At 43.0% G+C, this 72,089-nt stretch overlaps 1 protein-coding gene across 1 annotated transcript; it reads left to right on the top strand.

The window, feature by feature from the left end:
* The first annotated feature begins 42,472 nt into the window (after positions 1-42,472).
* Elovl2 (ELOVL fatty acid elongase 2) lies at positions 42,473-56,334 on the top strand. Its single transcript, XM_035441528.1, has 7 exons — positions 42,473-42,530; positions 47,069-47,256; positions 49,377-49,454; positions 51,328-51,499; positions 53,870-53,994; positions 54,425-54,559; positions 56,209-56,334. Exons 1-7 carry the CDS (start codon positions 42,515-42,517, stop codon positions 56,332-56,334), a joined length of 840 nt encoding a protein of 279 aa, XP_035297419.1. The 5' UTR covers positions 42,473-42,514.
* Positions 56,335-72,089: the final 15,755 nt, after the last annotated feature.

Below are 72,089 nucleotides of genomic sequence, written 5' to 3'. Positions count from 1 at the left end.
TTTTCCTCCTTTCCCTCTTATCCACTTCTCCCCTCCCCTTCCCTTCTTGCTTGTTGAGTCAGAATCTTACTGTGTAACCCGGCAATTCACTAAACATCCTAAGAGGACCTCGGACTTGGTGTCTTCATCCTTCCTCAGTGTCCCAAGTTCTGGGTTACCAGCCACAGAGCCTGCCAGTCCTGTTGTCCAACAACCTTCCCAATTAGGTCACAATGTCACAGAGCATCGTTTCTTCTCAGAGCTCAGAGTCAAATGCTTCCAATCTCTTCCCGGGGCAGCAGCAGTCTTCGTCCCTGGAAGTGTATAGACTCCCTGAAGATGGAGATCATACCTCTGCTGACATTACTCACACTGTGTCTGCAGCGTGCAGCCTGGCTTCTTTCTGCATGAATGAACAGGGCTGGCAGAATCTAGACTGAGATTTGGCAGATAAATTGGAAGACATTGCAGAGAGAAATATATATATATATATATATATATATATATATATATATATAGTGATCATGGGTATCAGGGTGTTTGTGAAGGGAAAAGGCATAGTATTATGGTCTTCTCATTTCCAACGTGTTTTAGATTTTTTTTTAATGTGTGAACTGTGTGTCTGTTAATGACTACACACCTAAATTTCATTTTCTTTGAGATCTGCAAAAGACAAATACCGTTGGTACATGGATAGCAAGTCAGAGGGCATTTGTTTAAAGGATACACTTCTTTTGGTGTAGATTTTAGATAAAAATCTTCTCCAGAGCTTGTATTTAAAAGGTACAAGTCGTTCCCCTCAACTTCCCAATCATATTGTATTTACCTGAAACATACCTAATTCGGCCAGCAGAGGGTGCTCAAACATAACTTCGGCACCATGCAGCGCGGCATACCTTTGCTGAAAATTAGATACACCAGTTCAGCCTTGTCAAGTTCCTACAGTAAAAATATGTGTCCAGTCTTGTAGAATATAAGGCATAGGAGGTCGTAGAACTAAAGTTTTCTTTTTAATGTGTCTGTCTCTTTTATATGGGTGCCAGGAATCAACTCAGATCCTCACTTTATCCACCGAGCAATCATCTCCCAAGTCGATAATCCCCCGCCCCTCCTCTTTGAGGCAGGGTCTCATTTACCCAAGGCTAGCCTGGGACTTGCTATGTAGCCGAGGATGATCTTGAACTTTGAATTCACCTCCCATGTGCTGGGATTACAGCCTTGGCCCACCATGCCTGGTTTATGCGGAATTGGAGGTCAAGCCCATGGCCTCAAGAATGCTAGTCAAGTACTTACCAATAGAGCTCTACCCCGGTCCTCTGGTGTCTTACAGCAAATTACCCTTAGTTCCAGAGCTCTGGAATTGCAACTCTACTGTGCTTCTGGGAGGAGACACAGAGGCTTCTGAAGGATCACAGTCACAACTACCGTTATACCACATACAATTCACTGATCATAAGAAACAGTGCTGAAAATTTTAAAATGTCATCAGAGGCAGAAGAGCAAAACTGGCTTTGAAATTATCCTAGCATCTTCAAAATTAGCACCTGTGGGATATACTTATTAGCTCCACATTGCTGCCTGGTGATGAGACCTGCTAACAGGGATAGTGAATAATGTATCTTGTTTATTTATTTATTTGGTTTTTTGAGACAGGGTTTCTCTGTGTAGCTTTGGAGGCTGTCCTGGAACTCGCTCTGTAAACCAGGCTAGACTCGAACTCACAGAGATCCACCTGCCTCTGCCTCCCGAGTGCTGGGACTAAAGGCATGCGTCACAACCGCCCAACTATGAATATATCTTGTTTTTGGCTTTTTAATCTGTTGCTGTATACAGTTTATGGGCTGGAATAAGTGATAGATTATTTCTCAGTTTAGGCATTTCTCTAATTCAGTGGTTCTCAACCTGTAGGTCACAACCCCTTTGGGGGCCAAATGACTGTTTCACGGGGTGGGGGTCACCTAAGACCGTCGAAAACCACAGATATTTATATCATGATTCACAACAGTAGCAAAATTACAGTTATGAAGTAGCAATGAAATAATCTTATGGTTGGGGGTCACCACAACATGAGAAGCTGTATTAAAGGGTCGTGGCCCTGGGAAGGTTGAGAACCACTGCCCTAATTCATGTTCAAAGCTATTTGACTTTTGTAAGAACACTCATTTCTGGGTACATGAGGAAGCAAAAAGAAGACTAGGCGTAGAGCAAAGGACCAACACCCCTAGGACTGAGCTTCTTCTGCAGACAGGGGACTAAGCAGGAACAAAATCATCACTGCTCAGCAGACACTTCTTGCTCAGCGTCATAAAACCAGAGTAGAAAGTGTGAAAGTCAGTAGTTCTTTCTCCCACGGTCTGGAAAAAGTATATGATCACTTACCTTAGCAGACTTGAGAGGGCTCTAAGATGGGTTTGATGCTAAGCACAGGCTGTGGTTTCCCTGCAATGATGGCACTCCCTGCAACCCAAAGGAACCCAGGACTATAATCCCTGTAACCAAAGACGCTCCGGACTGGTCATCTTGGGAACCCAGGCCCTCCTGCCAAGACATAACTGGCAAGTGTCTGTCCAGAACACAGCTGAAGGCTGCATTATATCAGTGTGTTAGTGACACACACAGCAACAGGAATCAAAGGGACCATAGCTACTATGGATTCAAAGAAAATCCTGGGCTTTTTTTTTTTTTTTTTTGGTTTTTCGAGACAGGGTTTCTCTGTGTAGCTTTGGAGCCTGTCCTGGCACTCACTCTGGAGACCAGGCTGGCCTCGAACTCAGATCTGCCTGCCTCTGCCTCCTGAGTGCTGGGATTAAAGGCATGCGCCACCAACTCCTGGCCCTGGGCTTTTAATAAAGACATTGGTGAAGAGATAAGGGCAGTTTCCATGCATAGACAATGTGCTTCCTGCTGGGGTCCAGCCAGGAAAGACAGCCAGGCATGGTAAGGGCTGGGCTCTCATCTGCCTACACAGCATGTCATCGGGTTGTTGTGGGCATGTGGTACCTTTCCACACAAACACTGGAAGGACAGAAGCCGAGATGAGCCTCACCAGCAGGCAGTCCTTGTCACCCAAGCTTCATTTGTTAACACCCCACTCCAAGGATCCGTACTCCTCACACTAAGTGGAAGAGCCCATGCTTGCTCTAACCCTCTCATCAGAGTTGCCTTCTTTCTACTCCAGTCGCATCCACAGGATCCCCAAAGTGCTCCCTACCAGCCAGTCTTTACTGAATGAGTTTGTCTGTCTACATTCTCTGGGTGGTGAGCGGGAGACCTGGCTTACCTGCTGATTTTACCCAACTCCCAACGGTTGATCAATAAGTCTCTGTTGGTTTAGCTCGCTGCCTGGCTGTTTTATCATAACATCTGGTTTCCTTTGTTAACTTAAGAAATATTTAAAAAACACCCAAGAGATACCGAGAATAATGAAGCACCATAAAAACTTCTCGGGATGCGTTTACTCTGGATGTGGAGGCCGCAGGTTAAGGACATGGACTTTGGAGTAGGAATGACGTGGTCTCCAGTCTCTGCTTGATTTCTTATTAACTATGTGTTCCCAGGAAAAAGACTACACCTCATTAACTCTTGGCTTTCTGTCTACAAGATGAAAGTGCCAAGCAGCTCAGTGGGTTGTGGTCAAGATTAAGTGAGATAGGAGAGACTTGAGTGTGAAGCTCAATGGTCAGGGGCATGCTTAGTAAACAGGAAGCCCCGGGTTCAATCCTCAGCCCTGGGTTCAATCCTCAGCCCTGGGAAAAATAGAGTCATGATGAGATAATATATGCAAAGTACTTCCAGAAAAGCCTGACTCATGCAAGTACCACAAAACAGCCATTATTATAGCATATTTACATTCATAATCCTGAGACCTAAAGTGCAATGATAAAGTTGAAGAACATGTTGCATAAAAACTGTCTAAAGCCAGGTGTTGGTGGGGTACGCCTTTAATCCCAGCACTCCAGAGGCAGAGGCAGGCCGATCTCTGTGAGTTTGAGACTAGCCGAGTCTACAAGAGCTAGTTCCAGGACAGACTCCAAAGCCACAGAGAAACCATGTCTCGAACCGCTCTCCCCCCAAGAACACAACCCCCCCCCAAAAAAAAACTGTCTTAAGTAGGGAGAAAGAGTTGGAAAGTATAGATCAGAAGGAAATAAAAAGACATACCAGTCCTTTGCAGTGTATTGGACTTTATTAGATCCCAATTGAAACGTACTAAGTCTTGGCTAATGACATACAGAATTGTGGCTAACAAAACATAGGGATTATATAGAGATCATAGTTTTGTGGTATTTTTTTAAAGATTTTATTTATTTATTATGTATACAACATGCTGCTTCCATGTATATCTGCACACCAGAAGAGGGCACCAGATCTCATAACGGATAGTTGGGAGCCACCATGTGGTTGCTGGGAATTGAACTCAGGACCTCTGGAAGAGCAGTCGGTGCTCTTAACCGCTGAGCCATCCCTCTAGCCCCAAGATCATAGTTTTATAAAGAGAAAACTTTAGGGTCTGGGGATGAGCATTTCCCTAAACTGTATAAGGCCACACTTCTATCCCCAGCACCACTAAATGATGAATTGATTGATCAATTAAGTAACTAAAAACACCCTGGGGGGCTAGAGAGATGGTATTACACACACACCACTACCATGCCGTGCTGGTATTACAGGCCCCCACCACCATGCAGTGCAACTTCTTTCCACAGGTTCATGGGCTCAAACTCAGGTCTTCATATGAGCTTATACAGCTTGTACTTTGCTGACTGAGTCATCCCAGAGGCCCAGCAGGCATTTTAGTTTTTTACATATTTAAGGAGGTCATCTTTTTCTTTACTACTCAATCTACCAATTGGTACTCGTATCACAAGGAAGCATTTCTGTGATTCTGTGCCCAGAGAGGGCAAATGTGTGATCCTATATTTCCTTAGGCTGCACTGTGGTTTGGACCTGGAGTGTCCCCCCAAAGCTCCTGTATTAGGGGCTTTATCTTCAGCCTAGCATTCTGGGGGAGGTGGTGGAATCTTGAAAAGGTGGAGCCTATTGGGAGGTTTTGTGTCACTGGATGCATGCCCTTGAGGGGAAGATTGTGGGACCTTGAATTCTTCCTCTCTCTTTCTGGCCAAAGGTAAACAGCTGTGCTGCACCTTGCTAGCACTGATACAATGAAGTCCCTTGCCACAAATCCAAAAGCAATAGAGCCAACCCACCTTGGCCTGAACCCCGGATGTTTTTCCACTGCAACAGAAAGATTATTAGCAAAGCTTGTTAATGAGTAATTTGCTCTTTAAGCCACCTTTGAGAGGAAGCTAGAGGAAGTAAATAAACACTGAAATTTCCTCGATAGCCATGTTAATTAATACATTATTCCATCCAGTTTTGTTTCTTCCTATGTCTGAATGGCAGGCTTCCAATTCCATCTCACAAGAAAGTCTTGGCTTGTGAAGTCTGAGCCATCTGTGTGCATCTCTAGAAAAAGGCTTACAGCCAAAAGGTAGTGATTCTCTTTCAGCCGATGCTGCAATATTCATTCCTTTTGCCATGGCATGCAATTTTTAAAATTTTGAATGTGGAAAACAAGTACATTTTTGTTGAGTAAAAAATGTCTGTAGATTCCTAGTATCTGAAGTCTTGGCAAGAGTGCCTGAAATGAAATTATTTCATGAAACTCTGTTATTCAAATGCACAATGAAAAATTATTAGTTAGTCTACACATTGGACTTCTAGGTACTGAATAACCCTGAATTACTGTTAAACAGTAAGACCTATCCCATATGGCTTTAAGCTTTTCCATCTGCACTAGTTACTTTTTTTCTCATAGTTATGGTGAAAATGCCTGATAGAATTTTATTTGAGCTCTTGCTTTTAGAGTGTTCCATCAAGTTATCCAAAGAGCTACCATGGAGGCCAGGAAGCAGAGAGTGTGAGAATACCAGCATCTGCCATTTGTCTCCTTTTTTCCTTTACTGTCTAGAACTCCAGTCCATGGGATGGTACCACTCAGGTTGAGTGTTCCTCTTTTTCTTAACCCTCTTAGGGTTAAGACACACCCAGAGATGTGCACCACAGGTCTCCTAAGTAATCCTAAATCCAGTCAAGTTGACGACGAGAATTAATTATCACATACACTTATCCATTGGAATATCACTGGATGGGAACACAGTTCAGTTGGCTCTAGACCAAGGGGTAGTTTTCTGGAAGGTATTTTATAATAGATTAAATGTTGTAGCTGATTTTTCTTGTCCAGTGTGATGAGATTAGGAATTTGGGCCAGGATCTGCTGGGCTATACTTCAGTTCTTCAAGGAATCAGCAAAAGCCACTGCCCCAACTGAATTTAGTAGGTACATGGGCTGTAATGGAAGGTCTTGCTCACATGTCTTCCTTCACACTGGCTCCTCTCTTTCCACACTAGGTCTCATAATTCAAGTTTACTTGAGCTCAAGGTGTCTGACTTCCTCAGGCAAAGGCAGAAGCTGCTTGCACACTCTGAAGCCTAGACACATCATTGATGAGAGCACGTGGTACCGCTGTATTCACTGGTCATGTCAATCTACAATGTCAGACCAGGCTAAGAAGAGGGAAAGTAGATTCTACTCTTGATGCACTTAAAGGAAGAAAAGAAATTGATACCCTGCATCTCTAGAGACGTATCTGCATCAAGTGAGACATTCAAAATCTCACACGCACATGAGACAAACAAGTTACAGAATTCACTGCTGGAAGACTTGTGTGAAAAGAAATGGGCAGGGAAATTTTCTGTGCAGGAAAATATGGTGGTAGACCAAAAGTTGGATCTTCACAAAGAAATCAAGCTAACTGGTTAACCTAGAAGTATAAAATCAGAGATGTTTTCATTTTAGCCTTCTAAATGTTCTAAAAGTTTGCTGATTATCTAAGGCAAAGATAAGAGCAATGGCTTATAGGATGGCTGAATGTGTAAAAGGAAAATATCCATGAGCAATAACACTGAAGAAAAAATAAAATGCAGAAGTAAGAATATGAAGTTTTTATTTGGTTCTTGAGTTGGTTGGTTGGTTATTTTGTTTTGTTTTGAAACATGGTCTCATGTGACCCAGGCTGACTTCGAACTGTTTTTCTTCTGGCTTCTACCTCCAAAGTGCTGGGATGTTCGGGCATGTATCACCATGACCAGCTAGTTGGTTGAGTTTTGGTGCCATGGTCTCCATAGAGTCCAAATTGTTCTCTCACTCACAATCATCCTGCCACAGCCCCCAAAGTGCCAGGATATTAGGTTCACTCCCCACACCTGGCTTTTAGAGTTATTTTACTAATTGAGAAGTAGTTTGGTTTTATTTGAAGATAAATTGATTAATTACAGGTTAAGGTTACACAAGTAGATAGAAGACCTAATATTGTAAACAAAGTGACTCAGTTTCAAGTGGATAAAATGAATATCTAATTGAATGGCAAAAATACCCATTCTCCTTACGTAGACATGGATTATTCACCATGATAGACCATAAGTGTACACATGCCAAGGCGTGAATGGGGAGGTCAGAGGGCAAACTTGGGTGTTGGTCCTTGCTTTCTCCCTTGTTTGGGACAGGGTCTCATGTTTCATTGCTCACTCTCCAGACTAACTGGTCTGAGTGCTTACAGGGGTTGTCCTGTCTTCTCTCATCGCACCATGAGAGTGCTGGGATTACAGGTGCCCCGTACTACGTCTGGTTCAACATGAGCTCTGGGTATCTGAACCTGGATCCCCACACTTGCACAGCAAGCATTTACCTGCTGAGCTATCTTGCCAGGCTTCTCTTCCACTTTTTTAGATACATGGGGTCGTATATATCCCAGGATGGTCTTGAACTTGTTATGTAGCTGAGATTAGCCTTGAATTCCTTGTCTTGCCTCCACTGCCTCCAAAGTGCTGAGATTATTAGCATGCCCCACACCTGGCTATTGTTTAATGTTTAAAATTGTAACTTGGAACTTACTTTCTGGAAAAATAAAGATTTGAACTAATCTCAATAAAACACAGGTAGATGCCAGACTGATGACTCATACCTATAATCCCAGTACTTGGGAGGCTGAGGCAGGAGGACTGCTACAAGCTTGAGGAGAAGCTGGGCTATACAACCAGTCCCGGGTCACCCATAGCAAGGCTGTCACAAAAGGAAGCAAAACACAAGCACAAAAATTAAACATGGGTGGCTTGATTTTTTTTTTTTCTAACCTTTGCCTTTTTACTTGAGCAAGGGCTGCTTACCTGTTCCTAAGTGTCTAGTTTTTTTGTATAAGGAATTCAAAATAACTAAACATTTGCATTTATGAGTATGTTGTGTATTTTGAGAAATGTTATAGGAAAGCATGTCCAAGAGACTGCCTGCCTGGTCGCCACCGAGGACAGCTTAAGGCAGGAGATAAAACTGTGTACCTTGTCAGATGTTCACCTAGCAAAGTCCAAAGCTATGCAATGTTTGCTAGGGAGACAGGAGGTGGGATGAGCATAGGGGAAATAAGTGCATTCAGAGTTGCATAATAAAAGCACAGCTGTCTGAGTCCTGGGCCCCTAAGGACTTTGTGTATCAAAGGTCGGGATTTAGAGGCTTTGGGTCCTTAGGAATGTCCTGTTGCCTGTGAAGGCATCAACCTAAGAGTAATTGAACACAAGTTAACTGGCAACATCACCAGGCTTCACCCAGTTTCACATCAGGACAAATGAATGAGACAGATACCTAAAGTATCTGTCCATCAAAAGGCAAGGCACAGAATAGATGACTTGGCCCCACAGTTGCTAGCTAACCTTAATGTATGTGAGCTTCCTAGAAGGGAGTTTCCTGTACAGTGAATTACAGCTATTGTCAGACCTGGACAGGCCCTCTAGGTACCGGGTAGCACTGGTTTCCTCACTGCTGGTACTACCTTTGAGAAAGTGTTAAAGTCTAGAAAAGACAAACTTCAAATGTGCTTAATGACTAGGACAGTCATTTTTGGTTTTGTGTGACTTAATTGTTTGGGGTTTTTTTTCATGTCTGTGTCTTATCTTTTTGATAACTAGGGCTGTGTGTCCAGTTGTTTTCTGCAAATGTGTTCATTCTGCATCATGCAGACATTAAAGGAGTAATGGCCACATTTATTCCATAACATCTGTGTGAATGGCATCATTAAGTTATTGTTTATTTAGGAACAATATTTCTATTAACATAAAATTAGTACACTTTTGGAAGATCTCTGAGCCCAACTTTTAGACTGTCATAGAGACCTTAGGTGGCATGGGGTGAAAAGAAATGAAAAAGACCATATCTGTCTCCAATATGAACTGAGTGTTTAAAACAGTTGGGAGTTCACATTTTTAGCTAAATGCTGAACCAACCTGAAGCAGTTGTAGAATCCATCACAAACTTTCCTTTAGCAGAACTAGTTTTACACTGATGTTAGACTGAAGCCCAAGATGATTTTTACTAAAAACCAAAACAAATCAAGCCTTCTTCATGACACATTCTCCTGCATTCTGTCCCATCATCCTCTTTTGAAGCATTACAATAAACCTTCTGGAGTTTTCCTCATGCTTTCTTTGAAAGAGTCACTCTGTTTTCAGAATGGGCAGAAAAGAAGTAAAAACAAGTTGAGCAACAGAAGCTGACGTGGCGGTGTTGATTTGGGCAAGCATTTCCAAATACTATTTATTCTTTTTTCTTTTGAGGCAGAGTCTTGCTATGCAATCACCAATTGATCCCACACTGGTGATCTTCTTGCCTTAGCCTCTCAAATGCTGGGATTACAGGCATGTCACCACTCCCAGCTAGGATAAATACTCTTTATCCTTGATCTGTCTTCATAGTTCAGTTTTGCATTTTTTTTCACATTGTTAATAAATCCATTTTTTAGCCAGGCAGTGATGGTGCAACCTTTAGTCCCAGCACTTGGGAGGCAGAGGCAGGCGGATCTCTGTGAGTTTGAGACCAGCCTGGTCTATAAGAGCTAGTTCCAGGACAGCCTCCAAAGCCACAGAGAAACTCTGTCTTGAAAAACAAACAAACAAACAAACAAAAGTCCATTTTTTATTTTATACCTGGCACTTATCTTCTCTTCCTACATAAATTGTATCCCTTAGGTAGCTGAAGAGTATATAAGAGGGTGTTTGTTTCTTTTCCAAGCATCCTAGCTAGCACATGAAAAGGGAGTGTAGGGCTAACAGAATACTTCAATGAACCAGTGGGTGTAGCCATTTACTGTTACCTAAACATCATGAGAAGAGTGACAATCAGGTTTTTGGTTTGTTTGTTTGGTTGGTTTTGGTTTTTAAATTCCTGACTGGGAGAGAAACAAAAAACAAAAACAAAACACCTCATCATGTATTCTTGTCAAAAATCTAACCTAAGTCTGATCAAACTTTAGTTATAGACAGCTGTGCAGAAAGCACAGAGCTCAGAAGTTCACATGACTGGGATGCTGGCAATGGAACCCAGACGGCTGGAAATTCTCCAGTCCAGATGAGTAAAGCAATAATTTATCCATTTAGAAGAAAATGAAAAGATGGGTGAGGAGAAACGAGGTTTAAAGAGGCTCGGGGACAAAGAACTGAATACAGTGTTAGGAGAGGGGACATAAAGGAACTGGAATGTTGTGTGTGCCTTTTCTATGTTTAGTGATGTTAAGAAGTTATGACCAGGGCTGCAGAGATGGCTCAGCAGTTAAGAGCACTGGAGGCCCTTCCGGAGGACCCAGGTTCAATTCCCAGCACCTACATAGCAGCTCACAACTATCTATAACTCAGTTCCAGGGACTCCGACACCCTCACACCAATGCACATAAAATAAAATAAGTTTTTTAAAAAAGAAGTTATAACCAATCTTCAAGATGCCACATAGTATTATAAATGTGGCCTTGTGAAAAATAATTTTGTCTTTTGGGACATACAAAAACACTTATAGATAAGATACATCTGGTTTTTGCTTCAAAATAATGGAAGGAAAGTAGGTGGAAATCGCAATAATTCAAGGTTAGTCGCAAGTTGCCAATCTTTGAGGTGTCTAAGTTAGGGTTTCTATTGCTGTGAAGAGACACCATGACCACGGCAACTCTTATAAAGGAAAACTATAGCCGGGCGTTGGTGGCGCACACCTTTAATCCCAGCACTCAGGAGGCAGAGGCAGGTGGACCTCTGGGAGTTCGAGACCAGCCTGGTCTACAAGAGCTAGTTCCAGGACAGCCTCCAAAGCCACAGAGAAACCCTGTCTCAAAAAACCAAAAAGAAAAAAGAAAAACTTTAATTGAGGGGGCTCATTTACAATTCAGGGGTCCAGTCAGTCCACCATGGCAGGGGGCGTGGCTGCGGCCAGGTAGGCGCGGTGCTGGAGAAATAAATAGCCCAATGTCCTACCTACTTCTTGGAAGCAACAGGAAGTTGACTATCACACCCAGGGAAGCTTGAGATAAAGACCTCAAAGGCTGCCCCTTAGTGACACACTTCCAACAGAAGGTGTGGCCCAGATTAAAGGTGAGCCCTCTAGTCTCAGGTCTGGATTAAAGGCGTGTGTCATCCAGCCTTCTCCAAGACCACATTTCCGCCAACAAGGCCACGCCTCTTAATAGTGCGACTCCCTAAGAGTTTATGGGAGCCAAATACATTCACACTCCCACAGATGGTAAAAGATGAAGCTCCAGGATCCATATAATTCTTTCTGAATATTTCCCGTTGGGGTTTTTATTTACCTTCATTGAGTTTAGAAACAGGGTTGCCCTATACAGCTCAGGCTTGCCTAGAACTTGCTCTCATCCTCCCTCCCCACTCTTCCCTTGAGTGCTGAGATGAGAAGTATGTGCCATCAGGCTTAGATAGTCTGCCTATTTTTAAAGAGTTTCATAATTGGAGGAAATGAAATTTAGCCTGCAATACTCATAGCTGGAGTAGGAAGATGGCATGAGCTGAAGTTTTATAGTTCTCCTCTACCAACCAAGATATTAAAGGACATATGAGCTATGTGTCCTTTATACTATACTATAACTACAAAGTTAATCTGGAGCTCTGCCACTGTCATCTTTAAACCATATAGGTAGAGTTGTCCATTTTGCTTCAACCCAATCCTTTGACCAATGAGGTGAGACTATTGTCGCTGGAGATCAACAGCATGAGAGCAATTGATACCCGGTAAATGAGCAGATGACCTTTGGAAAAATAATTCAATCTGCCAAATTGGTAAGACCCACCCCTATTTCTCTGTGTGTAAGTTGAGTACTCACGCAGGTCTGTGTGGAGGCCAGTGATGGATGCTCACTGAACCCAAAGCATGCCCTTTGCGCTAGACTGACAGACCAGTGAGCCCCCAGCATCATCCTATTTCTACTCCCACCTTTAAATGCTGGGATTACAGATGCACATGGCCACACTTGGCTTTTACTTGGGTCCTGGGGATAGTAATCATTAATCACTAAGCCATCTTCACAGCCCCTAGAATTCTTTCTCTTTTTTTTACATTTATTTGTTTACTTTACTTCCCAGTTGTAGTTTTCCCTCCCTCTTCTATTCCTAGTGCACCCCCCCCCCGCCCCTTATCACTATTTCCATAGCCCAATCCACTTCTCCTACCTTTCTGTGTAGGAAATGGCAGGTGTCCCATAAACATCAACAAAACATGGCATATCAGTCTGTAGTAAGACTAAGCATCTCCCCTTATATTAAGGCTGAGGAAGGTGACCCTGTATGAGGAGTAGAGTCCCAAAAGTCAGTAAAATAGACAGCCCTGTTCCCACTGCTAGGAGTCCCACAAGAGGGCCAAGCTACACAACTGTCACGTACACGCAGAGGGCCTAGGTCAGTTCCATGCAGGCTCCCTGGTCATTGTTTCAGTCTCTGTGAGCCCCTATGAGCCCAGGCTAGATGATTCTGTGAGTTTTCTTGTGATGCCCTCAATGCCTCTGGCTCCTACAGTCCTTTCTCCTCCTCTGCAGGATTCCCTGAACTCTGCCTAATGTTTGGTTGTGGGTCTGCATCTGTTTCCATCGGTTGCTGGATGAAGCCTCTCTGATGATAATTGGGCTAGGCACTAATCCCAGCACATCCTTAGGCAGGACAGACTGTAGGTGGAAGGTTATTTGGCTGGGTTGGTTTCCTACTTGCTTCACTTGAAGTCTTTCCTGGTCACAGGAGATAGCCAGTTTAAGCTATGTATCCACCATTGCTAGGAGTCTTAGCTGGTGTTATCCTTGTACATTCCTGGGAGAGTCACTTGTGCCATGTTTTACCTTGCCCCAAAATCCACTCCCCCCTTTCCAGTGGTCTCTTTGAGTACTCTCCTCCTTTGTCCCACCCCAACCTGGTCATGCTCGCATCCCCACTGGCCCTCAGTCCACTCACTCTCTTCTATTTCCCCTTACCAGGGAGATCTGGCATCCCTGCCCCCCATGAATGCTTCTTGTTATCTTGTCTCTCTTGGTTTGTGAATTGTAGCATATTCTCCTTTATTTTACAACTAATATCCACTTCTGAGTGAGTACATACTATGCTTGTCTTTCTCAGTCCGGGTTACCTCACTCAGGATGATATTTCTTTCTAGTTCCATCAATTTGCTTTCAAATTTCTTGGTGTCGTTATTTTTAACAGCTGGATCATATTCCATTGTGTAAATGTACCACATTTTTCTTTATCCATTCCTCAGTTTCCAAGTCCTGATTATTACAAATAATGCTGCTATGAACATAGTTGAACAAGTATTCTTGTGGTATGATTGAGGATCCTTTGGGTATATACCCCAGTGGTATAGCTGGGTTGTTGGGAGGCCCTGCTGGTCAGAGGTTGCAGTCTATCATGGTCTGGCAGCATTCTCCAAGCTTGGCAACATGAAGAATTCCCTCCCCTGCAAGGCTTCCTGCTCTCTACCTGCCCTTATTTGGAGGATGTCACTAGGCCCAGATGCCTGACTTAACTCCAGGATGACACTTGACATAGTTTCCTGCAAACACCCTTCCCCTGTGGACCACATGGTTGTTAAGTAATATGCTCTAACTATCAATAACTGTGCTGTGATAGGAGTATGCCACTTAATGCAAATTAGGGTTTGTCCCCAGGTTTCCCAATCTTATATATTTCCTATACTCTGGAATAAAGTTGAGTTGTCTCACTGAAGTCAGCTCCCAGAGGGCTATCTCTATTGTCTTCACAACCATCCGAATCCTGTTCCTCATGTCTGCTCCCTCCACCCTCATGGACCAGTGGCCAATGATCCCAAGGAGGAAGGAGAACAACACTGGGGCTTGCGGTAAATTGGTACTCAGTTTTCAGTTGTAAATCCACTTCTGACACCATTTTGCAATGATAAGTCTTTCTGCCAGACACCCGCTTCTGCTGAAACGTTAGGACCCCCAAAATAACACACAGAGACTTATATTAGGTACAATGCTGCTGGCCAATAACTAGGATTTCTTATCTGTTATCTCTGTCTTAAGTATCAACCATTATTTTTAATCTAGATATTTTATAAAGACTTATCTGATCGAGGACACCGGAGGCATGTGTCCTCTCTTGTCAGGCTCACATGGCAGTTCCCAGAAAAGAGAGGAGGAGGAAGAGGAAGACAGCAGATTTCCTGCTTGTCCCTGCTTATATTCTGAGTCTGTCTGCTATGTCACTTCCTGCCTGGATCACAAGACTTCTCTTTACTACATTTCCCAGAATCCTCCTCAATTCCTAGTCCCACCTATCTTGCTCCCCTATTGGCCAACAGTGCTTTATTCAACAACCAATAAGATAAACATACACAGAAGAACCTCCCCCATTAGGCCCTTCCCACTCTTTTTTTTTTTTAAATAAGTTTTAACAGTTTCACACACATGTACATGATGTATTTTTTTTATCATAGTCCCTGAGGTGGTTTGAATAGGAATGGCCCCCACAGACTCATGTGTTTGAATGCTTGGCCCATAGGGAGTGCACTATTAGGAGGTGTGGCCTTGTTGGAGTAGGTGTGACCTTGTTTGAGGAAGTATGTCACTGTGGAGGTGAGCTTTGAGGTCTCATATATGCTTGACCTATACCTAGTGTGGGACCCAGTCTCTCCTTCTGCTGCCTGCAGATCAAGATGCAGAACTCTCAGCTCCTTCTCCAGCACCATGTCTGCCTGCACGTTTCCAGGCTTCTCCCCATGATGATAATGGACTAAACCTCTGGAACTGTAAGCCAGCCCCAATTAAATGTTTTCCTTTATAAGAGTTGCCATGGTCATAGGGTCTCCTCACAGCAATAGAAACCCTAAGACAATCTCCTTATGCATTAACCTCTGTTATCCCTCTACCACTGTCTTGACTTCTTTCCAACTCGGCCCCTTCATACTTTCATGTCTTTGTTTTAGTGACTCACTGAGTTTTAGTGATCCAATGACCATGAGTGTGGGTTTATTTACTGAAACAGAGTCTCCTTGCCTGTGGGTATACCACTGAAGACAAATAAATGCCTTCCCTTGCTCCAGCAACTATTCACTACCAACAGCTACACAGCAGGGGATGGGGCCTCAGAAGCCCCTCCCCCATGTGTGTGGAGGGGAACAATATTGTGATCCTGTACAGGGAACTAGAGTTGCTACACGTTCAGGAGTCTAACAGCCTTTGCACATCCAGAAGGTACCATTTCCTCTCCATCCCTCTAGCACTTACATTCTTTTAACACCTCTTCTGTGTTGTTCCTGGACCTTGGGTGGAGTTGTGGTTTGGCGCAATACTGATGTCACATTTAGGGCTGAGTACTCAACAGTTTTCTATTCTCAGCATTTTGAGCAGTTGTGCATCTCTGCATCAACCGTTGCCACTGCCCTGAGAAGCTGCTCTAACGCACTGGTGGGTCTCATTGACTTGACACAATGTAAAGACACTTGGGAAGACAGACTGCAGTTGAAGAACTGCTTCAGTTAGCTTGGCTTGTGGCCACATCTGTGAAAGGTTGTCTTGACTGGTGGTTGATGTTTAGAGAGAGCAGTTTATTTTGAGTAGCTTCAGTCTTGGGTAGGTGGGCCTGGGATATATAAGAAAACTGGTTGAGAAAGCCAGTAAGCAGCATCTCTCAATATTTTCTGTTTCAGTTCCTTGTCTAATAATTGCCCTCACTGATCGACTATGGATGGCCTTGTAGTTTCGCCAGTGTACTTGTGGTGATAGCCGCATCCTAGGTACGTGGCTTCACATGTGTGGACATTACCCCTTATAAGGAAGAGGAGGGGCTGGCTCCCTCTCTTAGGTTGTGGTCAGAACATCCTGAAGGGCAGAGACTCCATCTTCAGGAGCAGGAAGACCATAGTGTTTTTTTTGTTTTGTTTTTTTCCCCCATCTTTATGTGAGTGCTCCCTTAATAAATACCTGTTAATCATTTGTCTGGGTTTTGTGGACTCCTTTAAACCTGCCTTCAGTGGCCTGGGAATGTAGGCCAAATAAACTTTTCCCCATATCGGTTTTGATCATCATATTACACTACAACAACAGAAAGCAAACTAAAACACTGACCAAGGATGATATACGGGAGTAAACATAAATATTTAGAAGGTAGTTAGACAGCATTATGTTCAACAAAAGAATAGTATCAGGTTCTGCCCTAGTGCCTATCAATTCCCCAGAGAGGGGCTTTTTGACAAGATTTACAATATCTGGTATTAATTCACTCATGCCTCAGATCAAATCAGAAAGTGGTTAGTTACCCCACAGCAGTCATGCATCTGTTGCGCCAGCCTGGAAATCCAGTATGGTAGTAACCAGGTCCGCTTCTGGGTAAGATCACAGAGAGGTGTTCTCCCCCGCAGCCTGTACAGTACATTCTGCCGTTATGAAAGCTAGCCAGCAGGGAGGAAGATTCCAGATCAGTTTTAGCTTGATTTCTGTGTATCTTGTAACCCAAGAGTGTGATGTCTTCAGCAACGGGGTCTCATCATCTAGTTCTAGTAGGCAACCAACAATGGTTCAAACCATTGAACACCTTTGGGTTTTTTTTATCATCTCTATCTTCACTAATTTATTGGACAATAAAATGTTAATTACATACTCTAAGACTAATCTTTTTTTTTTTTTTTTACCTCTGTGCTAGCTGGTTTTATGTCAGCTGGACATAAATTTGAGTCTTTTGGGAAGAAGAAACCTCAACTGAGAAAAATGTCCTCACCAGATTAGCCTGCAGGTAAGTCTGCGGGCATTTTCTTGATTGATGGTTGTTGTAAGGATACCCCACTCACTTTGGTTAGTGGTACTCCTGGGATGGTGGTTCTAAGTGCTGTAAGGAACAGGCTAAGCAAACGTGAGAAGCAAGCCAGTAAGCAGCACACCTATGTGTTTTCTGCTACAGTTCTTGACTTCCTTTGATGATGGACTGTGATGTGTAAGTGAAATAAAACCCTTTCCTCCCCAAGTTGATAATGTTTGTGTTGTTTTATTGCAGCAATAGAAACCCTAACTAAGACAGGAGTCAAAGCTTTACTTTGGCTCAGGGTTCCAAGGTATGGTCCATCGTGAATGAAAAATCATAGTAAGGTTGTGAGGCAGTTGATCTCATTGTGTCCACAGTCAGGAAGCAGGAGAAAACAAATACCAGTCTTCAGATCACTTTCTCTTCATCTGTGTGGCCATTCCCGCCACATTCAGAGTTTGTTCACAGACATGCCCAGAGGTGCGTCTCCTAGTTGGTTCTAAATCCTGTCAAGTTGACAGTAAAGATGACTCATCACAGGGGGTGCCAAAAGAAGAGATGCTTCAGGTGAAAACCACACACACACAAAGGACATTAGCCAGTGCCTGCACTTCCCAGTTTTGATCATGGTGGGTACTGGGTGGCCATGGAGATCAAATAGATGCTGGTTCAAGGTTTCAGCGATTTATGGTTTAGATACACTTCCTATATGTGAAATATAAGATATACAAAGAAAGAGAGAAGGAATGTATTTTCAAGTTTAAGAGTCTTAGCATTGCCGGGCGTTGGTCATGCCTTTAATCCCAGCACTTGGGAGGCAGAGGCAGGCTGATCTTTGTGAGTTCGAGACCAGCCTGGTCTACAAAAGCTAGTTCCAGGACAGCTTCTAAAGCCACAGAGAAACCCTGTCTCCAAAAAACCAAAAAAAAAAAAAAAAAAAAAAGAAGTCTTAGCAATTTTATGGTCACTATCTCTTTGTCCATCGGGGTACCCAATATTAGTGCATGTGTTTAAGTTCATCACATGAGCCGCCAAAGAAAAATATGAACTCATTATGAAGACAAAATGAAAAGCCCTCATGTGACACACAAAAGTTTTTCACCATTAACAAAGCATTGGACAAGTCACCTGAGGCCCCGACACTGTCACTGTCCGGAAGTAAGATCTTCTGACAAAGTCACCCGAGACTGAATATTGGTACTAATCTGCTCCCGATGGCACACCAAAGGAATACAACTTACTATTTATTTTTATTTACTTATTTGGAGCAGGGTCTCATGAAGCTCAGGTCGGTGCTGACCTCACAAAGAAGCCAAGGCTGACCTTGAACTCTTTCCTATTCCTCCTGTCTCTGCTCCCCAAGTGCGGGTATTGCAGGCCAGCACCACCCCTGCACATCCCGTGTCTCTACATCTACTACACCACCTTCATCCGGCAAACCTGCGTGCCCAATTTAAGTCACCCGCCTCTCGCCCCCAGCCTCGCTCCATCGGTCCCCCGGCAGGACTGCGGGGCTGCAGGTGATTCCTCCAGGCACCAGGGGCTTAGCTGTGCCTAGGCGGGTGCCAACGACGCCGGCTGGGCTTGCAGATCCCCGCCCGGCCGGCAGGGGGCGCCGCGTCGGCGCGGGCGGGGGCGCGCGCGGAGCGGGGCCGCGCAGGCCTCCGGGGCCACGGTCTCGCTGCCCGCGCCGGGGGCTCCTCCCCCGCGTGGTCCGTCGGCGGGCGAGCGGCGCGGGGCGGGGGAAACGGCCCGGAGCGGGCAGGGCGCGGCGCGCGCCCGGTGGGCGGGGAGGCGGGCGGCGCGCGGCGGGGGCGGGGGCGGGGGCGAGTGACTAGCGCGGGCGGCGCGCGGCGCGGCGCAGAGGAAGGCGGCTACCCTGGACAGCGCATCGCGGCCGGCCGCGCGGCCATGGTGAGTGAGAGGGCCGCGCGCCTCGTCCGGGCGGGCGGCGGACGTTGGGGCCCGGGGGTGTGCGAGCGCCGGGCCGGGGCGCCGGCGGGTAACGGGGCGCGGGGGCGTGTCGCCGCTGCAGCCGGGGCCCAACGCTCTTCCCCGAGCGGCTCGCCGAGGGACCCCCCGCGAAGCCAGACGCGTCTGGGCACAAAGGCGGAGACTGTGTGCTGCTGGGCTCGGAGGGAGCCGGTCCCGGGCGGGCAGCGATCCCAGCCCTAGGGGAGCTGAGGCAGGAGGATTGCCGCGAGTTCGAGGCCAGCCTGGGCCACGGTGAGACACCCTGTCTCAAAAAAAAAAAAAAAGAAAACAAAACAAAACAACAACAACAAAAAACAAAAACCCACCTCCCCGCTAAAAGAAAAAGAAAAGAAAGCCGCACATCCTGCGTTTGTCTTCAAACCCGCATTTGTCTTCATTGGTCTTTTGTCTTTTCGCCTGCACTTGAGGGCTTGCTAAGTATGTGAAGCGCCTTGCCGCTTTCCCTGCCTCACCTGACACCAGTCAGCCCTAGATTGTCCCCCTCCTCCCACGGCCTCTCTGCTTGATTGAATGGGGAAGTCTTAGCACTAAAATTCCAGCCCACCGGTCCCTCTCTTATTCTCCCTACCTCCTTCATTTTGTTTTCTCTATTAAGCATGCTACAATCTGTTTCGTTATTTGTTGTATTGGATAGCTCCCTCACCAAAATGCAAGTTTTGCTGAACAGTTTTTGTCAACAGTGCGTGGTACACGCCATTTATTAAAAAGAAAAAAAAAAAGAAAAAAAGCAAAGTACTTTGTGCTCTGCTAATAGGGAGATAGCAGCGTCCTTGAAGTGGATCACTACAAGAACTGTCCACTTGCCAGGGGTGATGAGAATCTAAAGTGCACTGTGGGAGGGGGAACACGCTCTACTCTTGGACAGGAGGGACCCACTGATATTGGTGGCCGCCTCATGCTTGGTTGCCACCTTATGCTTCCTCTGCCACTTAAGTCTCCTGACATCTTCTGAGTGGATAGAGCATTTTTTTAGTGCTAACTGGCTCCCCCCCCCACTCCCTCCCTTCCTCCCTCTGTTCTGAACTTTTGTTTCAAAGTAGACAGAATTTAGTTAGGGAAAGCTTCCAAGAATATTTAACTCAATGAAGCAGTCAATGGGTATTAACTTGGAAGAGCCAATGCCAAGAAAAATCTTACAATATTTGTTCTATAGCATTTGAGCTCCTTTTCAATAAGCATTTTCAAGTCTGTGTCCAATCCAAATCAGGCAGTGTCACTTTTGAGAAATGGTGCAGAGGGGGAAAAGGTGGGGGTTGGGTCCATAAGTAAGTGGGTCAGTTGATAGACTCTTCTATATCCAAGCCAAAGATATCTCTGCTAAACAGTCTTATTGCAAAAAAAAAAAAAAATACTATTCTGGTTTCCTTTTTGTCCCATTTGCACAGTGTAAATTTATGCTGGTGATCTGTTATTGGTCTTGGAAAGTGTATTTATTATAATCAGACAAACTGCCAATGGCATTTACATGAGAAGACTTGAAAATAATGGAGTTAACATTGTAGTCCTTGACTAGTCTTGTCCAGATAGTAGAAATTAAAGCTTTGTTTTTTTTTAAATTAAAACCAATGAACTAAACATAAATTGATGGTGCTTCATTTTTTTTGATGCTTCATTTTTAATTTCAATTTATATTTACAGGAAATTTTACTGTTAGGATTCTATCAAAAAGTAAGAAAATAAGATTTTGCTTCTTGCACTTTTTTTTTTTTTGAGACAGAATCTCTTAGTTCAGGCTACCTTCAAGCTCTCAATCCTCCTGCCTCCATCTCCCAAGTGCTAGGATTACATGATGGAACCACCATACCAGGCACAATGTATTTTTAAGTAATCCAGTTGGGTAAGCTCAACATTTTGATTCTTTGGTAAAGGGTTGAATGAAATGCATTTGAGTTTGGGAGGTTCAAAGGCTGTGGTCTGAAAGATTACTGGAAATGTGTTAAGTGTATCTGTGTCGGGCATTTTAGTTGTGTTCAGAAATCAGGGTCCTTCTGTCCAGGGTTGTGTCGATGATGGCTTTCCTCTGCTGGACAATTAGATATGGGCCATTTGACTGGAGGGGGTTGGGTGTGGATTGGCTACAAGTAGGTGCTCACCAAGGAAAGTTTCAGTGGAGACTTTGTCCACCCAAGAGAGAGTGAGACTGTGTGAACATCATCGGGAGCTCATCAGACTTGAGAAGTCACACATTCACCTACTTTTGTTTTCAATTGTCAGTAATAAGGTTAGGCCATCACTAAGTCTGACAAGAACCCATTCTAATGAATTGGTACTTCCACCCTTTAAAATGTAAAATCTAGCCATTTAGTGACTTGAGAGCATGACTTGTTTTGAAGTTGATGTGATCTGGTGTCAATCATGAGTTTGAATCTCAGCTTCACATTTAATTATGTGGCCTCAGGATTTTCTTCCGTTAAAAGTGATGCTATGGCAGGACATTGAAGTACACACATATAATTCTAGTATGTGGGGAGCCAAAGTAGGAGCGCCTGGAGATTGAAACCAGCCTGGGCTGGCCATAGGACCAGCCAGAGCAATAGTGGTTGTCTCTAGATATAATATTACAAGGTTTTGGGGAGGAATAACTAAGGTCATGTACTTTGAGTCCATTATATCTAATAGAAATATCATGTAAAGCATATTGGTAGGCACATTTGCAAAAGGAGAGACGCTGGCAAGCAATTTTAACATTTAACCCCCTCTAAGCAAGTGTTGCATGCACATGCAATCCATGTGAAAAGTTAAGGGATTTTACACATCCTTTTCATACAAATGGTGGTGCATCCCTGCAATCACAACACTTAGGAGACTCGGGTAGAAGGATTGTGAGTTCAAGGTCTCCCTAGGCTGTAAAAGGAGATCCTATCTAAAACAAACATCATGTTTTTCCCAAAATTCTAATGTGTTTATACCCATAGCACAGCATGTGCCAGTTCAGGGTTGCTGTATTTTAGTTGCTCATGCTTTGGAGGTCATCATATTGGACAAACAGCTCTCAGTAGCACGCATGCCCAAATTCATCTCTTATCTCTGAGCTCCTTTCCACTCACGAGAGCCTGGTTGACACCTTAGACCCAGCACTAGGCGAAGGAGGCGGCTCACCTTTCAGTCCCTGCTCTAGCTGCTGGTAATGCCACCAGCCCTCTAGGTTACTGTGTCAGAAATCCGATTCTTGGTCCTTTTTTTTTTTCATGTTTTTTCCCCCCAATATTCTCAGGTTTTTGTTTGAAAAATGTTTTATTTATTTATTTATTTATTTATTAAAACATTTTTTTTTCACCTCTACCCCAGCTTTCTTTCTGCTATGTTTGCCCTTCTGCAAGGCTTCTCCCTTTTTGGACTCTTTCGTTTTTTATGATATTCTCTGAATCACTGGGCTCCACATCTCCCTGTCCTTCGCTCAGTCCTTTCTCATGTTAAATCACAGTGGTTTTTATTTTATAGTTCACCTCTGATATCCAAAGAGTAATAATCACTGTTAAGTGATAGCCTGGTATTAAAATGATCCACCCAAGAAAAGAATAGGAAAATAAGCTACAGGCGGGGGGATAAAACTGATCTTAGTACCTTAGAAACATTTTTATAATTTTATTGAACATTAGCTTCATTTAATCTTTCAAGAGACACCGGTAGCTCTGATTAATAATAATAGCAATGACCATGATGATGGTGTCCTCTCACTATCCTGACTCTTTGTGAGAAGCAGACTGCTCCCCTCTGTGCCCCCGGAACAAAGGCATAACAGAGAAGCAAGACACTGGATAGGTGGTCAGAAGAGCCAGCTCTCAATGCTGTCCCCCAGGCAGGTCACTTTGACGAATTGTTTACCACTTACTAAGTGGGTTAATCTTTGGCATACGATTACTAGCATCGGATGGGACTCAGCCAGGGCTCTTCCCGCAGAGTCACGTCTGTCTTCTTACCACCACAGTGACTAGACCTCCTCTAACCACACCACTGAAAGCTAGAGCCTACATACCTTCTCCATACACACCAGACTCTCTCGCACCTCAGCAGACTCCCTAACAGCCCACTCAAGTACTCTTGGCCCTTCTAATCTGTACTTACTAACGGTGTCTTTTGGCTTTGTGTCTCTTACTGAATTCTAACTTCCTGAGGACAGGCCTTGTATGTGTTCAGTGATGGGTCTCAATATTGGGTGATCATCCTAGGGATGACACTAGCATATCATAAGTACTAGACATTATTTGTGGCAGTTGTCCATCTGATTATAACTTAAACTGTATTATGGGGAGATGGTGGTCAGTAAAGAGATGCTGTGTCAGCTTGAGGACCTGAATCAGATTCCTGGCGCCACATAACCCAAAAGCTAGTCATGGTGTTGAGCACTGTAACGAAGTACTGAGGGGGCAGAGACAAGACAGTTCCAGCTTGCTGGCCAGCCATCTAGCAGCACTGGGAAGCTCCAGATTCAGTGAGAGACCCTGTCTCCAAATGTGTGTGGGGGGAGCCTGTATTCTCAGCATGCATCCCTGGGGTTGTTTGAGCCCCTTTCCCTTCTGAAAGTATAGCAATACTATTTTGTATTAATGAATATTTTATATTTGTACTAATTTAAGCATAATTAGGCTTTAATGTAACTGAAACATCAGATGTTTTTAAGTGTTTTTTTTTTGGGGGGGGTTTCGAGACAGGATTTCCCTGTGGCTTTGGAGGCTGTCCTGGAACTAGCTCTTATAGACCAGGCTGGTCTCGAACTCACAGAGATCCACCTGCCTCTGCCTCCCAAGTTCTGGGATTAAAGGCATGTGCCACCACCGCCTGGCTCAGTGTATTTTTTTACGTAATATTTTGAAGTTTCCCTCAGAAAGTAAATCCTACAGTGCTGAGCTTATATCATAGGTAAGAAAATTGAGTTTCAAAGAAGATAAATGATTCGTTCAAGGTATAGAAGTTTAAACTTTCCCATCCCCTTGAACCCTTTTTACCACTCCATAGTGCCTTAGCCACTAGCCAGTATGAATGTACTTTCTTACACATTTATTAAAAGCCAACATTTAATTTCACTACGGTCCCATTTTTATACACAGAATTGCAAAGCAAGCAACTTTCCTATGTACCCCCCCCCCACCAACGAGTTACACGGATGAAGAGAGACAGGTGCACAAATGGATGGCTGTGCAGGTTGAACATCCATTCTCAGAAATGCTTCATATCTGAAGGAGCTTGGATTTAGGATTTCTTTTCAAATCCTAGTACAGTGCTATATCCCGAGCATGGTAATTCTAAACACAGAATTTATTTTTCATCACACATCTTATATTCAGCTTAAAGGTCATTTTCACATTTTTAATGTACTTAGTTTTGACTATAACATGAGGCCAGGTGTGGAATATTCTACTCTGGCATTATGCTATTACTCAAAATGTTTTAAATAGTTAGACTGAACATATATGTATACACACTCATTTAAATATTAAATATGTACGCATTAAAGCTTATTTCACATATTCAAGAACTGAAACACCCAAGGTTACTTATATAATAGGAGCACCCATATAGTAAGTAGATGAGTAACTCTGAAGCCAAGTCACGTAGTTACTGGTTTGATTAGAATGACCGTAATATTAAAACTGGCAGACTTTCACATTTTATGTTTTAAGAGTTTATCATTTTGTTTTAATTGTAGTGCTTTAAAGATGTAAATATGTTGAATTTTCATGCAATTAAGCAGAACTTGATTAGTGAGATCTTTGAATTCCATAGATATTAGAACTACTTGGAGACCCTTATTTAGTTGACAGGGTCAGAACACAATATTATTGGCCATCATGCTAAGGAGTTAGATTTAAATTAATTCATGCCTTTAAAGGTAAATGTGTCTTTATTGTAGAAACAATGTTTGGTTTGGTTTTGTTCTGTTTTGAGGCAGGGTCTCACTTTATAAGCTGGGCTGGCTTGGAACTTGCCACTCTACCTCAGCATCCTGAGTGCTGGCAAGCTGTTTGCAGTGTTCACTCCAACTGACTTTCTTTTCTGTGTCTGGAGAAAGAAGCATCCTGTGCCCGAACCCCTCTGCTCCTGTTCTTAGGGCCTTCCTTAAGCTGCCCCAGGGAAGACACTCAGACCCACAGCTTTCTTGCCTTAGAAATCAGATTCATAGCCCTTGGGAAGTCAGTGGTGAACTTGGCTTGAGAGGGAGGGTGCTCTTGATGCTGGAGAAATGCCGCTAGGGCATCCCATCCAAATGGTTCCTGGGGTCTCCCACATCCTACTCCAGAGGCTGAGCAGTTACTATTCCTTTGTATCATCTGGCCTTTTTTGGTGTGTGTTCTGACTCCTAAAAAGAAATGGCGTTTATCGAAAGTCACTTTGCAGTTCATAACCTGAAATCTGTTCCAAATGCCAAACACAGAGCCAACCACATTAGTGACTTTGTGAGCCACATTTCTTGTTAAGCAGTAGTATGCTCAGACACAAGAACTTTCCACTGCTGCTAGATGTTGTCAAGTTCAGTTTGCAGATTAGGTTAACTGGCTCCTAAATTTCTTTCCTCTTCCAACCTGAAGTATAAGTGGAAATGTCCCTGGGCTAGGACTTTCTGCAGAGAACAATAGTCTTATCAGCACTTGCCTCCTATATGCAGAACAAGCTTTTGGGACCATCCTCAGTGCAGACTTTGGAATGAATAGTTTGCTTTTGCTCTTCCTTTGAAAAACTGAAATCCACTCTGTATTGAATAACTTACTCTTTAAAACTGCATTCAAAAAAAACATACAAATACCTTGCCTCCTGAGGGAAGAGCCTGGGATCTGCAGGCCAGGAATCCAGTTCACACAACTTTGCAATCTAGTTCTCTAGAGCTCAAACCAAGGCGGGCACTTGGTGTAAAAATGTTCAATGTGCACTTCAAGAAGTTGGGATCCATCCTGGATTGTGACTGGCTCGGTTTTGGTGTGTGTGAAGACAGTGATGTAGAACCAACTAGAACCTCAGGGCCACAGAAAGTAAAGAATTTGAGAAACCTCATCCTGGGAGCACTTTGTGGTCAAGGCTGTGTCTTCACAGAGCCAATCTCGTCCACGCTAGGACAGCTGGTGAGTGCTTTAATGAGGACACTGTGGACTTTGTGAGAGGATCAGGAGAGTAAGGTGTTCCTGTTAAGATTTTGAAAGGAGTAGAGAAGGAGGGTCGTGCCAGGAGGAGGCATTCTGTAGGAATGTTAATCTAGTTACCACTCTATCTCAGGCTCCAAGCTTCTGGACATGGGGCTGATGTAGGGGTTTAGCTAATAGGTTGCCTCTTTTCACTTGTTTTCATGATTCAGTTTTTAAAAACTCTCTTCAATTACACACTCTTGGGTTCAACTCCTTGGTCTCTGTCTGCCAAATTGATTAGCCATGTGAAGCTCAGCATTCTCACCCGGAGTGTGATGCTTAGTGTAGACTGGATCAGATAAGACAGGGCATGTGAGGCCCCTCTGGAAAGGTGGATAGCAATTGCTTACGGAAGCTCAGGCATGTCCATCTTTATAGGGCTGCCTTCCTGTATGCATGAGCACACATTCTAGAAACCCTATATCCCTATGAAGATGGATGTTAAATCTAACATTCAGGATTCCCCTCCCCACACCCCTACCCCCAAGAATGAAAATGAGGGAAGGTTTCATTGTCTCAGCCTCAGAGTCCCGAGGCTATAAGAATTCTATTAAAGTAATTGATGAAAAGGAAAACCCGAAGCACAGCTCACATGTGCTTTTTTAAAAATACCATTCTCTTACTGAGTGATTCTCTGTAGATGCACTCATGTCATAGCAAAGTACCTGTTTTTAGAAAACTGCCATGGATTTGAGTAACAGCTTTGGGCAATCCAGAGAGCCTCCTGTAATCAGATTAAGCCACAGCTATTTGCTCAACCACCCACATCAAATTGCCTGATTTGAGCTTCTTAATGGTGCTTAGCCTAAGGCCTTAACCCCCTAAAAACACTACTAGAAAATATTTTTTCCATTCTCTGCTTTTCCCACTGTATCCTCTTTCTTTCAGTTACTAAATCTAAGCAGAGCAAATAATTGGATTTGTATGTGTTATAGAGAAAGAGTGAGTGACTTCTCTTGCCTGTCAGTTTAGAGGGAATGACAGTTGGCAAAGCATTTAAGAATTTCAGTGAGAACAAAACAAGTGGAGAATGAAAGAATGTGTTATCGTTGGAAGCAATGTTTGCAACTATGGGGACCCAGCCTGGTGGAGTGAAGCTACTGTGAGGAACTGGTGGAAGGACGGGGTGGGGGGGGGGGGTGGGGAGGGGGGGGAGGGGGGGCTTTGGACCATGCAGCCACAAGTTTGAGTCTCTGGACAAAGTCTGCACTGCCTTCCAGCATAGCACCGTAGAGCGACTCAGTCTTCAAATGAAATGCATCATGTGCACACACCCTGTTTGTGATCGGCTCAACCCTAAACATGTGAAATTATAACACCTCATGTTTGTTTAGTATGATAGTGTACAGAAACACCTCCAGCATCATCTGGTTAGTTGATAGCTTGCTTGTTATGCTTGTCTAAAAAACAAACAAAACTCTCTCCACCACCCAGTCTGTAAGTGTGAGTGAACATTTCCCCTGCATCTCTACTGCTGATTCCAGACCACAGTGGAGCCTGCACACAGGTGACACACAGAGAATAATGTTTAATAAACAGATTTGTAGCTTTCCTGTGTTTGAGGCTACCAAGGCTCAAGAGTCTAGTTACAAATTCAGAATCTAAAAAACAAAGTGCTAAAGTAGCCCTGCTTGCTATGGGCAGGGGCATCTTGAAAATTGTATTCTGTAATTTGTAACTAGCAAGTGGTGGACTGGAGACTCAAACCCACTTTATGTCTGTGTTTGTCATCTTCTACAGATCATTGCTTGTGGCATTGTGTATATCTGCTTTTCTCGTAACCCTGATGAGGAGTAATTTTCAGTTTGTTTGACAAGCATTGTAAAAGTTCTCAAACTGAGTTTCCCCTAAAACAGGTAGTGTTTTTAAGGAGTCAGGGAAGGGAGGATTTATCATATTTGATTGCTTTGAGATAGACTAGTCCACGTTGGCCTTAAACTCACTAGGTAGTTGAGAGAGTGACTTTGAACACCCAGCCCTCCTGCCAGCACCTTCCAAATGCAGGATTACAAGCATGTACCACACACCTGGCTTGATTGAACATATTTGTAAAGAAATCCTGAGTTTCCTTCAAGTACTTTAATACTATTTTCCATTTGATACTATTTCCTTGGAATTGATTTATGTGACAAATAATTATATAATAATTATTTGCTTCATGTTTATTCACTTTGTAAGTGTGTCAATTTAGGCTTGTGATATATAGAAGGGGACCAGACAATATGAACCCTAGATGAAGACTCTAATTAACAGCATGTTAGAAGGTAGATGTCCATGAACAAAACTGTTGAGCTTGTTGGGACAGCAGGCATGCTGTGGACACAGGGAAGAGTCAGTGTGATAGTAATTGGGTATTTTTGAACCATATATCACTAGAGAAGAGGTAGTTAAAGATTTTTTTTAATCGTGAGTCATTTTTAACTTCTTATTTGGTAGAGTTCTTCACAAAATTTATTTGTAGAAATTTGATTTTTAGTAACAGAAAATGATATACCCACTGCTTTGGGGAATGCAGATCCAAGTGTGCACATACATATGCACACATTATAGTACATTTATTTGGGGCGTGCAACTTGGTTCTAGATTTCCTACACCCTGGCAATAGTGACTCATTAGTTTAAGGCATTTCAAAAGAATATATAACTCCAGGAAAGTGTAGTAATAAGAAAAATAAAAGTCATGGCACCAAAACTTAACTGTCACCTTAGCCATTTGGAACATTCAATTTGATTTTATTCCTTTTTTAAATGAATGTTTGTGTGGAGATGGGAAGGGGGTGCGCATGTGTGTACCAGAAGAGGGCGTTAGATGTTCTGGAGCTGGAGTTACAGGTGGATGAGCTGCCTAATGTGGATGCTAGGAACTGAACTTGAGTCTTTGCAACAGTAGTACACATTCTTTTTAAATATTGAGCCATCTCTTCAGCCCCCTTTTAGGTTTTTAAATCTTAATTATGTATATGTGTCTGATAGATGTCCAATATTTTAATTGACTTACAGAAATAAAATGAAAAAAGTTTTTGTAGACGAATTTTGTTGGTACTTATTCTCCCTTCCAGAAGTTAATCTGAGTGCTTTACCTGTGTGTTAGCAAACTCCTTTCCCAAACAAAGTGCTAAAGTGGGCCAGTTCACCAGCAGCAGGCCAATCTTGAAAACAGAATACTTTGCAATCATTTGTGGGATGTTTCCGTATTGTGAAAACATACGATATTTGAAATTCCTGAGACTTGATGTACACCATAGAGACATAGTTTAACACTGGATTTTTGTGTGCTGTACTGGCCCAACTCAGTCTTTTCTACTTTCCACTACTTTGGAAGTAAATTGTATGTGAATTAGTTTATGCAGCCACTTGGGAGACAAAGTTCTGTGGCTTTAATGGGTTGGTGGGAAACTTTTCTTAGGACCTTCAAATGCCTTCATGGCTCAGACATCCACCGCCATAGCCAAGCCAAAGCACAGGAATGGGACATCTCTAGCATGTTGACAAATAGGCCTGACTTCTGGTCATGAGTATAACAGGATGGAGGAGGCAGAAGGAAAAGATGGTGCAGATGTTGGTCTTGAGAAGGGTGATGTCAGAGGGGATCGTGGAACTGTGCTGAGACAATCAGCTCTCTCCCTGACACTGTGTGAATTCTAGACCAATAAAAAGGCTAAAAAAAAATGAAACTTTTAAACTTGGAAAATAGAGGCTATGGTATGGGTAATTTCTTGGCACAAACCATAATACATGATGTTTAGGCTAGGACTATAGCTTGATGGTAGCATGTGCTTGGCATGGATGAGAAGATACCATAGGCCAAGCTTTAAAAAAAAAGCTGAGGATAACTGGAAGGAATTATAGTGACTGTCACAAAAGGTAGCATGCAGGATACATGATGACTTGAAAGCAAGAGGACAAGCAACCCAGCAGAAGCATGGGGTGATGGCCATGGAAATAACAGTTCACTGAAGAGGAGGCTTTCACAGTATGCTAATATGTAAATACATGCACAACTCCAGAAGAATGTGGAAATGCAAACTGATACCATGTCATACCCATGAACTTGACAAAGAGTAAAAACTGACAGTAGCAAGTTTTGTGTTTTAGAGCAATGTGGTAGTTTTCACAGAAAAATTTTAAAAATGCATTTCCTAAATAGCTTAGCAATTTCACAACTAGGTTTTCCCCAGAGAAACTTCTACTTATGGTATTAGAGATTTTTATAAAGCAGCATTTTTGTAATAACAGAAAAAAAATTAAAAACCCTAAAATATCATCAGGAAATAAGTAATGTATTAGATTCCTGTGGTAAAATGCAGCCTGTGGATGAATGAACTAGGTTGTAGGTTCACCATGAACAGATCCCATCAAATACTGAATGACAGAACAAGCTGCAGAAATGAGTGTGGTGACCTATTGCAGTGTGTGCAAAGCCTCCAAAAAGCACACAGGTCTGTCACAGGCACCCAGGTTGTGGAGTTGAGCAAAAGAAACAGCTGCTTCGTTACTTGTGTTCTTACCGTCATGCTTAGCCTATTGGAGAGACTCAAACAATTGCTGAGTTAATGATAAGAGATTTGAAACAAATATGACAGAATTTAAGCATGTGCATGAGGTATATTCTGTGTGTGTGCGCGCATGTGCACATGTGTGCATGCATGTGTGGGGGTTGGAGATCAACTTCAAGTGTTGCTCCTCAGGAGCTGTTTAACTTGGTTTTTGAGATGCGATCTCTCACTGGCCTGGAACACACCATGTAGGCTAGCTAGTCTGACTGACCAGCAAATTCCAGGCATCTGCCTGTTTCTCCTCCCTAAGTGCTGGGATTACAAGTGGGCCCTGCTACTCCTGGTCACTTTACTGACTGAACTATCGCCCCAGCTTGATATATTCTATTGTCTACATTTTTAACACATTTACATCTTCCTGCCAAGTTAAAATTTAGACGCTGCTGAGTTTAAATTTGGGATCCATGTTAGTGTTGAAGGTCCAAGGTCTTCCCCATATGAGCATATCCAAGAAGGGTAAGTCACAGCCAGGAGCCTTCCCTTTGTTTCCTTGGACCCTAGGCTGGTCTCCTGGCAGAATCAACATCTGAAGGAAAGTTCTAGAAACTGAAGACATGGTCAATGATGGGGAGGTGAATAAGCAGGTTGTCCCCTATATGGAATGAGAATGACCAGATACACCAGCAACTAGCCCCATCTTCCCAACAATAAGAGGCATCCTTGTCGACACTCACTCACTCCAACGGCACACTGGGAGTTGGTTACCAACAGGGAAACTATAGAGAGGAGTGTCATGGAACAAGGAGAACTTTTGTGCTCAACTTGCATGGCATAAAATATTTGTACTTTACAACTTTGAATTCATGTCAGTAACGTCATGTCCTCTCTCCTTTTTCCTCCACAATTAACTTCTCCATTCAGTTAAGCTTGAGAGCTGGGAATGTGTCTTAGTGATAGAATACTTATCCTACCAGGCACAAGGCTCTGGATTTGATGCTCACACACACACACACACACAAAAAAAAAAACCACTTCAACTGGAATTCCTGCCTCTCCTTGTTGTTAAACCACAGATGTGGAGTTCCACTGAGTGTGCAATTATTTAATCTCCAACCATGCTGTTGCGAGCTGTTTATCTTCATCTCATAGAGAATGAAGGGACCACTCAGATTGTTTCCCCAAGTGTGTGCTCTTCTTGTGAGAGCCACAGCCATTCCTTGCAGTGACACATGGTGTATCAGACTGTGTCCTCAGTAGCTCAGGTGACCTCTCACCACACATACCCAAATCAAAACTGTCCCCCAAACCCACACATGATTGGTGCCGAGAAGAATGGGCATTCTTGCAGACAATAGCTGCTTGTTACTGTGAATGGAGCAGAGCAGTTTCCTTGTTTAGGTTTCACTTACCTCACTTGTCTAGGAGGAACAACAATGCCTGTCTTACAGAGTAAGAACTTGAATGCTCTGGTGGCCAGTTCTTTGTGTGAGCACGCCATGACCACTTTGATTCAGTGTTATTGTTTTCAGTCATGTGTGTCCTATATAAAATGAGGACCTAAGTGACAGTAACTCTGAAATTAGGAGTTTTTGATACCTTCTCTTAAAATGAACTAAATATAGGAAGTAGGGTCATGACAGCTGCAAGTAGCTAACATTGGAGAATCTTTATTGGCCAGTGAAAATGTAGCAAAGGAAAGGAAAGCAAATCCTACAGCCATTAGTGCATTGCAGGGGCGCCCCGCTCATCTGATGAGATGGTTGCTCCGGGCCGGATCCATGCTTGCTTCTAGCCAACAGCAATTCCTCTTTAGAGATCAGAAGGGTCAGAGAAATGAAGCCAGGCCATGACTTATCATGGAAGATATGGATATGCTTTTCTAGAGTAGCGTATTTTAACCTACTGTGGAGTTACAATGCTGCATCCAGATCCAGAGATAGGAACCAAATCCCCAAAGAAGAAACATCTGCTAAGAGAAGCAATGGAGTTACAGGGGAATGCTATAGTCGTCATTTGCTTGATGGATGTGAGCAAAATGTGTGTCTTGCCCCTGCCCCACACCTAATTCTAATTCGGTCCATTTGAAGGTAGAATATTAGGGGAAGAGCTCTAGGCTCAGGAAATGGAATTGGTTCTATCAATAGAAATATGGTGTTTAGAATAAGAGTTTATAGTTCTACCTCATTCTGACAGTGTTCACTTATGTTGTTGACAACTAGAGTAAATCCAGAGCAAAATGCTGGGCAGGCATGGTGACAATTGCCCAAAATCCCAGAATTGGAGGTGGAGGCAGGAGGATCTCCTTGAGTTTGAGGTCAGCCTGGATTACATAGTGAGGCCCTGTCTTGAAAGAACAAAACAGAAAAACAGAAGAGAATGCTCTAGAGCAGTGGTTCTCACCCTTCCTGATGCCGTGACACTTTAATACAGTTCCTCATGTTGTGGTGACTCCCAACCATAAAATGATTTTGCCTCTACTTCATAACTGTAATTACACGACTGCTGTGAATCATTAGCATCTGACATGTGACCCCATTGGGGTTGAGACCTACAGGTAGGTTGAGAACCACTGCTGCAGAAGATGAGGTAGTCTTGGCCACTGCAAAAATGTATGAATATTTCAAAACATGTCTTACACTATTATCAATTTTTATTTATTGATTCTAAATTAAAGTATAAATCTGAATATAAGGATGTAAATCTTTAGCTATAGTGATAATACTACCTGTAAAGTTTACTTGGAATCAGACTACCGTCTGCAGACTGGTGGTAATCCTGTCATTTGAGTTTCCATTTCTGGACAGGTAGAGATAGAGGTCTTTTCCTGAGGCCAGGGAATGAGTTCAATAGCCTTGTACATGTGGTGTCATCACACAGTGTCATTTCTTTGATGACTTTACGGTGGAGTTGGATGTTAGTGTTCCATGAACGCTTCATAAAAATCCTTGTTCCAGTGAGAAATGTTTTAGCAGCAGCTACTTCCACTCTCACAGTAAGGCAGTATAGGTGAGACAGCTGAAGTCCAAGACCACACAGCTTTCACTTGTCAGAGTCCAGAGAAGAACCTGGGTCTCCTGATTCCTACCTTGGTGCTACCTGCCTTGTTAGTGATCATCAGTGACATAGGGAAACATCGATGCATTTGTAAGGTTTTTGTGGAATTGGGAAAAACCACGTGACCAGGTAGGATTTTATTTAATATCTGAGACATTGTAGCCCTCTGCATCCTGACTTCCCATTAGGAGCCTGTGAGCTGAGTGTCTCCTGGGTTTAACCAAAATAGGCTTAACTCTGAATGATGTTACCGGGGGGAGGAGTAGCCATTGCCGGCATGGCCGGGTGGCTTTCTTTGAAGTTGAGTGGTTCCCCTGTTAGAGGAGTCTTTAGTCTGGAGAACAGCAGAATAAGATGAACAATTTGGTGAAAAGTGACTGTGTAGCAGCACCGCAAGGCCCCATTCTGGGGCTGTTACCAGTGGCTTACTTCCTAAGTCTTTAAAAAACAGAGGACCCCGTACCAGTGAGACAGTCGCCATGCCAACAGTGCAGTAGACAGCTGCATCTTCCCCGAGTGCCTGCTTGTCAGCGCAGCAAAGGGGACTCTCTACTTCAAACCAGATTCCAGATACACATGGTGGAGCATTGCAACCCAACCAAGCTTCTCCTGCAAATGGAGTCACCGATGCTCTTCCCAAGAGTCACACAGGACACCTGCCCTGGCAGTCACCTGAGAGAGTCACACAGGACACCTGCCTGGGCAGCCCACCCCCTGACCTTCCTGGGGGACTGGCTGCTGGCTGCCACAGCCATCTACATTTCCAACCCTTGGTCTGCTTTAAATGAGTTAGACTTTCTCTTTCTACACCAGCAATAATTTGAGAAAATATTCAGTGTAGCATCTCTTTCTTTGACTTTTCTAACAAGCCTAAACCCAACACACATTTTCTATACCCAACCAGAGGGAAACTTCCAGTCCTTGCTTCTCCAAAGACTAATTTGGCTCTTATTGGAAAACAACTTGGACACAGATCTGGGCTGACATGTCACCAACAAACACTCAATCCTGAAAGTACTTCTGCTGAAGGAAGAGTCAAGCAGGGTTCCCCCGTCCCTCCCCGGTCTGTCACCACCGCCTGCTGATGTTGCTGGATCTATGTCTTCTCTTTTACGACATGGAAGAAAAAACAGACAAGGCTTTCACAGCTGCATTAAGCACAGTAGCTCACATTCTCTAAATGATGGTTTCGTTGAAAAGTAAGTTTGAGAGTTGAAAAATTAGATGAAGAATTCTGTCTAGAAAATATTTTCAAAACCAAAAGATCAAGACTTATCAATTAGTGTAATTTAATGTTATTTTGTAGAATTCAGATAGGTTCCAGTGCCTCCTCTAGGGAACAGATTGATGCACATACTTTTAAAAAGGAATTTGGTTGTCCTCTCTCTCTCTCTCTCTCTCTCTCTCTCTCTCTCTCTCTCTCTCTCTCTCTTCTTTTTTCAAGACAGGCTTTCTCTGTGGCTTTGAAGGCTGTCCTGGAACTAGCTCTTGTAGACCAGGCTGGTCTTGAACTCACAGAGATCCATCTGCCTCTGCCTCCCGAGTGCTGGAATTAAAGGTGTGTGCCACCAACACCCGGCATGGTTGTTGTCTCTTATACACATGGCTTTGAACAGCTGGCTTTTCTTTATTATGAAGCCGTTTTCCCTTAGTACTTTAAAGAAAATTAGAACGTACAAACTTTCCCTTCTGATCGGTGGAGGAGGGAGTGTGGTAGGCTATGCAGGCCACAGAAGCCCTGCAAAGCCATGTGTTGTTGCTACCGTGGTCACACCACTGCTAATGAGGCTGCAGAAGTCCTCTCCTCTCACTGCAGGAAGCCCTCTCTTCTCTGAATTTCTAAGACGTGGGCACAGAGGAAGGCTGTCTATTGATTTCTCTGGAATATCTAGGTGGGGAATTGAAACATTTGCCTGTGGGATTTGGGAACAAACTTACCAGGCATTTCGGGTTAACCAACCTCTCACCAGATAGCCCAGTAATTAGGCCAAGGTTCCTTTTATGAGTTTTATATTTTTGTTTCAAAATCCATGATAATGTTGTTTGCAGCTTGCCCATACTTGGTCAGCAATATCTCAGGGTCAGTTCCATTTGTCTGAAGCTGGCACTCTTCCTACAGTGTGGAGCCTGGAAAAGAAGAAAGAACAAGAGAATAGGAGAACAAACACTCATTAGATTGTCTCTTGAAAACTTCAAGCTGGAGAGGGCCTCAGAGAGCACGTACTCCAAACACTGAATACCTTTTGTGCCATAATTTTAAAAAGTAGCCTCCAGAGACTGATTAAGAAGCGTTAAATGATTGCATTTAATAAGGATTGTTTTATACTACAACATGCTTTTTAGTGCCTAATGAGTAGAAATATTTGTAGTAAGAAAGGGGGTAGTAATATTTTATTAATGTGCTCATTTTAAAGGCATTGGAACAGTAGACAAGAGGAAACCAAAACAGGATTTCTGATGTTGCTGAATTCTGAAAATGAGGACCAAAGACATTTATATTTATATTTACATTTATATTATTTTGGCAATATGTTGACAAAGGCATTGGCTTTGTCATATATGTGTAGCTCATAATAACTTTGTCTTCTGCTCCCATCATCTGTAGACAGACACTTGTCACTGCCTTCTTCCCTCCCCTGGAGGTCATATCTATTTGGCCACATTGCGTTAGGATTTACTAGTGGTGAACAAATGAACATAAACTGTTAGCATCCTTATGATGCTTAAGTATGTGAAAGTTGAATACCTAAAGCTAGCTTGCAGTACTCTACCTGTCACAGAGGCCAAGGATAGTGAAATTCCATCTCATTCTGCTTTTTGATGATTTGCTGTCCTCATAATAACCACTAATGTCTCTCACTTGACATTGCTGAAAACTAAGGGAGAGGTGTAACTAATGTTCCTTCACCTTCTAGGAGAGACTGCAGTGAGGGGTCAGCTGCCACTTCAGTGAGAACACACTGTCAACAGAAGAATTTGTCCTAAGGGTTTCTTACATTCAGCAGGGCTTGCTGCTGAGCACAGTCCTCAACACAGTCCTTTATAAGTTGGTTTCACAGCTTAAGGGAAAATACAAACCAGATCAACCACCTGGCTTTTGGGTTCTCGTATCAGAAGTAGCAGTTAAAATAATCTGACTTTATCAAAAATGTATTGAAATGTTAGAGATACCATTAATATAAATGTATGACCTTTCCTTGGAAAATTAGGAGTAAAATCTGGCCCATATTTTCCCATGAAGTCATTAGAAGCTTTGCTTTGTTTTGCATTCAAAGGGATAGCACTTGTCCATGAGAAGCAGCGACCTGCTTCCCCTCTGCTCAGCACTTGACAACCAGAGCACATGCGAACACAATTTCCTTTCATTACCACTGCGACTCGTGAAAGAGCCTCATTCTTCCCGTGTCCTCAAGACACGGAGACTGCAGTCGTCCTGACTATTCTGAGTACAGAAATCTGGCTTGGGCTTAATCTCCAAGGAGGTTTATTTTAGTTTACCACTTCCTGTGGAAGCAGGGGTTGTAGTGGCTATGACAAAGATTTTGACCTAGTAGAATTGCTCATTGTGAAACTGGGCTCCATGTTTAATGTGGAATGGATTTCATTTTACTCAGTTAACATTAAGGCAAGTTATTTAATATCTTTTAATAAGATCAAACTGTTACAAAAAATGTTTGGTTTTCTTTTCCATTCCCTTGGAAGACCCTAAACTTTTTTTTCAAAACTTGCATTTTTCAAATTATTTAACTTGATTTCATTGTTTATATTCACTATGCATAGCCAGCCCTATGTTACATAAGGACATTTTCATATAAGCATACAACATACATTGCCCATGTCCCCCCACCCTTCCTTCCCTCCCTTCTCACCCCACCTCCTCCTCCTCCTTTGATTGCCGCCTTCTTCCAGAGTTTCATTTCTATTTCCTTATCATGTATGTATAAACATTTTTCATATCTACATAAAATCTACCAACCATAATGAGAAAACATCAATTTCTGTTTTTTTCAAGTTTGGGTTTGTTTACTTAACATGATTATCTCCAGTTACATCCATTTTCTTGCAAACAATTTTGTTCTTTATTATTGCTGGAAAAATGTGATTTTTTTTTTGTTTTTTGTTTTTTGAGACAGGGTTTCTCTATGTAGCTTTGGAGCCTATCCTGGAACTTGCTCTGTAGACCAGGCTGGCCTCAAAGTCACAGAGATCCGCCTGCCTCTGCCTCCCGAGTGCTGGGATTAAAGGCGTGCGCCACCAATGCCTGTCGGAAAAATGTGATTCTATACACATATTATGTGTTTTTAAGTTCACTCTTCTGTTGTTGGACACCAAGATAGGTTCTGTAACTTAGCCATGTGAGTAGTGCTGCAATGAGCATTGTGTGCCTGGATTTCTGTGATATGCTGGCTTGGCGTCCTTCAGGAAGTCCCTGAAGTCTTGAAGCTGGGTCAAAAGGTGGATCTAGTTTTGCCTTGCTGAGAAATCTCCATACTGATTCCCATAGTGGTTGAATTAGCTATGGAACCCCTAATGTGTACCAGACAAAGAGGCTTTTGAGTAGTTTGGGAGAAGGGAAATGCAGACAAGACAAAATGCACTTATGTGGCATCTAGGCATTAGGAAACAACCCAGACTGTGGCAGAGAGGAAGAATATAGTTCGGTAGGATCACCCCAATAACCAGACATGCCTGGGGCAGAGTGCACATGAGGACATGGACACAGGGAGGCTGAGAAAACAGTGGAAGTCACTGGATCTGGCTCAGCCAGCCAAAGAGTTAATAACAATTATTTGATTTTCTGAAACTTTCCACATTTTATGCCAAGTAAGAATGCTAGTTCCTGAGCCAAGTGTGGCAGTGCACATCAGTAATTCCTATTCTCAGGACACTGAGGTAAGGGGACTGTGAGTTCCTGAGCCAAGTGTGGCAGTACACATCAGTAATTCCTATCCTCAGGACACTGAGGTAAGGGGACTGCGAGTTCCTGAGCCAAGTGTGGCGGTACACATCAGTAATTCCTATTCTCAGGACACTGAGGTGAGGGAGCTGTGAGTTCCTGAGCCAAGTGTTGTGGTACACATCAGTAATTCCTATTCTCAGGACACTGAGGTGAGGGAACTGTGAGTTCCAGGTCAGCTTGGGCTACAGGTATAGCAGGGCACCACCAAAAGTTCCTCTTGTGATGGCCAATTAGATGTCAAGGAGTTGGGGGTCATTCGCATACGATATCCCTTGGCTTGCCTTTCTGCAGTCCACTGAGTGGGAGCTAGGATGAGAATAATCCCCAGGAGTCAGTCACCAGGCTCGGTGTTTGATAGTCATCCTGAGCCCTGGACACAAAGTAAAGATATGTCCCTGAGGGGACACATCTCCTCCCAAGTTCCCTATAACTTATCTCTGGCTTGAGGCTCTTGGGAAGTTTCTGGCCTTGGAATCACACCCCATTTCCTGACTTGCTGTCACTGATTTTTTCAGCATTACTGTATTTGGAAACATAAAAAGAGAAGTAAAGATTTTTACACTGTTATACTCAAATGTAACCATCTGTTTTGTGTCTTAATATACTTGTTTTGAAAAGCAGTGAACTTTTGCTGAAAATGCCTATTCTGTCTTCAACCCATTCTCAAAAACTCTGCTAATAAAAGAAACACTAAGATTCCAAGTCACTTTTTAAAGTACAAAATAACACCACCATAGGCAAAAACTAAAATCTACAAAACAGAGCCAGTGAGATGGCTTGGCAGGCAAAGGTGCTTGCTGCCACGCCTGACAACCTGAGTGTGATAGCTGGGTCCTGTATGGTGGAAGGACAGACCACTGATTCCCACGCACTGTCCTCTGCCCTCCACACGCATGCTGTAGCCTCTCTCTCTCTCTTTCTCTCTCTCTCTCTCTCTCTCTCTCTCTCTCTCTCTCTCTCTCTCTGTGTGTGTGTGTGTGCGTGCATGTGTGTGTGTGTGTGTGTACATGTATACACCTGTAAAATACCTAAAACAAAAGGCAGAAGTGAAGAGGAGGAGGGAGGGAACCAGAATGAAGAGGAAGGAGAGGCAAGACAAGATATCCGGTCCTGCATTCACAGGAAGGATGGGGCTAATCTCTCCCAGCCTCCTGCCTCTGTTTCTGCAGAACGGCTCTTAATCATGATTGTAACGGCCACATGTAATGAAGCCTTCCTGGAGGTGAACCCGGCTAGTGAGGTGCTCAAGATGTGGTGCTCTTCCCAGGAACCACAGGCCTCAGAAACAGACCAGAAAAGAGCCCCCTTCGAGATAACCTGGTTTGACTTGACCTCCAACTGGTGCAGTTAGGGATAGGTGAGCATCCAGTTGGCACTGTGGTGGCAAAAGGCTAAATTCACTCTTTTTTGTTCCCAAGAAAGCTGCTAAGGTTTCTGTAGTCTGTGCAGTGGAGCTGCTGGATGGGCCACCGCTCCTCTGGGTGATGTTCATGCTTACAGGAGGAGTAGAAGCAGGTCTTAGGCAGTGCTGCTGTTAGCCGGTCAAGGGGAGGTGAATATGGTGGCCGAGGTAGCACCAGGGGAGCCGTGTTAATAGTGGACATGATTGGGTGGGCAGCGCGGATTCACTTCCGGTGCTCATGGCTTTCTCCACACTCTACTTTCCGTATGCCATCACTTTCCTTTGCTTGAAGACATCTTCAGCATACTCAGAAGCAGTTCTGTTGCTGCAGACTTCTGTATGTGTATGTGAAAGTGTCCTTATTTAGCCCTTGTGTTTGAAGGATAGTTTTGGTTTTTTTTTGGGGGGGGGTGTTGTTTGTCTGTCTGTTTTGCCCTGCAGCCCTCCAGCAAACATTGCTTTCTGCCATTATAGTTTTATTTTCCCAGCATTGCCTACCTTTCTACCATGTTAGCCACTAGATGCCCTGGTTATCAGTGCTTCCCGGATGAGCTGTACACCAATGTGCTTGCATCTGTGACTCTCTCTCCTGAGACAATGTCCCCAAAGGTCAGGATTCAGCAGGAGCCTCATCTCTTCCTGGTGTTTCTCAAGGATATTTAATTAAAACCTTGGCTCTTTTCTAGCATAGCTCCAAGAGCCTCATAATGCTTTTAGGACTGCAATTCTGAGTTACTCTCTAGACTGAGAACCCCATGAGGATGAGGACCATGTACCAATGACTTTGCCCTTGGCATCTAACATCACGCTGGCATCAGTGTGTAGTGAGTGGCGAAGAATGAAGGTCTGGGTGCCCTGTTACTCCTTTTCCATCTCTGCTTTCTTCCTATCTCCTTGTGTTTTGTTTCCACGCTGTAAGTAAATTTCCGCCACTTTACCGCAGCAATGAGTTGTAGTCTACTAATCAGAGTTTTCTTAGCTCTCTACATTTTGGAAAATGGATTTTAAACCTGAGCAAACAAACCAAAAAAGTTCAAACATTTGTTCATGGTGTGGCAAATGCCATGAGTCCATCTGTGAGTTAATGCCCTTATCTGTTGAAGAATGTGATGTCTGACAAAATCTGTGGATAAACAGCCATACACCTGGTATTCTGTTCTAAGATGTCACATCACTGCCTTTCCTCCAATCTGGACTTTTAAGATGTCCCACATGGAAGCCACATCTGTGGTCCCCAAAGTTCAGGCTAGGCTTAGCACAACACTTCTTTACAGGGATGTTAAGAAATAAGAAAGGTAAAGTTCCTAACTCACTGGCTGGCTGTAATGGGTGCTCATGAGTGCTGTCTACACTGCAGGCTCCTCCTGAATTTCCTCAGGGTACTGAAGACCTATTTCCCCCCTGAAATTCAAGGATCAAAGAGTGAAAAAGACTAGGTGTCAACAGCTGGAGCCAGACAGATCCTCTCCTCAGCTGCCTGAGCATCAGTCCTCCTCTCTGAACCTGGCCTGTCAGATTGTCTGAGCATGAGGAGCTATATGCTCCACTTTGAGCTCAGTCTATGTGAGGGCATCACACTAGCTGCTGCCAAAGTCATCACCTGAAATTCCTTCCCAGAACCCTGAAACCTTCTCAGTCTTCACACACCCCCACATTGCTTGAAAAGGGGTTCCAGACTTTGTGTATGGGTAGGAGACTTGAGCAGCTATTCTGAGCAGACAGGCAAGGGCAGGGGCAGGATGGTGGTAGCCAACGTGTTTGCCATAAGATGTTTAGCAACAGCTGGCCTCAGTCTGAATTCATATGACAAGAATTAATCCAAGACACCCAGGTAACATTCTTTACTGTTTGCTAATGTGCAAACATAAAGGTAATAGAAAGTAGCTCTAGTACTCTTTCTTTCTGGACTAGAAAAGCAAGCCCCCTTTAAAGCTGTAGGTTTAGCTCTATGAAGCTTGGAGCTGCTGAGTCCATGTTGAAAACTGTTTATGTCCTGTACACACAGACTCCCCATTCCGTATAGCAGCTTTCATTCCAACCTTGGAAGCTGCTTACGGAACACCTTTACCTTTTAGCATTCCAGAGGTGAATGAAATTGAGGTGAGTGACTCCACATGTCTGAGTCCACCAGAAGGTTTGGGATGCTTCTTACCTGAGGAAATACAAGAGGGGTTGTTTCTTCCACTGTCTTTGTAAGCTGGACATGGCAAGGCTGTGCTTCCTGGCCACTCTCGAGTCTACATTCACATTCCAGGAAGCTGAGGCCCTCACAGATACAGCAGCTACAGGTTGGTGATGGTGGCTTGTGAGTTCAAAAAAAATCCTGCTTAATTTTCCCTCTATTTTAGGAGCATCTGAAGGCCTTTGATAATGAAGTTAATGCTTTCCTGGACAACATGTTTGGACCACGAGGTGAGTGGCCTGCTTGTCTCTGGGGTTCTGAAAACTGTGGCGTCTGGCCTTATGGATTGTAAATTGCTTTGCACAAGGAGCCCCTTTCCCAGAATAGCAGAATCCGCATTTCTTCTGCCCCACCGTGTTTCCTGGAATGAGGGGCAGGTGAAATGTAAATTTTCCTCCAAGGTATCAGCTATGAAGCCTGGTGGTCCCTTTGCTTTCTCCACCTCCTGTCAGCCTCTAGTCAAAGCCTTTCTTTCTCACTCACATGGATACAGCCACTCCAGACATCTTTTAACTCCTCAAATATGTAAGTTTGTTTCCCTGTGCCTGGAATTTCTCCCTGCTATGTCTTCCCCTCTCCCCTCTGATGCTGCTCCTATTGCAGACACCAGCTGTGGGCTTTCTTGGGTGCCTTCCTCCCTACTGCACCTCATACTCTCATCTCCACATTTCTCTCCTGCACAGGCTTCCGAGAGGCAACTTGTCTCTTGAGAGCAGGAGCCATGACCCTGTTCACCATCCATCACCATGGCATAAACAGCTCTGGGAACAGAGGACCGATACTTCTGACTAGATAAAGTCTGGACAAATATTTTGCTTCACTTGCGCTTGGTTGTTTGACAATCCTGTGGGAAATCTTTGGTTTCTACAAGTGGTTTCCTCAAGACTGTAAAGATGGGAAGAGGGGCTGAGGTCTTCCCACTTCCCACAGCCTTTACACAAACTTGGAGATTCTTTGGACCATTTCCCAGTTCCCACTGAGGCTCTGAAACCTGTTCTAAGTGAATGGTGACTTTCGTTGTTTTAATAGAAACTGTGCAGCTTGGCAGGGGGTTTTCCAGTCATTCCCTGTGAGAATTTGTGATGGACCAGCAGTGTCTGTCTGTAACCTCTGAATACCCTGCTTGCAGTTGTAGTAAAGTGGGGAGGAATTGGCCCAGAGTGGAGGGCGTGGCCTCTTGCTTAGGCAGGACACCACAGGAGCTGTGAACTCTCGGGGCCCACAGCTTTCTGTTTCTCCCAGCAGAGAATTAAACATTGATCTGTCTCAACTAAGTTCACACTAAACTTTGCTGTCAGTAGGTTAGTGGGAGCTAGAATGAATGTAGCCCAATTGAGGAAAGGATTGCAGTTGTTTGCTGTGCTTCAGTAATTCTGGTGGATTTTCCCTTGGTAGCAGGGAGATTATAAAATTAACAATTTGACCACTGAATTGGGTTACTACAGTCACATCAAGAATCCTTGTCCCTTCTTAAAGGTGACCCACACAGTGACTGTCATACCTGATGACCTCAGAGGCACCCTCAGCTTTTTCTGATCTTGTGCACACCCTATCAGTAGCCTGTGGGATATGCCAGACACCGGCAAAGAATAACATTACTCAAGTATCAAAGAAACAACTTTAAAATATGCTCCCATATTTTAGCTGCAGCAGTTACAATCACCTTTAACTGTGGTGTGCATAGACAACAACATGATAAGCACAATAAAAAGTTCAGGTGCTATGTTTACAGAGTGCCAGCTGATGTAGTTTACGTGAGTCTCCTCCTAACTCTAAGAATGTTAGTTACAGGTAAGACAGGAGAGGTTGACTGGTTCCTCCTTTCCTCACAGAGCACACGCAGTGATTGCAGAGGGAAACCTAGCATGTGGGAACAGTCAGGGAGCAGCCAAGACACTAAGTTGTAAGCATGCATTCCCTAGGATTAGGTGGCTTTGACATTTCAATCCGAATCATATCCCCACAGTTCTGAAGTCAAGGTAGGGCTCACTTTGTTCCCTTGACATTATAGGAAGAACCCATCTGGTGCTGCTCTCCCAGTGTCAGATTGCTGGCAGTCTGGTGTTCCTTGGCCCCTAGATGGCATCTTTGTCTTCACATGTCATTCCTTTGTCCTTTTGTTCTTCCCTTGTAAAGACACCACTTAGGGTTTGGGCCCACCCTAATCCAATATGATGCAATCTTAACATGATTACAACCGCAGACCCCAGTTCCAAGGAAGTCATGTGCATACATCAGGTGTCAGGCTTGAACATGTCTTGGAGGGTCACAGTTCAGTGGCAGCACTATGACATGGAAAGGGAAGCTGATCATGGTGTGCCTTCTGCCCTCTGTGGCTCGGGCTCCCTAGGGAACCTCAGGAATGTCTGTCTTGTTTGTCTAGGAGGATTGCTTTGAGAAATCTGTCAACATGTGTCAAGGCGTTAGGCATCACCTAACATGGAGAAAGCCCTCACAGTTAGCTACAGCATGACAGCCCAAACAAGAACCCAATGTGATCATGACCTTGTGGAGCAAATGAAACTGTGCTTATGAAAGGGAGTGGGAAATGGCTCCCTTGAGAAGGCAGAGTCTTCATGTGGCCATTCAAGGGTGGGCACATAGTCCATGTGCTTCTGTGTCTGAAAGGCTGTAGCAGATCTGAGCCTGGAGCTCCTACCACTCCCCTACCAGTGGCTCTCTATCACCAAGGGAGCTGTCTGAAGAAGACTCCTTGGCACAGCGACAGTGCTCACAAAGGCACTCACTTTCCTCATTAGTGTGTCTGTAAGTGTGCTAAGAAAAGTCGGAGTAGACAGTGTGTGTGTGTGTGTGGGGGGGGGTCCCAGTGTGGACTGAGGCTGTGGGAGAACCAGCAAGCTCAAGAAAAGGAAAGTGCCTGTGGTGGAACCAGTTTTGTCCTATCTGTGTAGGTTAGAAACAGCATGCAAATTTTGTGATTCCAGGCCAATCTTTACACAAAAGGAGACTATGGAACAAATTCCATATGTACTTAGAGGCCACTTCCCAGGTGTTAACCCAGTGCCATAGCGTGATCATAGGCTGTCAAGTTTCTCTCTCTGGAGGAAGGGCATCTGGTGAATCCTGGCTCTTATGCCTGCTATTGACACTTCTAGTCCTGAGACAACTAATGCTATAGCCACAGTTTTGTATCATGTTATTCTCAGTCACTCCAAGACTCTGCCTTTTTATCCTTAGTGCCACATGCTCTGTGTTCTGGAATGCCACCACTCTGGAAACTGGGTGTTGGGGATTATGATACAATGTGCCCTCTTTTGCCTGATCTTCCCATTGGGAGGGTCTCAGCAAAGAATATGGATTGAGGTGGCAGATAGAATTCAAATCCAGACCTGCTGTCATTGTATTGTCTTTTCTCCGCTGTTTTCTCATCCATACGGTGTGTTGAGTTAGCCTGCATAAGTGCAGTAACTGATGCAAAACATCCAGTGGCTTCCTTCCACCTTTCTGTCCTTCAGGGTTCAACTGAAGCCATTTGATGTTCCATGAAAGCTCCTTAGATTTAAATGTGTGTGTCCCTGTGTGAGCTTACATGCACTGTGATGTAAGGGACCTCAGATGTCAGAAGAGGCATCAGATCCCCCGGAACTGGAGTCACCAATGGGTATGAGCAGCCATGTGGGTGTTCAGCACTGAACCCAAGTACTCTGCATGAACAAGTGCGCTGAGCCCTCCCTCCAGCCCTTAAATATCAGGGGTTTTGTTGTTGTTCTTATTTTTGAGACAAGGTCTCATTATGTAGACCAGGCTGTTCTAGAACTCAGAGACCTGCCTGTTCCTTCCTTCAGGTGCTGGGATTAAAGATGTATACCACCACCCCAGCCCTTGAAGGCTTTTGAATTTATTTTGTTACTTTTAACTGTTTATATATGAATATGTACACCTGAGTGCAGGTGCCCATGGAGTCCACTCTCGTGAAGCTGGGTAACTGCTGAGTCCTCTCAGAAGTCCCTAGGAAAACTTAACTGGGCAGCCTTGCTACACTCTAGCTTGCGTAACTCAGCATCGTGTTGTTCCCGTGTGTGTGTGTGTGTGTGTGTGTGTGTGTGTGTGTGTGTGTGTGTGTGTGTGTGTGTGTTGCACATGCACGCACTTGTTACCCTTATCTGAGATTTTGTTCCTGTAGCTTCTGTTACCCACAATCTACTATAGTCCAAAAAAATTAATGGAAAATTCCAGAAGTAAGTTTTTATGTTTAAAATTACATACTGAGTAAAATGATGAACTCTGTTCTGTCTGGAACTTGAATTATCCTTTTGTTCAGTGTATCCATGATCTGTATGCTACCCACCCCTTAGTTATTCACTAGCCTTTTAGTTGTCAAGACTATGCAGTTGCACAGAGCTTGTATCAAAGTAACACTTGTTTTACTTAGTAATGGCCTCAGGTACAAGAGCAATGGTGCTGGCAATTTGGTTACTGCAAAGAAAACCATACATTGCCTCCTTTAAGTGGAAAGGTGAAAGTTCCCAACTTAATAAGTAAAGTTCTATTGCTGAGGTTGCTGAGATCTAGAGAAAGAACCAGGGTGTCTGTGAGTTTTTTCATGGAAAAGCAACTTGAGCTGGTTATGCAAGTGCATCTCAAATGGTGAGTGCTCAATGAGGACAGGAAATCAGTGTTCACTGGGACCTCAGAATCTCCCAGCTTGGATAAGGGCACCTGCTGCACAAATGAGTATGTGTGCCAGTATCGCTAACTGCGTAGGTGCTTGCTGCTCGGGCTCCTTACCATATGCGTCTCTTTCCAGATCCTCGAGTTCGAGGGTGGTTCCTGTTGGATTCTTACCTTCCGACCTTCATTCTTACCGTCATATATCTGCTCTCGATATGGCTGGGTAACAAATACATGAAGAACAGGCCTGCTCTTTCTCTCAGGGGAATCCTCACCTTCTATAACCTCGGGATCACACTTCTTTCTGCATATATGCTGGTGGAGGTAAGTGTGAGAACTGGTCAGGTGCGGCCTTCCAGAACTGTGAAAGGTGCGGTTAGCATGGTACCACTCTAAGATCCATGAAAGCTGTAGTCGCATTGGTACACTTCCCTCCCAAAGTGTCTGAAGCCCTTGTTTCTGACTTGAATGTGGGCCTGTTTCTGTAGTCCTTAGCCAAATTAAACCTAGAACCATGATTTGGTTTGAGGACCTTTTGAAGATCGTGCCATACACTTCTCTTCTCTTATACACCTTATGAGCCTGATCCAACCGCGTTAAATGGTTGACAGTGTGCAGAGATGCAGACGTCCCCTTGGAGGCCCCTGCCTAGTCTGTTCCATGCTGGCAAGCCCGTCTTGACACTAGTTGGCTCTAGCTGCCTACCAGGTGTTCAACTCCACCCTTTAAAACACCGAACTGCAGGAAGAAACAATGGTTGCTTTCCCTAATCATAATACAAGGAGAAATCTAAAGTATTCAACTTGCTCTAGCAAAAACAACAGAGCAAAAGGGACAAAATATTATTTTAAGGGAAAACCATTTACAAAGGTTATAAATGGTTAGTAATGACACAAGTAGGACTTTTCTACTTCCTAAGGCTTGCTGCTTAATTCTGGTATACAGTTGCCAAGTAATGAGATAAGTACCATGTGATTGGTGACAGCCTGAAAAATCTGGTTAAAACAGTCCATGCCCCTGGCAAACAGAATATGCCCTGTTCACTAAGGGGTTATCCCACAGCTGTACTGTTAGTATGGAAAACATATACTTCAACTGCAGCTTTCATCCTGAAAATGTTTTAAATATTTTCACGAAATATAGCCTTCTTAGTGTAAAATTTGCACCTGTGCTAGTGGGCCTGTACGTACACACACACCCCTTCCATCCTTTAAGGCATCCTGGATCTCCAGCCTGCCACAAGTAGGCAGCTTGGGACAGGAGCTTTAATAAAGCCCAGGAGGCTTCTGGGACCTGATTCATAATGCAGTGTATTGGGAAATCCCATGGGTTTCTGCTTTCATTGGACTCATTTTTCCTCAGAACTTTTAGCTATGATTACATCACCTGGTGGTGGTTTTTATTTTTTCTCTTTCTTTCTTTCTTTCTTTCTTTCTTTCTTTCTTTCTTTCTTTCTTTCTTTTTGTTTTCGAGACAGGGTTTCTCTGTGTAGCTTTGGAGCCTATCCTAGCACTCACTCTGGAGACCAGGCTGGCCTTGAACTCACAGAGATCCTCCTGCCTCTGCTGGGATTAAAGGCATACACCACTAACGCCCGGCTTGGAGGCGATTTTCTTAGAAGAGAAATACACCAACTACATCAGAACCGTGAAGAAGAGACCAGGGTTCCAAACATTACTTAGTCATCAACTTTGTTAAGATACAAGAAAATTCTAGGCCTCTGCCTGGAAAACCTTATATTCTAGAATTTTAAGTTGTTGCAGGGAGAAAGCTGCTTTTATAGAATTTTCAATGAAGAATTGAAAGATTTGTTTTCTCATGTCATAGAAAGACCAGAAAAGAATGAGTTAGGAACTCTGAGTTCTAGTGACACGCCTACCACTCCTTAGCTGTGCAACCCTGAGCAAATTACCTCTCATCAGGTATTACTGAATGTTCACTGCTTCCTGGGAATGGGACAAGGACAGCTAGATGATGGGCTTTTTAAAAATGGCAGCTTTTCATTAGAGACTAATAGGGAAGGGAGGTGTCAATCACACAATTTGTCAAGTAGCAGAGATGCAGTGAAGAAAATGTGTTAAGAACTTTCTGACCCTTTTAATATCTGTAAAATTATAATCTACATTTCATAAATTTATTGAAACTGAAGATATTTTAATGTAGCTTCCTCACATTTGTTTACAATTCTATGTTGTAAGATAGCTAAATAATTTGTGCTGTATTTATAGATGCTCTTCCATTTGGGTGATCTGAGTGGTTAGAAGTATGTGAAGGATTAGAAACCCTGGCTTATTGCAGCAGCAGGAACTAGCTCCTCACTGACGCTTGAGGACAACCGGTCAGATTCTGGGGGCACTCCCCCTAAAGAGTGGAAGCTGATGGGACATGTTCAGTACCGCCACATTCTTGTATTCATTTCTTTCCCTTCCTCTATGCTTTGGCAGCTCATCCTCTCCAGCTGGGAAGGAGGCTACAACTTGCAGTGTCAGAACCTCGACAGTGCAGGAGAAGGTGACATCCGGGTGAGCCCCTAGAGATGTTTCCATCCCCTCTACAGTTGGAATTTGGGATTACATTGAAGAGCTTTTGGGTCTGATGGAAAGACTTAGTGACAGACACGTGCTGGGTGGAGGGCTTACTGAGTCACACATCCTGCCTCTACCAGGTGCAGTGAGATGGCCTCAAAAACATATTTCTAGACATATTTAAGTGGACAACAGCCTATGCAGACTGTGTTTCTCAGGAATGCCTTTTGTGTGTATTATATATATTTTTTTTTAAAGAGAAGCAGTGGCAGGAGAAGCAGGAAGCTAGTGAGAACAGCCTCTTCTGTGGAAGCCGCACTGCTCTCAGCACACACCTGGTTTGATTTTTGGAATCATCCTTTTACATACATTGTAAAACAAAATTAAGTTTTAAGAGGGAACAAGGCAAGTTGCCTCCCCCAAACATTAGAAGCAAAGGTAAATGAACTCACAGCACAGGAAGGTACCCATGAGAAATTACAACAACTAGAGGATAGCCACAGGTGTGGGGCAGCATCTTAACCCAATTCATAATTCTTTGTTGCTATTATTTATAAAAATGCATTGCTACTTTTAAACAGCCATAGGACACTGAGGGATAAAGTATCTAATAAACTAACATCATTAGTAACTAGCATTTGAAAAAAGAGATTATCTATTTTTAAAAGTAGTAAAAATTAAACCCAGTAATCATAGATGCAAATGGGAAGTGTCATAGTTAAACCTCATGAAAGAGGCCATATTTCATATCTTTTATCTGCAGAAAAGGTCCCTTTATTCTGTGACAGCCCAAGGCACCGAACTTGACTTTACACAGTTTCTGTCTACCAGAGAGCATGAGGATTCTTAGGGGCACAGCCAGTTCCAGGTTTGGGCCAGGGACTGTATTTCAGAGGGCTCTGTCCCCTCAGCAGAGGATCTTCACATGGCTATTGGGGTCACCCATGGTTACAGGCGCCACCTTGAAAGACTCCCTTTCAGTGGATATCGAGGACAGTTCAAGCATCAGAAACAACACTGCCTGTGATGAGCTGAAATACACTGAGTGCAGGTTTTAAAAGGATGAAAAGGAGATTACATCTTAAAAAGAAAACTAGTCTCATGTTACTTTTTAAAGGCTGATACAACACCAAGTCATTGAGAAAAAATTAAGACAAATAATTAAACATACATCATGTCTTTATATGTGAATTTCCAAATACACAAGGAGAAAAAAATTCCCTATAGGGGAAAAATGTGTAAGTCATGGTAGAATCAGAACATCTCTTTGCATCTCCCAGAGACACGATGCATCCCTTGTAAAACTGTCCCTCACCTGAACAAGAGAGCATACACCTCCAGTGATGTGAAGCACACTGGTGGTTTCGCGTCACACATTTTTAGAGCTCTGACTATAGTATAGTAAGGCAGTCTGGGACTGAAAATGGTTCCGAGGAAAAGAAGGTAATTGGGTAAAGTTCCTGAGAGAAGGTGGCTGCTCAGATGAGGATTGGGAGGGATGGCTAAAATGTGTCAGATCTGAGGCAGGAAGACTGTTCCGTGTAGGTGGGAGATTCAGTACCTACACAGGTCGAAGAGACCACCTTTTGGGTTCAGAAAGCCTTGCAGGATGCTGGTGGAAGGTAGTGAAGATCCTGACCTTAGGTGGGGAGTCGTGAACAGCAGCCTGTGGGTGTGGGGTGTAACTTGGTTGGATGCATGTTTGGGAAAGATACCCCATCTTTCAGTAGAGAGGGGTAGACTACATGGAAGAAGAAGAAACTGGAGGGAAAGCCAGCAGATAAACAGCACTGCAGTCAGAGGAAGCAGAATGCTGTGTGCAGGGAGGAGCTGGGGTACACAGTCACCTTTCTCCTTCTTGAACTTGTAGGTAGCCAAGGTCTTGTGGTGGTACTACTTCTCCAAACTAGTGGAGTTCCTGGACACGATTTTCTTTGTTCTTCGAAAAAAGACCAGTCAGATCACCTTTCTTCATGTCTATCACCATGCCTCAATGTTTAACATCTGGTGGTGTGTTCTGAACTGGATACCTTGTGGTCAAAGTAAGTCCTTTTGGTAACTGTTAGTTCTGAGAAGTGAGTCTCACAAGAACACCAGCGCACCTCTTACCTTCCAGTGTGTGCTGATTAGGAGATGGGAGCCCCTAAAGTAGTGTCCTTGTCCCCACAGGCAGCATATTTGTTGGTGGCTATTTGGTTTCTGAATTTTTATGTTGGCACAATCTGAGCAAGAACTTAAATTAAAAAAAGATTTCTATACCATGCATCAATTGTCAGATAGGCAGAGAGGTGCAGTCCTCAGCCAGAGCCACCTGACTACATAGAAGGGAGCCCTTGCCACTTGAGGCAGCATCTGCCATAGCCACCACCTCACTGTGACACACATCATTTCAGCTCTGGGGATTCTTAACCTTACGCTCTGAAAAACGAAGAGCTCCCTGCACCAAAGAAAATAGCTTTCACCTTTAAAAATGAGAATAACTGTAAGGAATAAATTTTAAGCTGGATGTGGTGGTTCACACATGTGGTCCTAGGACTTGGCAGGCTGGGTAGGAGGAGCTATATAGCATGGCTCATCTTATACTTTGCATGGAGCAAGAGCTTTACCTGGAGCACTGTGGTATCGTATTTTAACCCTACTTACTTTCTTTTTTAAATTTTATTTTATGTGCATTGGTGTTTGCCTTGGGTGTTGGGCCCTCTGGAATTGGAGTTACAGACAGTTGTGAGCTGCCATGTGGGTGCTGGGATTTGAACCTGGGTCCTCTGGAAAGCAGTCAGTGTTCTTAACCACTGAGCCATCTCTTCAGCCCCAGCCCCGGTACTTTACTTTCTCTGTAAGCAGTTGATGACATCTCCCTGTGTTGACTTCACAGCCCATAGGGAGTGGGGTAGGGTGCTCACTTGTGACTAAAGAGAACAATACTTTTATTTAAATCATCATGTTCCCATGATTTTGAAAATGTTCTATGAAAAATTAGACAGGACAAAACAAGAAAAAAAATGATTTTAGAGGGCCGAGTATATAGCTCACCAATACTTGCTACTGAGCCCCGTCACCAGTACCCCCCATACACACACATACACGTCAAATTGAGAGATGGCTTTAAAAACTGCTAAGGATATGTGGGGTGCAGATGCCCCTTTACATCCTAAAGAGTCAAATTCGGCAAACCTGCTGTGGATTGAAAACACCATAAGTTAAAACCACTATGACAGACATGCTTAGTCCACTGAGTACCATCATAGCCGCAGTACAGGGTGCATACCAAGTGGCCTCATCTCCTGGTTGCAGTATGAAATGAGCTGCAGTTATTTCCATCACCCACCATCCAGAGAGAGTGCTAGACCACTGTTACCACAGGCCACCAGTCAAGGCTCCAATTGCAGTTTCTACTGAGAGTATATAATTTTGATCCTGTCGTTAAGTTGAAAGATTCTGAAGTAGAGCCGTTGTTAGTTAGGTTGCATGGCATCCCTGGCTGTCAAGGTACAAGTCAAAATTCCAATTCGAGGAATGGAAGTACCCTGAAGTCAGACAGTCTTTATGCTCTCGGTGGGCCTCTAGGTGCTAAGGAAGATTAGCGAATGTCAGAGGATTTTGTTCAGTTTTAACAGTTTCATTGGACACTTAAAATTCACATTGTACTATTCAGAGATGGTCCTGTGAATGTGTGTGTGCTCTGTCTTCAAGTACAGAGCTACTCAGAAATGAGAACCCAGATGGGCAAATAAATATCACTCATCATGCACTACTGAGTACTCCCAAAGTGTTGGTTTCCATAGAAACATGCATCATAGTGCATCCTAGCCAGTATTTGCTGAGAACTTACTGTATGCATCACACCGTTCCTTTTGCTTTCCAGTTATCTAGGTTACTAATTAATGTAGGGTGAGAAATGAGGGCTAAAGAATTTAAATTGACTAAAAAACAGTAGGCAGAACTCTTTAGTTCATACAGCAGGACAGGCTCTCAATCCCACTGCAGCTTTGAGTGGTTTCAAAATGAGAAAATAGCTTGCACGGGCACATTCAAGATGCCATAACAAACCACTAGGCAAGTGCTGTCCTTCCAGCCAGAGGAGGCTCTGTCACCAACATGGCTTAATCAAGGTGTAGACAAAATAGAGTCAATTCTCTGCAGCCAGACTCAAGTTCACCTTCCTCTGCCTCCATGATTACTTGGTAAGAACCACAGTAGAGACAGTGGTTTCTACACTTTGCAGATGTGGAGTGGCTGCTTTGGTTGGCTGGACATATCTCTGGCTTAGGAGGTTATGCTGAATCCTGGCAGTTGGGATCTCTCTGTGTGAATGCTGTTGAATGATTGTCAGGGTGCGGTGACTGTCACGTGACGAGGAAGGATGAGCACCTCACTCTCTGGAACACTAACGCACATACTCCATGTCCTAGGCTTCTTTGGACCAACCCTGAACAGTTTTATCCACATTCTCATGTACTCCTACTATGGGCTCTCTGTGTTCCCGTCCATGCACAAGTACCTTTGGTGGAAGAAATACCTCACACAGGCTCAGCTGGTATGTGCTGCTTTCAATTTGCTTCTTCACGTGGTTCACAGACAGGGAAGGAATAGGCCATTCAGGCTCTGTGACTAAGCTGCCTTTTATCTTAACATGGCCTAGAGGAATCACAGTTCAGCCACTAGAGTGTCTTTTGTGTTTGCAATTAGCTTCTAAATGGAAATTTTCTGATTTGGAATATACATAAACATTTTTTAAGTTAATGTACAAATTAAATCATTTTGATAAAAATGATCTAACTGCTACTTTTCCGTGAGAAAATAGACAAATTTATATACTCATATAATCTCAAATGCAGTCTCTGGGCAGTATAGTAGACTACTGAGGCATTCTTCTGCAGGATATATAGCAAGGGACAGTAGCCGTGTGTAGCTAGGGCCCACCTCCCATGGGACCTGTACTTACTGCAGCCCCCTCTGCCTTCCAGGTGCAGTTCGTACTCACCATCACGCACACACTCAGTGCCGTGGTCAAGCCCTGCGGCTTCCCCTTTGGCTGTCTCATCTTCCAGTCTTCGTATATGATGACATTGGTTATCCTGTTCTTAAACTTCTATGTTCAGGTATGTAGGATGCAATGTTCAGGGTTAAGTGGCCAACTGTCCAATGCACTGTGTGTTTAAGATAATGGTATGCAGAGGAGGAAGTAAAGGGCACTTACTGTCCTAACCCTTTTCCCCACATCCTCCTCCAAGAACAGCCAGCGAACAGTCCAGTTGGCCTTTGCTGAGGACTTTTGCTGAGGGACTGAGTTACATTATGTCTACGTGGGGTCCTGCCCCATGCCACCACCCAAAAGCTGCCACCCAGATCTGACATCTGAAAGCTGAACATGTGTGGTAACACAGAGCCAAGAGGACCGAGTGGAGAAAAGCTTGGGCACAGTAATGTGTAGTGTTTAATAATGAATTCAGGAAACTTCCATTGGCCCCTCTGACCCTGAGGTGGGAGGCAGTGTTCATTTGGGGAAATTCCTTTAAGTCAAACCCAGCATGGACAGGGCATGCTGACTCGCTCATTGTCAAGTGACATTTTCTTTTCAATGAACAATTTAAATGAGAGAGTCCTTCAAAGTGGCTTTAAGAACCCATGCCAGTTGTTGCAGCAAAGGTCACAGGTGGTTGAGAATTTTAAATGGCAGGGCTAGGGAAATGGAAAGACTGCTTCAAACAAAAAACAAGAACCATAATTTATATTCACATAGTATTTTTGTAATTCTATTCAACTCTATTTTCTTCCCCAGACAATTGCTCTCACTTTTTAGTTTTTGTCCCACAGTGATTTTATGTGAAGGACCACTGTGGGAACTGGGCCTTTGACAGTTTTTCAGAGTGTTTCTGAACTGGATTGACTGGCCCCTTTGTAACAAATCCGTTTCCTTCGAGGGTGTCTAAAGAAAGACACATTGGTGGAACCAAACAGATCCATACATACACACCAGAGCTGGAAAGGAATGGCTTGGGCTTACAGTAGCCCAGCAGTAGTAGGCAATGGCCACAAAAACTATCTCTACACATTGGCTCAGACTGAATCTTAGTTCTGACTGTATACCATTCCAGTTTTGACCCTTGTTAATGCCATAAATTGCTTTTTAAAAGTAAAAATGCTGTTATCCTAGCACTGGAAAGGTAGAGAAGATCAGGAGTTCAAGGTGATCATGGGATACATAGCAAGTTGGAGACCAGCCTGGGCTGAACGAGACCTTGTCTTAATCAATCAGTCAATATGAGATGGCAGATGAGGTATTTCATCAGAATGAGAGAAAGAGACATATAAGGTTGAGTGGAGTTCTGTGGAGATGACGTAATTAATATCCATCAGACCCTGCATTCCATCTTCAGTACTAAAGAAAATGATTACAACCCTGTAATTACAATCTCTAAATAATAAAGTAAAATAACAGCTCCCTTTAGCTTGAATTTTAAAGGAAGTTATATTTTTCCAAGTGAATACCTAATGTAAGCTGCTTTGAATGCTAAGTAAATTCTGATATAACACAGATAACGTGAAATAACCTACACTTACATTCATGCATTTGCCTTGGTTTTTACCTGAGCTTTATAGAAAGAGGCTTAAAAACAAACAAGTTCTTACTTAGAAGGTGCAGTGCCAAGGGAAGTTGTGAGGTGCCTTAACTGCATGCTATGTCAGAGGGGATGACTGGCTTATTAAAATGGCTCCTCTGTTCTCTCTCCTATCTGTGCTCTGACAGACATACAGAAGAAAGCCAGCGAAGAAAGAGATGCAAGAGCAGCCTGCAGGGAAAGAGGTGAAGAATGGTTTGCCCAAAGCCCCCTTCATTGCAGCTAACGGTGTGACAAACAAGAAGGTGCAATAAATGAAGTCACGGGAAAAGCATAAAAAGTGCAGCAGCCCCACAGATGAGCTTGTTTTAAAGCAAAGACTGAATTGAAAGTTGTGTTTTAGCATAAACTAATTCCTTTTGAGTTTGTAAATCACTTGTACCCAGAATGTATTATAATACATTGCTATTAGGTTACTCTATTAACTGAAGCGATGCCAACCTCTACAAACCTCAGAACAGGTGCAGCAGCCCGTCCCTCCTGAGCTCTTCATAATGCCTTATTCGCACAGAAAACCAGGAGACATGGGCTTTGTTTTCATGGCAAGTCTTCAGAGTTAATTTTCTTTAGATTACATGTGTAAAATAAAATGTTAATTATATTGTAAAGGCCAGGGTCTTCTCTAGTCCATGTCAAGCAATAACTGTCAGAGCATAAATCGATGGTCAGTCCACTTGCTCTTTAAGGCATCAACCCTAGGAAGTGCTTAAATGGGGTCCTTAACAAGACAGAATCTAGCATCATGTCTCCCTTGCTGAAGCCAGGGAGTCTGCTACAGTTTCTAACCACTCTGATTCTAAATTCAGTGACCACAGTGATGAGATTTGTTCATCTTTCAACATAGTTTGAGAACTAGTCATTCTATGAACGAACAACTTCTTGAGCTGGGTGGTATACACCCGTGATCCCAAGTGTTGAGACAGCCTGGGCTACATGGGTGCAAGAAGACCCTGTCTCAATCAGAAAACAAGTTTCTTTTGCCAAATCATCATAACTCAGGGGCTTTGGGCAGGAGCCGTCTCTGTTTCAATTGGCTTCCTTACTCATGCTTTCCTGCCTAACTCCCTTGCTAGTCTGGATCCACAGAGTCGTGTCTCCATATCAAAAGCTGTGTCTACATAGAGCTGCCATGCTTTTTCTGAGCAAAGGCTGGAGTCCAAGTTCAGTTGGCACTGAAGTGCAACTGGAATACTTACAAATCATAATCAACAGAGGCAAGACAGACATCACCTTTGTCAACTGTTGCTTCTGAGCCGACTCATGAATTTTATCCCAAGTAGTTGCTATCAGTCTTCATAAGTTTAAGTTTCAGAAAATAGAAAAGGATGTAGTCATTGGAAAGATCCCATGGGCTGGGAATTAGCCACCCTGAGAATGTGTCTGGCCCAAGCAGCGTACCCTTTCCATGCTCAGAACTGTGGTCTCCCCTGAGAAGCCAGTTCAGAGGCAGACCACGGCCCTGGCCACTGCCTTTCCACCACTGTTAAAAACTGTACCTAGCATGAGACAGTACAAACTCCAAAACATGACTCATTAACTTCGACTATTTCCCCTCCATTTTAGCAAATATGTACTTGGGTCATGGCTCTGGCATCCAGCCACATGGTAGGCTTTTCTTAAGTGCCAACAGTAGCACCTGCCTACCCTTGTCTTCCTTTCTGGGCAAGCTCCCATTTTAACTTTTCCCTGTTTAAAAAAAATGGTACTGACTTTTTAAACTTGTAAGTATACCGCTTTTCTCAGTGGTAGTCCCTGTCCTGTGCCATCCCTCATTGTCATTCCTGTTGAACAGACTCCTCCTGTCTGGTGACCACCTAATATTCAATGTATTTTCTCAAACTGATCTGCTCCCAGGTGCTTAACCACCATCCCTAGTAGCTTAGACTCAAGCTAGTGAGTTATTCTTTCCCAAGAATTCATTTTATGGGTTATCTCCGAGTGTGTCACTGTTCTTCTGTGACAAGGCACAGGTTAGCCAAAGGGGAAAACCCCCTGGTGAAACTGGAGTTCAGTTTTTGTTCTCGAACATGGCCTGTAATTGGTTACTGAAATGAATTCTGGGCTAAAACTGAGACTGAAGAGGCCTCACTGGTCCTTGCACCCGCATTGCTCTTACTGGCCAGTCCAGCACACCTGCTGTTGGGATGTTTGCAGGACTTCACATCTGTGGAGCACAGTGGACGTCAGTTTTGTATAGCAGTTCAATAATGGCAGCTTGAAGAACCAGCCAGCTTTAAATCTCCCAGAGCAAAGCTCAGTACAACACTCAGCCTTAAACCACTCCAGGGCCAACAAGACATGCAGAGCTATGAAACCTGAGCTGCAAAACTGGGATCTGGTAAATATTTAACCCATTTATTCTTACTGTGAATTTTCTAAAATAGAAGTATAAAAAATGTCTATCTCTATAATCTGATAAAACAGTTTCCCAAGTAAATCCCCTTTTATTCATGAGAATAAAAGTACTTGGGAACTAAAATACCTTAATTTCCCCAGCTTTTAAAATAAAATGGAATGTTTGCTGAATGTAATTAAGCATAGAAAATGTCAACCTGTCAGAATTATATTTATACATATTGGTGGATAAGTTCCTGTCTTCCCACATCAGAGAATTATTTTTTTACCAAAATAGAATTTTGTAAGAGACCATTCTAGTTCTTCCCAACATTCCTGTGTCATTTAAGAACATTAGTAGAGGTCACTTCTCTGGGAATTGAGGGTTTTACTTTTTGTTTTCCTTTGAAAGTACTGCATCTAAAGAACACAGTATCATGACTGGGGTGAAAGGGAGGCAGAAGCCATTTTTCTTTTAGATAAAAAGCATTCTGTGTGATTGTTGTATAATAAATTGATTTTTACGCTAAAACGTGTTGCACTTTTTCTTATTTGGCTCAAAGAAGGTAAAATGTGGGCCTGTGTGGTATTCTAAGTGGTCTATTATTGGGGGATTATTTTTACCAATAAAGTGATTTTTAGTGATTAATCTTAGATTTTCAATTCATTTCAACAAGCAGTGTTACTGACATTGTTAATACAGTATTTATATAATGAATGAGATAGGAAGGCTGGGATTAAATGGAAATAGTGAAAACAAGTCAAATAAAAATCTTGTGTAAAGCTTCACCAAGAGGATAGATAAAGGGGAGGATAAGATAGATGGACTTGAAGACAAGGTTGGGATTTGGGACATTCCAATAAAGACAGAGATTAGTTGGTCAAGAGACATGGACAGGACTTACAGGACACTCGGAAACAACCACATCATGGGCATAAAAGAAAGTGAATTCCCTTCTAAAGGAATAGAAAACATTTTAAATGATGCCACAGCAGAAATTTCCTTAAATTAGGCAAAAAAAAAGCCTATGTAGATACTGAAGGCATTTAGAAAAGAAACAGACAAGACATTTTCATGTCATAATTAACTCACTGAATACTGACAACAAAGACAGTATAGTGATAGTGATCAGAGAGAAGCAGCAACTCACATGACAGAGGCAGGCCTGTCACAGTAACCACAGACTCGACAGAAACTAGGAAAGCTGCAGTGGTCTAGAGAGCACTTGGATACAGGAGCGGGGAGGCTCTTGGGATGATACAGGAGCAGGGAGACACTTGGAACAATGCAAGTTTTTTAAAAACAACAACTGCCAATATAGACTACTATACCCAGAAAGGCTATCAGTCATAATTGGGAAAAAAATCCATAAAAAGAAATAGGTCAGCCTAAGGACTATGCATGGGGGAACCTATCCAGGCAGACCAGCCCATCCAGAGTCTGCCAGCATCGAGGTGCTAGTCCTGCCTCCACCCATGGCAAGAGGAGAGTCATCAGAGTATTACACCTGCTTGCACACACCGGAAGAGAACCTTGGACCCATACCCACAGTCAACAACAGAAAGATCAATATGACACCACCAGAGACTAGGGACTCCACACCAGCAAGACCTGAACATCCCAACACAGATGAAGCAGAAGAGAATGACCTTAAAAACAACTTCATGAAGATGATAGACACCCTAAAAGAGGAAATGAGAAAATCCTTTAAAGAAATGGAAGAAAAAAATCAATAGATTCATAGACCAAAGAAAATCTTAAGTCCAACAAATCCCTAACACAAAATGTCCAGGAAATATGGGACACTATTATTCTTAGGCCAAACCTAAGAATAATAGGTTGAATATGTTTTTCATATTCAAAGGTGAAGAAAACATATTCAACAAAATCACAGAAGAAAACTTTCCCAACCTAAAGAAAGACATGCCAATGAAAATACAAGAAGCTTACAGAACACCAGAGTGAACCACAAAAAAGTCCCCTTGCCACATAATAATCAAAACAACAAGCATACAGAATAAAGAATATTAAGAGCAGCAAGGAAAAAGGCCAATTAACATATAAAGGCAAACCTATCAGAATTACACCTGACTTCTCCATGAAAACTCTGAAATATAAATATGTGGATAGATGTTTTAACAACACTAAGAGACCACAGATGCCAGCCCAGACTGCTATACCCAGCAAAGCTTTCAATCACTATAGATGGAGAAAACAAGATATTCCATGACAAAACCAGTTTTAAACAATACATGTCCACTAATCCAGCACTATAGAAAGTTCTGGAAGGAAAACTCCAACCCAAGGAAGTTGACTATACTCACAAAAACATAGAAAATAGATAAAAACCCACTTTACCAAAAGACAAAGAAAAAAAGAGGGGGGGACTCTAGGCATCTGGTCTGGTCTGAAACTGCGGCCACACCCCTTTGGGTGTGTCTTCAGGCGGATGGAAGCAAAAAGAGAGGAGCTTGAGGGTGGCTTTCCTTTGTGCGTGCTTTGTGTTGGATCAGCGGATCCAGTAGGAAGAGCAGGGAAACATTCTGGTGGTCCTTTGTATTTTTCTATGTAATTGCCCCCAATAAACACCCATTTATCATTTATCTTGGGTCTAGTGATATAATTACTTCCTCGCCTTCAGTTGGCACCCAATGTTTTCTTGGGTAGGTCCCTGCAACCACCTGGTGGCTGGCTGTACAGCCCATGGCTTTTGCATTTTGCTCCAGCTGCTAAGTTGGCTGCACAGTTTCTGTGGCCTGCCTGGGGAAAAGCCAGTACTTTGCTGTGCCTTGGATTTGCAGGTGCGCACCTGTGGAAAATAGCCCCAAACTTTGAGTCACAGTGATTTTCCTTCCACTTGATTTGCCTGCCTGACTGCAAGGTTGCCTATGAGCCAACAATCACCCAGATCTCCACATTTCAGGAATCTACTTAAGGTAAATTGACTGCCCATAGCAATGGCAGATAATATTACAATACAGGAAGTGAAAACGTTTTGGTTTCTTATATGGATGGGATTTTAGAAAAGGCTTACAACCTACCTGGAATGTATTTATTATCCATGGTGACTATTAGCTTCACAATCCATAAAATATTCTTTTTTTTTTTTTTTGGTTTTTAGAGACAGGGTTTCTCTGTGTAGCTTTGGAGCCTATCCTGGCACTCGCTCTGGAGACCAGGCTGGCCTTGAACTCACAGAGATCTTCCAGCTTCAGCCTCCCGAGTGCTGGGGTTAAAGGTGTGCGCCACCCACACCCAGCCCATAAAATATTCTTAAAGAAATGATTTGACAATAGAGCTAAGAATGAGGAACTTACAGAAACCATACAAACTTTACATACTAATAATGTTTAGATAAAAAGATTCAGAACATTGAAAATATTAATGGTGATTTAACAAACAGAATGCAAAATATGGAACATAAAACTGACCAGCTAACAGAAAAAATTTGTTCCATGTCTGAGACTAATGACAAGCTAGCAGATAGAACATTGTTCCTGGAAGGCAATTTACATGTCATTCAGATAATCTCTAAGGATGAGAATATTAAATCTTTAGGATCATATATAAGTGAAGAGAACAAGAAACTGACTGATTTAATGAAGTTCCTAGTAATTTATACTGTCCAGGAAATTAAAAAACTCAGAGAAACAATGGTGAATAGATTACAGGCCATAGAACTGTACAGGCTGATACACCAGAAGCAGAGGTACAAATCATAGAGAATGAAAATGATTTAACATTACCTGTATCATTAAGAGTCAGGGATGACCTACCTAAGGTCATTACATCATCCCTGATGGTTTACCCCATTATGGTCACTGAAAAACCAGCAACTAAACAACACCCAAAAGGATTTGTCAAATGTCATTGGGAGCCAATATGTATGAAAGATTTAAAAGGTATAGAGGAAGCAGTAGCCTTTTATGGCATGCATTCACCATATATGAGGCAATTAGAGTCATGGTCAACAAGAAATAAGGTGAGCCCTAAGGATTGGGGCCAATTAATCTCAGCTGTCCTTGAACCTGCATCTCAAATTGAATGGTGGGCTTTATTGGAGGGAAGAGGCCAAAGCACTTGAACTTCAAGGCCTAAAGAAAGGTTATGAAGCTCCCCAAGATAAAATTCTTGGTGGGGTTCTTTATGCTGATGGAGAGACTCAAGCTGCATGTGATGACCACATCTTGTCCATATGCTCTATAGCAGCTCTAAATGCTTGGGATAAGATTCAAGAACCAGGGGAAAGAATTGAGTCCCATACTAAAATGTTAGAAGACCTGAAGGAATGTTATAGTGTATTTTTGCAAAGACTGACTAGAGCAGTTCAAATAGGGGTAGCAGATCCAGAAGCTAAGCTAATATTCATAGAATTAATAGTTTACGAGAATGCTAATACACAATTCAAAAAGGTGCTTTGGCCTTTAAAGATCACATCAGCATCACTGGATGAATGGACCCTGCACCTAGCCAATATTAAGTCTAATGATTATGACACTGAGACCTTGGGTAACTGTCCAGGTAGCCTCCTGTTTCTGTCTTCACTTGTACCTTTGGAAGTTGTATGCTTGGACTTCCAGACTACCCTAGGACTGTTATTTTCTTTCTCAGGTCTTTGATGAGGCTGAAAACTAGACAGTCATAGCAATATCCTCTCTTATCTTAGATAGACAAGATTTAGACTTTCCAGATTAAGACAGCTAACAGAGTAATCTCTGTCATGATTTTACCCTGATACAGGACATGTATACTGGAAATGTAGTGTATATCTATTGCTTAATGTTGCTCTTACTGATAGTAGGTTTTAATTTGTGCATGTTTGCTTTTCCTGGAGTATATTTGTTATCATTGTATATAGTTTTTGCATCAGGCTTACATTAAAAGGGGAATTGTAGGCATCTGGTCTGTGGACCTAAAATGGCAGACACATCCTTGCCTTCATAATTCCACACACAATACCACCACCACAAACAAATCCAAAACAAACAAGAATTAACAGTCAATGGTCATCAATAACACTCAAATTAATGGTCTTAACTCACCTATAAAAAGACACAGGCTAAAAATGGATACAAAGACAGAATCCATCCTTCTGCTGCAAACAAGAAACACAACTCAACTTCAAAGACAGACATTTCCTCAAAGTTAAGGGTTGGGAAAAGATTTTTCCATCAAATGAATCCAAGAAACAAACTGGTGTAGCTATCCTAATATCTAACAAATTAGACTTCAAACTAAAATCAATCAAAAGAGATAAAGAAGGTAATTTCATATTCATCACAGGAAAAATCCATCAAGATGAAGTCTCAATTCTGAACATCTATGCCCCAAATATAAAGACATCCACATTCATAAAAGAAACAGTACTAAAACTCAAATCACACATAAAATCTCACACACTTATAGTGGGAGACTTCAACACCCCACTCTCACCACTACATAGGACCACCAGACAGAAACTTAACAAAGGAACTAACAGAATTTATGACCCAATTTTGGGTTTAACAGACTTCTACAGAACATTACATCCAAACACAAAGGAATATACCTTCTTCTCAGTGCCACATGGAACCTTCTCTAAAATCAACCAGATACTCAACAACATAGCAAAGCTCAACAAGTACAAAAAATTGGAATAGCCCCCTGTATCTTATCAGACAACCATGCTTTAAAGTTAGAATTCATCAACAACACAAACTGCAGAAACCCCACAAACTTGTGGAAATTGAACAGTGCGCAATTGCACCATTCCTGGGTCAAGGAAGAAATAAAAAAAGAAATGAAAGACTTCCTAGAATTCAATGAGAATGAAGACAAAACATACCCAAACTTATGGAACACTTTGAAAGCAGTGCTAAGAGGAAAGTTCATAGCACTAAGTGCCCATGTGAAGAAACTGAAGAATAGTCATACTAGAGAATTAACAGCACAACTGAAAGCTCTAGAACAAAAAGAAGCAAATTCACCCCAGAAGAGTAGACCCCAGGAAATAATCAAATTGAGGACTGAAATCAATAAAATAGAAACAAAGAAAACAATACAAAGAACCGATGTAACAAAGAATTGGTTCTTCAAGAAAATCAACAAGAGGGACAAATGTTTATTCAAACTAACCAAAAGGCAGAGAGAGAACATGCAAATTAAGAAAATCAGAAATGAAAAGGGGGAAATAACAATGGACACTGAGGAAATCCAGAGAATCTTCAGGTCATACTTTGAAAACCTATACGCCACAAAATTTGAAAACTTAAAGGAAATGGACAATTTTCTGGATACATATCACTTATCAAAATTAAATCAAGATCAGACAAGCAGTTTGGAAAGACCTATAGCCCCTAATGAAATAGAAGCAGTCATCAGAAGTCTCCAAATTTAAAAAAGCCCAGGGCCAAATGGTTTCAGTGCAGAATTCTACCAGAAATTCACAGAACAGCTAATACCAATTCTTCTCAAAGTGTTCCACACAATAGAAGAGAAGGGTTGATAGAGGAAGTACTTCCGTGTATGTTTATCTTATTGATTGTTAAATAAAATACTGTTTGGCCAATGAGACAGCAAGTTAGACAGGACTAGGAGTCAAAGAGGATTCTGGGAAATGTAGTAGAGAAGTGGTAATCCAGGCAGGAAGTGACATAGCAAGGAGACTCATATTTAAGCAAAGGAAACAGGAAGGGTTTCTCTTTTTTTCCCCTTCAACTCCTCCAGTGGCAGGATGTGAGCCACGGGCAAGAGAGGGTGCCAGCAAAAGGCATCCTCTATAAAGATAAGTCTTATAACATATATAGATTTATGATAATTAAGACTGAGCTAGCAGATGAGAAGTCTTAGTCATTGGCCAAGCAGCTTTGAACCTAATAAAAGTTTCTGTGTATTCATTTGGGCCCTAACTTGGGCAGGCGGCTGGCATAAGGCACACATGTGGCGGTGGGGCTCGGGTGGCTTTTGGCAGAAAGATTTATCGTAACAAAGGGTCATTGCCAAACTCTTTTTACAAGGCTACAATTACCTTGGTACCCAAGCCACACAAAACACAACTAAGAAAGAGAACTACAGACCAATAACCCTCATTAACATTGATGCAAAAATATGCAATAAAATACTGGCAAATTGAATCCAAGAACACATCAGAAAAATCATCCACCATGATCAAGTAGGCTTCATCCCAGGGATGCAGGGATGGTTCAACATATGAAAACCCATCAATGTAATCCACCACATAAACAAACTGAAAAAGAAAATCCACATGATCATCTCACTAGATGCTGAAAAAGCCTTTGACAAAAACCCAACACCCCTTCATGATAAAGGTCTTGGAGAGATCAGTGATAACAGGAACATAACTAAATATAATAAAAGCAATATACAGCAAACCAACAGCCAACATCAAACTAAATGGAGAGAAATTCAACTTGATTCCTCTAAAATCAGAAACAAGACAAGGCTGTCCACTCTCCATATCTCTTCAATATTGTCCTTGAAGTTCTAGCTAGAGCAATAAGATGACAAAAGGAGATCAAGGGGATACAAACTGGAAAGGAAGAAGTCAAACTCTCGCTATTTGCAGATGATATGATAGTCTACATAAGTGACCCAAAAAACTCTATCAGGGAACACCTACAGCTGAAAAACACATTCAGCAAAGTGGCAGAATATAAGATTAACTCAAAAAATCAGTAGCCCTACTAAATACAGATGATAAATGAGCTGATAAATTAGTGAAACATCGCTCTTTATAATAGCCACAACCAACATAAAATATCTTCGAGTAAGGCTAACCAAACAAGTGAAAGACCTGTATAACAAGAACTTTGAGTCTTTAAAGAAAGAAATTCAAGAAGATACCAGAAAATGGAAAGATCTCCCATGCTCTTGGATAGGTAGGATCAACACAGTGAAAATGGCAATCTTGCCAAAAGCAATCTACAGAGTCAATGCAATCCCCATCAAAATCGCAGCAAACCATTCACAGACCTTGAGAGAACAATACTCAACTTTATATGGAAAACCAAATACTCAGGATATCCAAAACAACCCTGTACAATAAAGGAACTTCCAGAGGCATCACCATCCCTGACTTCAAGCTCTATTATAGAGCTATAGTCCTGAAAACAACTTGGAATTGGCACAAAAATAGACAGGTAGACCAATAGAATTGAATTTAAAACCATGATATTAACCCACACACCTATGAACACATGATTTTTTTATAAAGAAGCTAAAATTATTCAATAGAGAAAGCATCTTCAACAAATGGTGCTGGCATAACTGAATGTTGGTGATGGGGGAAGTCCTTCTGTGTATATGTTTGTCTTATTTGTTGATAAATAAAGCACTGTTGGCCAATAGGGAAGCAAGATAGGTGGGGCTAGAAGTTGAGGAGGATTCTGGGAAATGTAGTAAGGAGGGGAGTCGCCAAGTGATCCTGGGGAAGAGAGGACACATGCTGCTGGCATCCTTGATAAGCCTTTATAAAATCTTTATAATCTATAAAATCTTTATAATCTATAAAATATATAGATTAATGGTTATGGTTGATACTTGAGACAGAGCTAGCACATAAGAAATCCTAGTCACTGGCCAGCAGCATTGTAACTAATATTAATCTCTGTGTGTTATTTGGGGGCCCTAATGTGGCGGTGGAACTCAGGCGACTGGCAGAAAGAGTTATTGTTACATACTGGTGTGTAGAAGACTGCAGATAGATCCATATCTATTGCCGTGCACAAAACATAAGTCCAAATGGATCAAATACCTCAACAAAAATCCAGTCACACTGAACCTCTTAGAAGAGAAAGTAGGAGGTACCCTTGAAGAACGAATTGGTACAGGAGACTGCTTCCTGAATATAACATCAGTAACATAGACACTGAGATTGACAATTAATAAATTGGGACCTCCTGAAACTGAGAAGCTTCTGTAAGGCAAAGGACACAGTCAATAAGACAAAACAGCAGCCCACAGAATGGGAAAAAATATTCATCAACCCCACATCTGACAGAGGGCTAATTTCCAAAATATACAAAGAACTCAAGAAACTAGTCACCAAAACACCAACTAGTCCAATTAAAAAGTGGGGTACAGAACTAAATAGAGAATTCTCAATAGAGGAATCTAAAATGGCTGAAAGACACTTAAGAAAGTGTTCAACATCCTTAGCCATCAGGGAAATGCAAATCAAAACAACTCTGAGATACCATCTTGCTCCTGTCAGAATGGCTAAAATCAAAAACACCAATGACAGTTTATGCTGAAGAGGATGTGGAGAAAGGGGAACACTTCTCCACTGCTGGTGGGAGTGCAAACTCATACAGCCACTTTGGAAATCAGTATGGCTATTCCTCGGGAAAATGGCAATCAGTCTACCACAAGATCCAGCAATTCCACTCTTAGGCATATACCCAAAAGATACACATTCATACAACAAGGACATCTGTTCAATCATGTTCATAGCAGCCTTATTTGTAATAGCCAGAACCTGGAAGCAACCTAGATGCCCTCAGCTGAAGAATGGATAAAGAAAATATGGTACATTTACACAATGGAGTACTACTCAGTGGAAAAAAAAAAAAAACAATGGAATTTTGAAATTTGCAGGCAAATGGATGGAACTAGAAGAAACCATTCTGAGCAAGGTAACCCAGTCACAAAAAGACAAACATGGTATGTACTCACTCATATATGGAAATTAGACATAGAGCTAAGGATTACCAACCTACAATCCACACCGCCAGAGAAGCTAGGAAACAAGGCAGACCCTAAGAGAGACATGCATGCCTCCCCGAAGAAGGGGAAAGGGACAAGATCTTCTGAGAAAATTGGTAGCACGGGGGGGGGGTGTGTGGAGGGGGGTGAGGAAGCTAGGAGGATGAGAAGGGGAGAAGGGGAGAAAAGGAGGGGAGATGAGGACATGAGGGAACAGGAAGGTTGAGTCAGAGGAAGAATAGAGGAGAGCAAGAAAAGAGATACTATAATAGAGGGAACCATTATAGGTTTAAAGAGAAATCAGCCACTAGGGAAATGTCCAGAGATCTATAAGCATGACCCCAACTGAGAATCTAAGCAATAGTGGAGAGGCTACCTTAAATGCCCTTCCCCTATAATGAGATTGATGACTGCCTTATATGCCATCCTAGAGCCTTCATCCAGAAGCTGATGGAAGCAGAAGCAGACACCCACAGTTAAACCCTGAGCCGAACTCCTGGAATCCAGTTCCAGAGAGGGAGGGGTGATGAGCAAAGGGTTCAAGACCAGGCTGCAGAAACCCACAGAAACAGCTACCTGAACAAGGGGTAGCTCATAGATCCCAAACTGATATCTGGGAAACCAACATAGGACTGACACAGACCCCTGAACGTGGGTGTCAGTTAATAGGCCTGGGCTGTCTACGGGGCTTCTGATTGTGGATCAGTATTTATCCCTAGTATACAAATGGACTTTGGGAACCCATTCAACATAGAGGAATATTCTCTCAGCCTAGACCCCAGGGGAGCTCATAGGCCCTGCTCCAAATGATATGACAGAATTCTAAGAGCCCCATGGAAGGCCTCACCCTCTCTGGGGCGCATAAAAGGAATGGGATAGGGGATTGGTTGGGGGCAGGGGAGGAGGGGAGGGAGAGGGAACTGGGACTGACATGTAAAACAAGATTGTTTCTAATTTAAATTTAAAAAAAAAAAGAAAAAAATAGGTTGACAGAATTTGTGACCACTAAAGTCAGCTCTACTGAAGATACTTGAGGAATTATTTTTTTTAACTGAAGAGAAAGATAAACACATCCATGGGGTTGCAGTGAAGAATGAACTGCTCTTGGATAACAGTTAAGCAAAAAGAGGAATAGAAAACCACCAAATAATACAAAGTCAAGGTGATGACAGGAAATTATATACGCCTTTCCATGACGCTAAATATTAATGGTTTCAATTCTCCATTCAAAAGACGATGATGTGACCTGGAAAGGTGGGTCTGTGGGTAAAGTGAAGGTGAACAAGCATGAAGACCTGGGTTCAGATCCCCAGAACCCTTTTACAATCCATACACACTAGTAACTACGCCCCACCCCTGGGGTGGAGCGAGAAAAGACCTCAGCGGTTCCCTGGCCAACCCAATCAACTGGTTGTTTACTTGGCTACTCAGAAACTTTTCAATTTCATAAAGTGTTATTTGTCAGCAAGAGATGCTGTCTCGAAAACTACATAGACTTGATGGAGGAAAAGTAATTCCTCATCAGCCTCTGGCCTGGGTTGTGTCAGGAGTCGGTCTCACCCCCCTCACAGAAGGAACTCACCAGGGACGCTGAATCCACCATCAAGCCCTTGCTCAGCTGGCTACTTCATGCTATTGTTCACATGCTGTCTGATGGGGTGGGGGGGGAGCACAGGTGTAGGAGGAAGCAGGAAGTGTGAATGGAGGACAGGGGACACCTTGGGTCCTCCTGCAATAGGGAATAAACTCGGACCATACTTACCTACCTGATTACTCTGGTCATTTATAGTCTCAAATCCCACAGAATCTGTGCCATGAGCCTTGGAAAGGACTGACTTCCCTCTGTCCTTGCCACAGATAGGGGATGGTGCAGGGGCTGGGAGTAGAAGGGTCACATGCAACATAGGATCCTCCACGCTGATGGGGGGGGAGGACATTTAGATGCGCAAATGCCAGGAACTATCATGTTGCATGCCAAGCAGTGAGCAGGGTCCTGGGGACAGAGAAAATTCTTAGAAAAGCTGCTATGGAGCATGGAAGGTCAGACACAGAGGAGTGGTAGCTACCAGGACTCAAGCTGAGTTCAGAGAGGGCAGTGGAGCCCCTGTGGTGAGCAGAGCATCATTCCTCTCTGAGTCAAAAAGGAAGTGGGCATTGATCCAAAGATGGAAATGGTCCCAAAGTACCATCCAAAGTCATTAGAGTTCGGGTGAGGAGGTCGCTTAGGGCCAAAGAGTCTACTGTCTCCCCAAATCACATCCATGCCCACATCAGTCATCTATGGTGCTACTCTCCAGGCCACGCCAGGCCCAGGCTGCTCGCACACAGCCCAGCACTGTGCTTGGAAAGCTGTTTTCTCCATTTATTTGTATAATTGGTTGATTCTCATTGATCTCTTCAGAACGGCATTCCCATGAGGGCAGGGCAACAGCAACACTGCACCTTCATCCAAGCTCAGGGTAGACTCTGGTTGGCTTTTCAAGACCTGCCATTGTCACTCATATGTGTCTCCCTCCTTTCATTCCTGTCATGGGTCTGAGTCTCAAACATTCCCACAGACTCACATTTTGAACACCTGGCTTTAGTCTGGTGGCATTATTTTAGGGGATTGTGATGCCTTGAGACGGGGACCCACTGAGAGAAGTAAGCCAGTAGAACCGGGCCTTTGAAGGACTGAGCCTGGCCCATCTTTCTAGATATTCTCTACTCTCTCGGATGCAACAAGAAGGGAAGATCTGTCACTTGTTCCCCACCATTCTGGATTGAACCCTGTAAACAATAGCTGGAGATAAGCTTGCTGTTTCTCTTACATACTTTGTTCACAGCAATGCAAACACAGCTAGTGTACTTAAGTATGCTGTAGTTAGAGCCTTCACCATAGCAATAGCCTCTTCCAAGTACACTGGATTTCACTGCATACATCGTCGTCTTCCTAAGCCACTGTGTTAATTTTATTATTCTCTAGCAAAAGTTCTCACCTATGGCATCAGTCCTCCCAATCATGTAAGTACATGAAGGTTAGTGTGGGCCTAGACAAACTTCAGTCCCTAGAATACTTTGTAGTTCATGACCTGCCATACTACATCTGGCCATATTTATCTCTTTCTCAGTACTAAGAAACCCATCCATACCCTGAAAGATATATTTCAAATAGTTCCTCTCCTCCAGGAAGCCATTCTTGATTACCCAGTAAAAATGACCTCTTTCCTTGTGACTTTGCCAGTGTAAGTTATAATTGACAGTGTGTGTCACATACAAGGAGTCACCTGGATGCCCTTTTGTGCCCCACAGATAAGTCCTTAGCATCTACAGTCACATATCACTATGCAACCTAGAGTTTTCCATATAAGCTAAACTAAGGGTTTTCTAGAGAACAGTGCTCCAATGTGTGTCCCCAGTTTAAGGAGGTCACATGTTCTCTTTAGGTGTCTGTCAGTAATAGCAGTGAAACCCACAAAGTACTGTTTCATCAGAAGTGATGAGCCTTAAGCTGGATGTTTCTAAATGAAGAACAGTTAACTTTATTAATTGATCATTTTTTGAAAGATTTTATTTTTAATTGTATGTGTGTGTGTGTGTGCGTGCGTGCGTGCATGCGTGCGTGCGTGCGTGCGTGTGTGTGTGTGTGTGTGTGTGTGTGTGTGTGTGTGTGCGCGCGCGCACATGCATGTACATGCACATCACTGGTTAATTTTCTGTACTTAAAAATATATGTGCTCCTTAATAAATGGGACCTTATGAAACTGAAAAGTTTCTGTAAGGCAAAGTTCACTGTCAATAGGACAAAGCAGCAGCCTACAGAATGGAAAAAGATCTTCATCAACCTCACATCCAACAGAGGAATGATTTCTAAAATATATATATTATATAAAACTCAAGAAACTAGGTATCAACAAACCAAATAATCCAATTTAAAAATGGGGTACATATCTAAACATAGAATTATCAACAGAAGAATCTGAAATGTCTGAG

The sequence above is a fragment of the Cricetulus griseus genome, chromosome 3 (assembly GCF_003668045.3).
Source record: "Cricetulus griseus strain 17A/GY chromosome 3, alternate assembly CriGri-PICRH-1.0, whole genome shotgun sequence".
In the NCBI taxonomy this organism is placed as follows: domain Eukaryota; kingdom Metazoa; phylum Chordata; class Mammalia; order Rodentia; family Cricetidae; genus Cricetulus; species Cricetulus griseus.
The sequence above is the reverse complement of the archived record's forward strand: the minus strand, read 5'-3'. Positions and strand labels throughout refer to the sequence as shown.

Coding starts and splice junctions, on each gene's coding strand:
- Elovl2 (XM_035441528.1), top strand. Junction 47,257..49,376: donor CTGCATATATGCTGGTGGAG/GTAAGTGTGAGA, acceptor ATGCTTTGGCAG/CTCATCCTCTCCAGCTGGGA. Junction 54,560..56,208: donor TCTTAAACTTCTATGTTCAG/GTATGTAGGATG, acceptor GTGCTCTGACAG/ACATACAGAAGAAAGCCAGC.